Here is a 72,089-nt window from a genome sequence, read left to right as displayed (position 1 = left end):
TCAGCCTATATTGACCCAGAGAGTTTGTGGTAAGTTCTGAGTTTTAAAAAATAGTAATTTAATTCCTCTCTTCATGGAGCTTATGTTTCATTTAGGAATATATGCAATAGCAACTAATGTTTAGAGCTTGGCAGAAGCATAAGAAGAAAAGAAATAGACTCTATAATAGAAAATTAAGAGTGTGGCTGTGAGTAGCAGAGAGAGCCTCTCTCGAGAAGTAATGTTTGCACTGTGACATGAGGGATAAGAAGTAAAAGGATAGCAAGAGTAGACACAAGACGTCTCCAGGAAGAGGGTACAGCAAGTGCAAATGTCCTAGGGTGGGAAAATAATTTTGCCACAAAAAGAACTTTTATCTAAGAGTGTAAGTGCGTGAGGGAGTTAGTAGCGTGGAATGAGACTGAAGGGTGACCATGTTCCTGATATCTCACGGTCTAATGGACAATAAAAGGTGCTGGAGAAGTAGTCTAAATGCAATGGAAACCATGAGTGAGTATTTCTTATAGAGCTTTTTATAACTGTATAAATATTCCGGGCTGCGCTGTGTCTTCCTTGCTGCCTGCAGACTCTTCTGCAGTCGCGGGGAGTGGGGGCCGCTCTTCACTGCGGTGCTGGGGCATTGCAGTGCCTCCTCTTGTTTCGAACCCCAGACTCCAGGGTGCATGGGCTTCAGCAGTTGTGGGACAGCTGACCCTTGAACCGTTGTGGGTCTGAACTCTACAAGTTCACTTTCATGTGGATTTCCTTTTTCAATAAATACATAGAAAGTACTACAAAGGGCTTACCAGGTGGCACCGTGATAAAGAATCTTCCTGCAAATGCAGGAGACACAAGAGACGGGAGTTCAATCCCTGGGCAGCCCACTCCACTGTTCTTAACTGGAAAATCTCATGGACAGAGGAGCCGGGTGGGCCACAGGCCATGGGGTCAGGAAGCGTCGGACACGACTGAGCACAAAAGTCCCACAAAAGCTGTGGTTGGCTGAATGTGCAGGCGTGTCACACGGGTACAAAGGGCCAACTGTGAAATTCCACTCAGGTTTTCTACTGTGCAGAGAGTTGGAGACTCTAACCTCTGCACTATTCAAAAGTCAACTGTAATCTAAAAGAGAGGATGGTGACTTGATATAGAGGGACAGAAGGAGAAAGAGAAAAGAGGGCTAACTGTAAACATATCTTTGAAGTAGATTTGACTGGCCTTCCTAATGGAAAAGATGGAAACAATAAGGAAAAATACTTCATACTTTGTTTTATGAGAGAGAATGAATGGATGGTGGTGCCAAAGAAAGGTGTAAGAAAGAAAGCTAAACTGGATTTGGGGAATAAGAAAATCAATTAAATCCATTCTTGTTAAATTTGAAACAATTTAAGCCTGTTTGAGTGAATATGTCAGTAAGACAATTGGATACATGAATCTGAATATTAGGAGAAAGGTATGAACTATAGTTATATATGTATATATATATATATATATATATATATGTGTGTGTGAGTGTGTGTGTGTGTGTGTGTGTGTGTATCCCTTTATGACCCCATGGGCTGTAGTCCATCAGGATCCTCTGTCCATGGGATTCTCCAGGCAAAAATACTGGAGTGGGTTGCCATTTCATCCTCCCAGGGATCGTCCCAACCCAGGGATTGAACCCACATGTCTTGCATCTCCTGCACTGGCAGGCAGATTCTTTACCACTGAACCACCTGGGAAGTTCTATAAATATATTTATGTATATATATGTATGTTGAAATTAGAACAGGTAAGGGGTGAATGCAGACAGAGAACTTAGCAAGACCCATATCAACAAAGTAGACTGAAATGGAACAAAGTATAAGACAAAATATAGGAATTGTTAATATTCACTATAACGCTATTTCAAAACGTGAATAATAAGAATCTTATGAGATGCTTAATTTCAAAATGTTAAATGTGGTCTCTGATATTAAAAAAAAATCTTCAATCCCTTAAGACTGTCAAATATTAACAAATATAACATGTTAATATATATTAACATGAAAGTACTACTTTATTGAGTTGAGAGACATGGACTATAGCCCACCAAGCTCCTCGGTTCATGGAATTCTCCAAGCAAGAATGTGGATTGGGTTGCCATTCCCTCCTCCAGGTGATCTTCCGGACCCAGGGATCAAACCCAGGTCTCCTGCATTGCAGGCAAACGCTTTACTGTCACAGGGAAGCTGTGGCTTCCCTGGTGACTCAGATGGTAAAGAATATGCGTGCAATGCAGAAGACATGGGTTTGATCCCTGGGTTGAGAAGATTCCCTGGAGAAGAGACTGGCAACCCAATCCAGTATTCTTGCCTGAAGAATTCCATGGTCAGAGGACTGGAGGACTCCAGTCCATGGAGTCACAAAGAGTCGGACATGACTGAGCAACTAACACTTTCACTACTTTATTATTATTCAGAAAGCTGTGTTTTCTGAAATGTCTATTCACTTGCACTGAGGAAAGGTTTCCAGTTGACCATTTGCTCCCAGAAAGGAAAAAAATAAATTGCTAGGATTCTGAATTCTTCAAAAAGCTACTGGACTTTTCAGTCCTGAAACTAATTTCCATTCATCTCAAGAGCAATGAGGGAAAGCCAAGGAGGGCTGTTACAGAGCGGAGGCCAATTTAGAGAGAAAATCATCAGTAAGTTGTCATACTTCCTCCACCTCCTTTCAAGTACAGCACATTTCAAGTAAAGAACATTTGGAAGAGCCAAATGTTCTTCCTTGCTGAGGACTAATAAAAAGAACAAAATGTATGAAGTTTCACTGAAAATAGTTCTAAATTTAGACTGAATATAATTATGTATACCATGGTACAACATAACCATGCTTAGTCATTCATCATGATTCCAGTTTTTGTATCATAAGAAGGAGAAATTCAAAAGAGGAAATTGTACCAAGTAGTAGGCACTTAACAGCAGTATGAAATTTTTGAAAGGCAAAATAACTTCACAGATTAAACCAAGGAATAGCATCCTCAGAATTGTATAAATCCCCTGGATTGAAAGGAATGGAGGATCATCTCTGGTTAAGAAATAATGCTGACTGTCTAGGTACTGTAGATGCTACAGTAAACAAGAGACAGAAGTGTTGCTTTTTGTTACTTCACATTCAATAAATAAGCAAACGAGAAAGTAAACCTTTCTCTGCCTGCAATGCAGAAGACATGGATTAGATCCCTGGGTCGGAAAGATCCCCCAGAGGAGGAAAGCGAAATTCACTCCAGTATTTTTTTTTTTTCCTATTTCCTATTCTTTTTTTTTTTAATTGAAGGATAATTGTTTTACAGAATTTTGTTGATTTCTGTCAAACCTCAACATGAATCAGCCATGTGAAGTGAGTGAAGTCGCTCAGTCGTGTCTGACTCTTTGTAACCCCATGGACTGTAGCCTACCAGGCTTCTCCATCCATGGGATTTTCCAGGCAAGAATACTGGAGTGGGTTGCCATTTCCTTCTCCAGGAGATCTTCCTGACCCAGGGATTGAACCCAGGTCTCCCGCACTGCAGGCAGACGCTTTACCATCTGAGCCACCAGGGAAGTCATAGGTATACATATATCCCCTCCCTCTTGAAACTCCCTCACATCTCCCTCCCCAAACCTCCCCCTAGGTTGGTACAGAGCCCCTGTTTGAGTTCCCTGAGACACACAGCAAATTCCCGTTGGCCATCTATTTTACACATGGTAATGTAAGTTTCCATGTTACTCTCCATACACCTCACCCTGTCCTCCCCTCTCCCCATGTCCATAAGTCTATTCGCTATGTCTGTTTCTCCATTGCTGCCCTGCAAATAAATTCTTCTGTACCATCTTTCTAGATACCATATATATGTGTTAGTATACGATATTTATCTTTCTCTTTCTGACTTACTTCACTCTGTATAATAGGTTCTATGTTCAACCACCTCATTAGAACTGACTCAAATGCATTCCTTTTTATGGCTGAGTAATATTCCATCTTGTATATGTACCACAACTTCTTTATCCATTCCTCTGGCAATGGACATCTAGGTTGCTTCCATGTTATAACTATTTTAAATAGTGCCGCAATGAACCTTGGGGTACATGTGTCTCTTTCAATTTTGGTTTCCTCAGGGTATATGCCTGATAGGCCTATATTCTACAAGAATACTCCAGTATTCTTGCTTGGGAAACCCCATGGACAGAGGAGCCTGGTGGGCTATAGTCCATGGGGTCACAAAGAGTCATACACAACTGAGCAATGACCTCTCTAGAAACAGAAAGAGTATTGATTAGAGGGATGGGTAGCTATATCAACTACATATGCATGGAAATTTTAGTCAAAATACATCCTGTTTTACTTCCCTGAGAGTCATTGTGACTTGTGCTCATTTACTCAAAGTCCCGGTCACATTTATTCTCACAACGACATCAGGAGGAAAGGAAATATTTCACCCCACTGCACGCTTACAAGACTTCCCTTCCTTCATGTATCACCCATGCATGAATTCTGTAAGGCCAAAATATCTTTCCTCTTTCAGAAAACTGTTGGTACTAAATTCACTGAATGCCTCATATCCTTGTTTTTACCGCAGTTTCTGTTAGAGTTTGTGTGAATGATGTGCCGTTGTGGTAGTGACTGTGACTTCTCATTGTATTTATGAAGCCACAGGATCTTTAAGTTATTCCTAGCTCTATGCTCATCTTTGTGATACTCAGTATGTCTGATCCTTCACCTGCCATCCTCCTCACACTTAAGTTTCCTTTCAAAACAACCCCACTGTCCTTTCTGGAACACTCCCAGTGAAACCAGCAAACCCCTACGATCCTGGCAGCTTCCCCAAATATTAATTTAACTGAAACTGGATTACTAGTGAGAAACCTTCCACAGCTCTCTCAAGTAGAAATTGTCAAACTTTCTAGAAAATAATAGCCATAATAATAGCAAGCATTTAGTGTATACTTCCTATGTACGTCCTACTGTACATGGACTCAATCCATGACTTAATTTCATAGCCATATTTCATATAATTATTGTAGCAATCCTATGAGGTAAGCATTTTATTCATATTTTAGAGATGTGAAACTGAGACAGAGAGAGGTTAATCCAGGTCATAGAAGTAGAGGGCAATGAGGCCAGCAGTGGAACCCAGGCAGTCTGGACCCGAAGCTGGAACTCTCAGGCAATGTCTTCTCCTGACGGGTTAGAAGTGGGGCGCAAGTTCTCCCTGTTCTCACTGCCTGCCTGGTTTCACAGAAGCTCTGCCAGCCACTTTTCAAAACTCCTGTTCTTTGTTGTTTTCATCTACCAACCCCCTGTGCAATTTGTCTCATTCACTAAAGATTTTGGTACCCAGCTCAGGGTATTCCATTCCTTCTCTATTCCTACCACTATCTCAGGAAATTCAATATCCACATAGATAATCTATCCAACATCATATTTTAATCATTTCCAGACTTTCTTACTGTTAATTGTATATTTCAGACCAACTCCACCTTATAATTTATTGAAAAAAATGTCCACTTTCAAAATTATAAACATTTCATTCTCTTATGGAAATTTCCACTTGCCTGCTCAGAACCCCAATTTTCACTGTTTTTCAATCTCTGAGCCTTCAGCTCCATTGATCACTCCCTTTCTTCCAAATATCAAACTTCATATACCTTTCTAGTCTTTCACATCAGTCGTTTTGGTGCCAATGCACTAACCTCCCTTGTCCATTTATCCTTTTAAAGTCTCCAGTGAGGAAAGTCCCAACCCCAAATTCATCCATCTTTGTTATCAGTGTCCGTATCTATTCTCAGATAACTAAGCACTCATAAACGGATTGGTAACACATAAATGGGTTGATCAATTCAATCAACAACCTCACCTACACACAGTCAGTGTAACTCTCTGATCATCTTGATCTAATTTCCATAACATATATTCCAAACATCTATATTCTTTACAAACTCTCATACCTTGTCCATGCATTTCAGACTCAGCAGCTGATTGCATTGTATTTAAGTGAAATGCCTGAAGCCATCAGACAGGGATTCCTTCAATATTAGGCTGCCAAATCTGTTGTTAATCTGCATGTGTAACAATCTCCTTGTGCCTTTCTGATACAAAGAACTACACATTTCTCTTCTTCTTGAAGGCCAATTCCTCTGCATGTAATCTGAGTCTCAGTTCATCCCACATTCTTCAGAATCTATGCTAACGTTTAATGCTTTTATTGTCAGAGTATTTTTTTTTTCTTTACTAAGACTCGCAACAAGGTATCATATTGCGACCCATTATAAACACATTATGTGTGTGCAAGCTCAGTTGTGTCCAACTCTTTGCGACCCAGTGGACTGTAGCCTACCAGGCTCCTCTGTCCATGGGATTCTCCAGGCAAGAAAACTGGAGTGAATGGTCGCTCCTTTCTCTAGGGGATCTTCCTGATCTAGAGATCGAGTCCACATCTCCTGTGTCCCCTGCACTGGCAGGTGGATTCTTTACCACTGCGCCACCTGGGAAGCCCATTCACATCATATATACACAATATATAAATATCATGTATAAATATATAAAATATATCTCACTGTGGCTTGCAATTGACAGTTTGTACCAAAAAAAATTTTTACAAGATAAAATTACTTACTAGGCATGATACACTGATATTTTATCATTTTTTTAAATTAATACTGGTCACCACTCACTGAATTAATGTTACAACACATTAACAAGTCATAACCTACAGTTCAAACCACAGTGAATTATTCTATTCCCATACAAATTTATGTTTAAATTCTTTCCATCTAAAAATTAAAAAAAAAAACCTTTATCTCCAATATTCTTTCAGGTCATGTCCTTCACTCATTTAAACTTATCAGAAAAGTTATTTTAATCTTCATTTTCTTGGTCCAATTAACTTCTCAGATCAATTTAAGCTTTTACTGTCCTACTCCGTGTGAAAACCACTTTCTTGAGTTTCCGTTAACTCTCTGTAACTAAATTCAGTGGACACATTTCTGCCTCACACTACTCAGTATCTCCGCAGCTTTTAGCGACTGAATATTCCTTCTCTGAAACATTGATTTTGCGTTGCTTTCCTGACACGGCATTCCACTGGTTTTCCTCCCTTCTCTCTGCCTACCTCCTTTCAGCCTGTTTTCAGGGGCTCCCCTTTCAGACTCTCAAGCACGGGAGGCCCTCCGTTCACTTCACTCTTCTCTCTCAGCATCTCCTCCTCACTCTTTGGGCTTCCCAGGTAGAGCCGATGGTAATGAGTCCCCCTGCCAATGCAGGCGATGCAAGAGACCTAAGTTGGATCCCTGGGTCAAGAAGATCCCCTGGAGGAGGGCGCGAAAACCCACTCCAATATTCCTGCCTGGAGAATCCTAAGGACAGAGATGCCTAGCAGGCTACAAAGAGTTGGGGGTCACAAAGAGTTGAACATGACTAAAGTGACATCACAGCACACTTCATTCTTCAGGCTTTGCTCTAGGTCCCCCTTTTATTGTTTGAATTACAATCTTGATTTAGGAGACAAGAGAAATGTCCTATTTATAGGCTAGAAGCCTTTGGACATTAGCTGTGAAATAAGTCTTCCTATCCCAGAGAATACAGGAATATTTACAATAATTCAGAATTCAAAGCTTCTCCTGAATCACTTCCAGGCATATGCAATTACAGAAAACAGAAATGTTGCATTTTCTATTCAATGCTCATGAACCTGACTGCTTCAGCACACTTAAGACGGACTGTATAATTTCTGGCATATCAAAGAATATCAAGATTTTCTCTGCATTTCCAATTTAGTTAAATTCAAGGTTTCCTTTTCTCCCTATAGGACTTATGTATCCCTGGAAGTTAACAGCTTCTTTTGGATGTCAGCTGGAAGCCTTTGAGTGTTACATGTTCAGTATCTGAGGAATAGATTTTCATGATGTATGAGTCATCACACCAACCTTTCTTAGCTTTGAAAATTCTGTGATATGTTCCAAGAGATTTGGCAATTTCTCCTCTCTTTAATTGCATTGCCTGGAATGTGACCAGAAACCCTTTTCTAAATGTCTCAATGACAAAACAAAACTCAGCTTTATCTTCTTGTGTATTTTCTAAGTAGGTTCTGTAAATTACTTGGTTGATACTTTAAAAATATGCAGATAATGCTCTAGCAACAAATACTTGCTCAATTTGTAATAAATTTTCTTCCTACAGATCTATGTTATGCTCTTTTAAATCTAGTATTTTTCATTTAAGTGTTGCATCCCAATATAATAATTTGTATGAATTTGGGGCTACAATTATGGTTCCAAATTAATTTAAAAAAATTCAATCTTCTGTTTGAATTTCAATCAACTTGCAAATATCCTAGCTGAGTAAACAACTAGATACACTTTCACCTATAGCCTTAGGTTCACAGGCAAGGTGGACCACATTGTTACTGAAAGATGTATGTTTTTGTGGGTCTGGCTTCTTGCCGCTCCAAAGCCAATAGATAGGCCAGATTGGTGAAAATGAAAGTTCGCTTTATTTCAGATGCCAGCAACTGAGGAGGGCAGGGTGGTGGACATCGGTCCAAAGGCCGATAACCCCCTGACTAGCAGAGGTTGAGAGCTTTTAGTGACCGGGTTGGAGGTCGGGGGATTACATGCAGAAGCAGCACAGTCATCTCAGTCATCTTCAAATTGGTCGTCAGTGGTCTGAACAATATCATCTGTTGTCTTAGGCACAGTTAATCTTCAGTTCCAAGGTACATTTGTTCCCATTTCTTTGGGGTCAATTCTTGGAATTGTGGCAGCTCATGTCCTGGGTACAATCTGATCATCAGGTAGTTAACTTTTCCACCTGGTATTTTGGTATCTATAAGACAGCTCACAGGATGTGGCTCAGAATATTATCTATAACCCTGAGAAAGAACTAAAGGTCCATGACTATGCTTAAGGCTTAATGCTTACATTAGTATTATTTAGTCTCCTTTGACTGTTTTCCTTTGTTTCAGCATTTCTCACTTCTCTGATTAAGGACACTTTTTAACTAAAGTGTTTCACAGGCAAAAGGCAGACAGAGGACAGAGTGGGGGGTGGGGGCGTGTCAAGGACCATACGATCCTGCTCCATTTCAAAGTGACAAATTATTTCTTTACCAAATTTTGTCATTGGGCTGTGAATGAAACTGCGATTATACAATGCCCCTCAATTTCAAAATGTTAAAATGTGAAAAAAGAAAGTTAAAATGTGGAGACAATGTTTCTCTGAATCAAATTAAAAATGTCCCTTACTAAAATCTGCTGATTAAGTTACTAAAATTGCATAGAATAAAAAATGTTTTGAACAATTGTTCCTTAAGCTGCTATGTAACTTAAAATAATTTCATTCACATGCATTTAACTTGTGCGTGTATATAACAGGGGCTTCCCTGGCGGCTCAGCAGTAAAGAATCCACCAGTAATGCAAGAGACACGGGAGCCAGTTTGGGTCAGGAAGATCCCCTGGAAGAGAGCATGGCAACCCACTTCAGTACTCTTGCCTGGAAAATCCCATGAACAGAGGAGCCTGGTGGGCTACAGTCCATAACATCGCAAAGAGTCGGACACAACTGAATACACACATACACATGTGTGTGTGATTAGAACTTAGGTAATATTAGATAATTAGAATCAGATAATACAGCTTTGGGCTGTAAACATACACATATATATGTATATATATTTATATATAAATATATAGATTTTATATATTGATATATATAAATTTTATATTCAGTTATAAGTGTTCACATTTTATTGAAATTCATTCTATTTCCACCAGTTTCATCACTCTGATTACTCCTTCTGCCCTCAGGCTACCATTCTTTTTGGTTTTAAAATCACTAAACAAGTAAATCTTTTAAAGGATCAAGTGTATGCCATTTCTTCTCTGAGGATTTTAACCAAACAAATCACATTTGTATATCCTCACTGTTATATTAACATTTAAATAGGCACAACAAATAAGACTATAAAGTAACTAAGGTATTATTTTATTAAAGTAACGAAGGTATTATTTTATAAACATTTGGTTTCTATGGTTTAGTAGTTACGGGGACAAGCAAATATAAAATTATAGTGACATGCTATTAATTAAATGGCTCAGATTTAGAGGAAGAAAAAGCCTAAATTATCAAGTCATCACTAAAAAAAGGTTAACTAAATTTTATATTTGCAATTTTTTTACTAACTAGTATTGATAAAAATGCATTCAGTGAAAAATATTTCATCAAATTTAAGTTCTATTGATCAATTTTTTTAATTTTTATTGGAGTATAGTTGATTTGTAATGTTGTATTAGTTTCAGATATACAGCAAAGTGAATCAGTTATACACATACATACATTCACTTTCTTTTAGATTCTTTTCCCATACAGGCCATTACAGAGTGTTTAGTGAAGTTCCCTGTGCTATGTAGCACGCTCTTAATAGTTATCTACTTTATACATGGTAGTGTATATATGTCAACCCCAATCTCCCAATTTATTCCTCCTCTCCCACCCACTGAACACCGTAAGCTAGTTTTCTACATCCATGACTCTCCTTCGGTTTTGTAATAAGTTCATTTGTACCCTTTTTTTAGATTCCACATATATGTGATATCATAGACATATGTCTTTTTGCATCTGACTGACTGACTTCAGTATTACAATCTCTAGGTCCATCCGTGTTACTGCAAATGGTGTTATTTTGTTCTTTTCATTGCTGAGTAACACTCCGCTGTGTAAATGCGTCACACCTCCTTTATCCATCTCTCTGTTGATGGACTTTTAGGTTGGTTCCTTGGCTACTGTAAATGAAAGATACATGCACACATTGAACATTACGGTGCGTGTATCTTTTTGAATTATGGATTTCTCTGGGTATATGCTCAGGAGTGGAATTGTTGAGTCATATAATAGTTCTATTTTTAGCTTTTTAAAGGAATCTCCATAGTGTCTATATCAATTTACATTCCCATCAACACTATGGGAGACTTTCCTTTTCTCCACACCCTCTCCAGGATTTATTGTTTGCAGTTTTTTTGATGCTAGTCATTCTGACTGGTGTGAGATGCTACCTCAGTGTATTTTCTGTATTCGCCTTTCTCCAATAAATAGTGATGTTGAGCTTCTTTTCATGTGCTTTTTGGTCACCTGCATGTCTTCTTTGGAGAAATATTTATTTAGATTTTCTGCCCATTTTTTGACTGGGTTATTTTTTTTATACTGAGCTACATGAGCTGTTTGTATATTTTGGAGCTTAATTACTTATTGCTTGCTTTATTTGCAAATATTGTCTCCCATTCTGAGGGTTTTCTTTTGTTTTGTCAATATTATTTTTGAAGTTATTAAAAATCAAACAAACAAACAAAACTACTCTTATCCTCTTTGGACTAATTCATGAATGTTAAAAGTGTCAAGTGACCACTTAAATATATTTAGAAACAATCTTTAAAGTATATCAATATAAGTCAAATAATTTCCAACTCTAGTAGGTTTATTTGACTTCTATACATTTAACTCCTGATTTTTTTTATGTTCAACATGGCTAGACAGGAAATAAAATCTCTACATTAAATTCAATACCTTTTTCAGTCCAACCTAGGGAAATCCATAAAAAGGTTAGTCATCCTGAAAGAGCCTCTCAAAAAAAAATTGAAAATGCTTAGGTAGTGGAGCTTTTCCCAAAAATGCATTCAAATTTAGTCATTATAATGCCAGATAATTTCCCCAATTATGTATAATTTCCAAAAATGGTTGTGTTAGTGTACTGACTGGATTGGCAAAGGAGTATTAGATGGTAAAATGCAACCTGTAGAATCAATTGACTAAAAGGTTGGCTCTGACCAGCCAATTGGATGATACTAATTTCCTTTTGGAGGAAACAATACTGAGTAAGAATTAAAGTCACAGGCTATTGAGTTAGATTGATTGATTTGAATGGTTTGTTGTTGTTTAGTCACTCAGTCATGTCTAACTCTTTGTGACCCCATGGACTGCAGCACGCCAAGCCTCCTTGTCCATCACCAACTCCAGTTTACTCAAACTCATGTCCATTGAGTCAGTGATGCCATCCAACCATTTCATCCTCTGTCATCCCCTTCTCCTCCCGCCTTCAATCTTTCCCAGTATCAGGGTCTTTTCAAATGAGTTGGCTCTTTACATCAGGTGGCCAAAGTATTGGAGCTTCAACTTCAGCATCAGTCCTTTCAATGAATATTCAGAACTGATTTCCTTTAGGATTGACTGGTTTGACCTCCTTCCTGTCCAAAGTATTCTCAAGAGTCTTCCCCAGCATCATAGTTTGAAAGCATGAATTCTTCAGTGCTCAGCTTTCTTTATGGTCCAACTTTCACATTGATACATGACTACTGGAAAAACCATAGCTTAGACTAGGCAGACCTTTGTCAGCAAATTAATGGCTCTGCTGTCTAGGTTGGTCATAGCTTTTCTTCCAAGGAGCAAGTGTCTTTTAATTTCATGCCTGCAGTCACCATCTGCAGTGATTTGGAGCCAAAGAAAATAAAGTCTGTCCCAGCTTCCGTTTTTTTCCCCATCTATGTGCTATGATTTGAATGGTAGCTTCACCAATTATTAGCTGTGAGATCTTGAGCCAATTACTTAAACTGTCTTTTAGTTACTTCTATAAAGGAAGGAAAATAATAAATAAAACTCACCTTGTAAGCTTATTTGTATGAGTAAATGATTTAACACATGTAAAGAACCTAGAAGAGAACTTGGAAATTTTAATAGTAAGCTTTTGATAATTGTTAGCAATTGATACTACAAATTTAGTATGAATGTCTTGTTTTCTAAACTGGTTAATAAACTGCTCCAGGGCAGGGACTAAGCATTACTTTTACTTTCATTTCCAGTACTAGCATGCAGTAGATATTCAACAAACACCTATTAATGTGCATATGCACAGCCGCTCAGTCATGTCCAGCTCTTTGCAACCCTATGGACTGCAGTCTGCCTGACAAGAATACTGGAGTGGGTTCCCATTTCCTCCTCCAGGAATGCCTGTTAAATAACAGTACAAAAATGCTTTGTACTCAGAAGAACATGATATTACTAATTAGAATTCAGAATCTGATGACAAGGCTTCCATGTAAATCCTTCAGAATAATTATACAAAAGTGAACACCTGTAGGTAAATTACATGTACCCATTTCTCCAAAAGTCTGTAGATAAGTGTAGGCAGATATTATTTTCATGAAAGATTGTACCAACTTTAAACAGAAAGATTCAAGATCAGCATTCCCCAAATGATTTTTATGATGTTTTATGTATTTATAAGGATTATTGTCTATAAGATTTTTTTAACTCTGTGATTTAATTTTTATATGATATTTAATGTAAGTGTATTTCATGTCTTGTGAAAACCATCTTAAATGTAAGAATGGCTTTATAACCTCAGTACCACTTGATGTTTATGAAAATAGTATAACAAGAAAGAGCTTTTAATTGTCAGAGTATAATAAAAAAGTGGCCATTTATATATAACTAGTAAGTTGTGCCAAGTAAAAGCCAATTATGGCAGTGTATTGACTACAAAAAATATTCCAAGTAGTTCAACAGGAAAAAGTTATGGTGACTTGAGTCACCACATAGTCATTTCAAACTAAAAGTATTCCTTGTTTAAAAGACTTCATACCATTTTCAACCTGGGAAAATTGTTTATTTTGAACAAGACATTCATTCATTACATCAAATGAATTGTGTTAATATTAGTTTTATTGGCTTCATAGTTTTGCTTATACAAATACACCAGAGGTTTTTTTTTTTTTTTCTGATGTGGACCATTTTTAAAGACCATTGTCATTAGGTTGGTGCAAAAGTAATTGTGGTTTCAGACCATGAATTTTAAATCACTATAACTAGGCTCAAACACATCTTTCTTAATGAAAATATGAATCATTATAATCAACACATTTTTGCCAATGAGAGATAAGTTTGCTTATTCCTGTAGCATAAAAATCCGTGCTTCAGGATTCAAGGAACTCTTGGAAAGCATTTTCTGCCTCCTGCTGGTTGTTGAAGATTTTCCCTGCAAAAAGTTGTTGAGATGCTTGAAGAAGAGGTAGTCTATTGGCAAGAGGTCAGGTGAACATCGTGGATCAGACAAAACTTCACAGCCCAACTCGTCAACTTTTGAAGCATTGGTTGTGTGACATGCAGTCAGGCGTTGTTGTGGAGAAGTGGGCCCTTTGTGTTGACCAATGCCCACTTACAGGCATTGCAGTTTTCAGTGCGTCTTATTGATTTCCTAGCATACTTCTCAGATGTGATGGTTTCACTGGGATTCAGAAAACTGTAGTGGATCAGACGGGCAGCAGACCACCAAACAGTGACTGTGACCATTTTTTGGAGCAAGTTTGGCTTTGGGAAGTGCTTTGGAGCTTCTCCTCCTTCCAGCCACTGAACTGCTCATCCCTGGTTGTCATATAAAATCCACTTTTCGTCACACATCACAATCCGATCCAGAAACGATTCATTGTTGTTGTGTAGAATAAGAGAAGAAAGAAAGTGTGACTGTCTCTCAGTCGTGTCTGACTCTTTGCGACCCATGGATATACAGTCCATGGGATTCTCCAGGCCAGAATATTGGAGTAGGTATCCTTTCCCTTCTCCAGGGGATCTTCCCAACCCACCATTGAACCCAGGTCTTCAGCATTGCAGGCAGATTCTTTACCAGCTGAGTCACAAGGGAAGCCCGTAGAATAAGAGAAGACAACTTCAAAATGATGATTTTTTTTTTCCAATCAGCTCAAGAGGCTCCCCCACTTATCGAGCTTTTTTTGCCTTTCCAATTTGCTTCAAATGCCCAATGACCATAGAATGGTTGACGTTGGGTTCTTCAGCAGCCTCTCATGCAGTTGTAAGAGGATCAGCTTTGACGACGCCCACAGTTTGTCGTTGTCAGCGTCAGATGCCCCTCGTCTTCAGGGCTCTCATCTTCTTTGCAAGCCTTCTCGAGCCACTACTGCCCTGTCCGTTCCTTAGCAGTTCCTGGCCAGAGGCCTGGTTGATGTTGCGAGTTGTCTCTGCTGCTGTGTGACTCATTCTGAACTCAAATAAGAAAATCACTCAGATTTGCTTTTTCTCTAACATCATTTCCATGTGCTAAGTGGCTTCAGCTGCATCCGGCTTTGTGACCCTATGGACTGTGGCCTGGCAGGCTCCTCTGTCCATGGGGTTTCCCAGGGAAGAATACTGGAGTGGGTTGCCATTTTCTCCTCAGGGGAATCTTCCTGACCCAGGGACTGAACCCACGTCTTTTACATCTCCTGTATTGGTAGGCAGGTTCTTTACTGCCAGTTTTACCTGGGAAGCCCCATCATTTCCATAGTCTAAAATAAACATAAAATAAACAGCAAGTAATGTTATTAGCAAAAAAAAAAAAAACAAGAAATGTACATTAAAATGATGTATAACATAACTACATCTATTAAGAATGCATTCCAATATCAAATGGTTAATTTTAACCATGGAAAAACTGCAATTGCATTTACACCAATCTAATACACCATTACAACATACAACAGAGTTTTTATGTTTTGGTTGTTTGACCGTGAGGCATATGGGATCTGTGACCTAGCTCTGTGACCAGGGATCAAACCCACATCTCCTGCACTGGAAAGGGAAGTCTTATCCACTGGACCACCAGGCAAACCTTTAAGAACTTTAAATAAAAGAAAATTTTACTTCTTCCTATGATTTACATATTTAAGTAATACAGTAGTGAAGAGTAATTTAAATAACCATTAGCAATATACATGAGTGCTTTCTCTTTAAAATGGTTCCTTACATTTCTCATGTGAGAAACACTGACTAAGATGATAACAAGGCCATTAACATCAGAAACAGTGTAGTGGCTAGGAAGAATTTAGCAGTGTTTTTAAAATATTGAATTGTTTCTGGACAATGAGATTTTTACCTTGATTATTATTCTCTTCTCTATAAGAAACATTGGCAAATGCCACATCCTTCAAAAACCATAGCTTTTGGGCCAAGTCTAACCTGCTACTTATTTTTGTAAGTGAAGTTTAATTGGAACACAGCCACACCCCTTCATTTTGTATTATTTATGACAGCTTCTGCCTGAATAACAGAGTTAAGTAGTTCTGACTGACAGAGACTACAAAACCAAAAATCTTTACCGAAAATATTTGCTAACCACAACTCTAGAATTTTTTCTTGTTCATACCTAAAATATCTTCACATAGCTCCACAGAACAGAATGGAGAATTTAAAAAAATAGATCAACATAAATTATGTCCAACAGGTTTTTAACAAAGGTGGAGAAAAAAAAAAAACAATTTAACAGAAGAAAGATAATCTTTTCAAGAAATGGCCTTGGATCAACTGAACATGCATAGTCCAAAAAACAAAACAAAAGAAAACAAAACTACAACCTAGACCTTAAATGTTATGTAAATTTTTTTCAATTAATTTAAAATTCATCACAAACTTAAATGTAAAATACATCTGTAAAACTTTTAGGAAAAAATCTTCAGGATCTTGAGCTATGGGAAGAATTATTATACTTTATCCAAATCCATGATCCATAAAAGAAAAAATGATAAATTGGATCTCATCAAAATTTAAAACTTTTTTTCTATAAAAAACTCTGTTAAGAAATTTAAAAGATGAACTGTGATCTGCGAGAACATATTAGCAAAGCTTACACAAGGACTAGTATCTAGAATACATAAAAGGCCAAAAATAAGTATCTGGATTATATAAAGAACTCTCAAAACTCACCAGTAAAACACAGTCCAGTTAGAAAATAGGCAAAAGACAGACATTTCAAAAAAGAGGAGATGTAAATGGTATAAAATTTGCCCTCTATATACCACCAAAAAGGATAATTGATGGCATGGGAAAAGATCTTCAACATGGCTTGCCATTAGAGAAATGAAAATTAAAACTATAATGAGATGATACGACATATCTACCAGAATGGCTAATATTTAAAATGATGACAATAGCAAATGGTTACAAGCAGGCAGAGAAACTGAATCACTCCTACATTTCCAGTGGAGAGGTAGAATAGTATAGCTATGGTGAAACAGTTTGTGGATTTCTTATAAGACTAAATATCCAACTACCATGTGCAAAGTTCCTTGAGTCCTGACCAACTCTTTTTCAACCCCATGGACTACCTGGTGGGTAGGTAGCCCACCAGGCTCCTCTGTCCACGGAATTCTCCAGGCAAACATACTGGAATGGGTTGCCATTTCCTTCTCCAACTACCATATGACCCACCAATTGCATGCTTGGACAACTATCCCAGAGAAATGAGTACTTAAACTCATGCAAAGATCTGTACGCAGAAGTTCACAGTAGCTTCATTTGTAGATGGATAAAAACTGGAAACAACCTAGATGTTCTTCAGTGGAGAAAAATTAAATAGGCTATGGCACATGCATATGATGGAGTGCTAGTCAGGCATAAAAAGGCAATGTTGCTACATGCAACAACTTGGATAAGTCTCCAAGGAACTTTGACGAGTTAAAAAAAAAAATCAATGCAAAGAGATAGAGGGAAACAATAGAATGGGAAAGATTAGAGATCTCTTCAAGAAAATTAGAGATACCAAGGGAAGATTTCGTGCAAAGATATGGGCACAATAAAGGACAGAAACAGTATAGACCTAACAGAAGCAGAAGGTATTAAGAAGAGGTGGCAAGAATACACAGAAGAAGTATACAAAAAAAGATCCTGATGACCCAGATAATCACGATGGTGTGTGATCACTCACCTAGAGCTAGACATTCTGGAATGCGAAGTCAAGTGGACCTTAGGAAGCATCACTAGAAACAAAGCTAGCAGAGGTGATGGAATTCCAGTGGAGCTATTTCAAATCCTGAAAGATGATGCTGTGAAAGTGCTGCACTCATTATGCCAGCAAATTTGAAAACCTTAGCAGTGGCCACAGGACTGGAAAAGGTCAGTTTTCATTCCAATCATAATGAAAGGCAATTCCAAAGAATGCTCAGACTACCACACAATTGCACTCATCTCACATGCTAGGCAAAGTAATACTCAAAATTCTCCAAGCCAGGCTTCAACAGTACATGACCTGAGAACTTCCAGAGGTTCAAGCTGGATTTAGAGAAGGCAGAGGAACCAGAGATCAAATGGCCAACATCCGTTGGATCATCAAGAAAACAAGAGAGTTCCAGAAAAATATCTCCTTCTGCTCTATTGACTATCAGAGCCTTTCACTGTGTGGATCAAAACAAACTGGAAAGTTTTTAAAGAGATGGGAATGCCAGAACAACTTACCTGATTCCTGAGAAACCTCTTTGCAGGTCAGGAAGCAACAGTTAGAATTGGATATGGAACAACAGACTGGTTCCAAATAGGAAAAGGAGTACATCAAGGCTGTATATTGTCACCTGCTTATTTAATTTATATGCAGAGTAAATCATGTGAAATGCTGGGCTGGATGAAGCACAAACTGGAATCAAGATTGCCAGGAGAAATATTAATACCTCAGAAGTGCAGATGATACCACCCTTATGGCAGAAAGTGGAGAAGAGCTAAAGAGTCTCTTGAAGAAAGTGGAGAGTGAAAAAGCTGGGTTAAAACTCAGCATTCCAAAAACAGATCATGACATTCAGCCCCATCAGTTCAGTTCCATTCATTCAGTTCAGGTGCTCGGTTGTGTCCTACTCTTTGCTACCCCATGGACTGTAGCCTGCCAGGCTCATCTGTCCATGGGATTCTCCAGGCAAGAGCACTGGAGTGGGTTGCCATGCCTTCCTAGTATATATAAAATAGATAACTAATAAGGACCCACTGTATAGCACAGGGAATTCTACTCAGTACTCTATAGTGATCTACATGGGGAAAAAAATTCAGAAAACAGTGAAGGTGTGTATAACTGATTCACTTTGCTATACAGCAGAAACTAACACATAGTAAACCAACTGTATTCTAGTAAATTATTTTTTAAAAAGTGCAGTTTCTACTAAATGCACATCCCCTTTGCACCATTGTCAAGGTGAAAAATCTTAAGTCAAATCATTGTAAGTCAGGGACCATCCGTACATGTAAAACTGGAAAATTCTGAATAAGATGAATGGGATTGTATCCATATCAATTTCCTCATCATGGTATTTGTGCTATAGTTTTCCAAGATATCATCCTGAGGACAAACCAGGTAAAGGTACATGGTAGCTCCCAATATTGTTTTTTTCATGGCTTCATGTTAATCTTCAATTATCACAAAATAAAATTTAATGATCTTAAAAGCTTGCTCCATAGAATAAAAGTATCTTTCAAATATTGTTCCTCCCCCCCTTTTTTTTTTGAGAAGCCTTCTCTGTGAAATTTTAATACATAGCTTATTCAACAAATGTGCACTGTGTATCCCCAGACCTATGTAATGACATTGTACTAGGCATGTAGCAATGAAAGTAAGACTTAACTCCGGCAACAAGAGAACACGTACCGAGCCGCTAGTAATAGCCAATATCCATCTGAAAGTGTCTTCAAATTAATTACACAAGTGCTATAAAACACTTTAGAACTTTGCTGTGCTAACTCCATAACTCCTGGATACTGTAGAAGAAACTTATTCTAAATGCTTTAGACAAAGCCCCAGAATATGAGCTCTGGATTCAGAATGCATGAGTTTGAATCAAGCCTTTGAGATCTACCAGCTGTGATAACTTGGGCAAGTAAGCTAACTCCCTTATGCCTCATTTTCCTAATCTGAAAACTTGGGGTAATAAAATATTAATTGCAGTTTTCCTGAGGGTTATTTAATATAAAGAGCTTGGAGCAGAGTAAGTACTGAATTTTTCTTGTTGTTGGAGATGGTAAAGAATGTAAAAGAACAAAGCAATCCCATGTTCTCAGCTTTTACTAAAAACTGAGAAATCATATTTGGATGGTTCAATTGAAGTATAAGCATGCACATATTTAGACCTTATTTAGTTGGCTTTTGGTATTTTTAAAGAGCCATGATTTTAAAAAATAAATATGGAATGCTGTTAAGTATTACAAAAATATATGCTGACTGAAATACTACTGACCTTTGAACAATGTGGGTTGGGGGTTAGGGCCTCTCACCCTCTGCATGGTCAAAAATCCAAGTATAATTTAGAGTTGGCTCTCTATACTTGGAGTCCCTCCACATCTATAGCTTCCCAATGAATGATGCAACCAATCTCAGACTGTGTAGTACTGTAGTATTTACTATGGAAAAATCTGCTAAGCGGACCTGCAAAGTTCAAATCCATGGTGCTCAATGGTCAGCTCTACTCAGCTCTTGGAGTTGTAGCTGTAGTCATTGTCTTTCAGACATACTTATTTTTAATGATGTAAAATGAACTGAAATATTATGAAACAGATATGCAAAAGTTTAACCAAAGAAATAGTTGTACATGAGATTTTGAAAATGACACTGCTACCAGTAAAAGATCAGTATTTGCAAAAATAGAGAGTGTTAAGGTCTTTAACACACTGGGAAGAGAAATATCTGGATTTCTTTTCTATCTTAGTATGAATAAATATCCTTGAACAGGTCCTATTGCAGCCTGACACCCACCAGGGTGCCTAGCAAATGTTTTCTGCTTTCCTTCTTATTTATTTTTTTCCCTCTTCGTTATATTAGTTCCCTTTCTTTCCCATTTTCCAGCTTATTGAATTATTTTTCCAGAGAAGCAATATGTCAATAGAATATGTAATAGAGTCTGACAATGCTTCATAACATTTTTTACTTGCAAGATTTTTTGAAGGTCATCATTACTCCTATTATTTTACAGGTTAGTAAAATGTAACTGCATTTTATTAGCAGAATCGAGTTACCTGTGCTGGTCATGTTACTTTATAATTTCTATTTTCCAATGACAAGTACTATATAAACTTGCTATTTTACTTGTCACACCAAGTAGCTAGAGTAAGGGCCATTAGACTCCTATCTGGCTCAACCACTGTATAAAATTACTCCCTAGGGTATATTTTTTTAATGTTGTTTCCAGATTGCTTTTGAATAACTGATGTGTTCGCATTTCCCATCGGAAGATATTTCATAGCATGATTTTAGTATTAGAATATTTTTCCTGAAACTCTATTTAAAACTTTCTGTTCTTATAATATTATCTCAGTTTTCATCAGTCCTCTAAACACATTCTGTTTTGATTTTTATGAATTCCTCACTCAATTATCTCATGACCAACTGAGTAGTTTATCACTAATATTTCTTATAAAATAATAAATATTAATTCAACTGCTAAAAGAAATGGGGAAAAGCATAAGGATATGTTACTCAGAATCACAGATAATTGATAGAACATATTATTTTTAAATGTCTACTTAAATGATATCTATTGATGACTCATTTTGCAGACTTTAAGAAAAGGTGTCATAAATATAGCAAAACATTGAGTTAGAAACATTACTAGGACACAGAACGATTGAAAAATTAAGGAAGAATTGGCTTATCCATACAATAAACCAGCCATGGACAGTAGCTTAATCTTAAATTATCTGAAGGTAATTGTTCTCTATATTTTTTTCTAAGATTAGCCAAGAAATAAATACATACTTGCAGTCTTTGAAATTTTTATGATTACGACTGGTACAAATGAAAGAGAAATAAATTTGTAACAGATAAAACTCTGGTTATAACATTATGATATATAAAATTTAATGCAAGCACATTGGGTTGGTAGAAATAATGATGACCAAATAAAATTTCCAACAGTAGGAGTTATAAATGATAATATTTTATACAGACAAAAGCCAGTAAATGGATCAACTTTTAGTTTAAAACCTTTATTTTAAAAAATCACTGGACTTCCCTAGTGGTACAGTAGATAACAATCTGCCTTCCGATTCAGGGGACACGAGTTCAGTCCCTGGTTCGGGGAGATTTCACACACTGCGGAGCAACTATGCCTGCGCGCCACAGCTTCTCAAGCCCCTGCGACCCTGAGCCCACACGCGGGAGCCCCCGAGGCCCACGCGCCCGTGAGCCCACACGCTGCAGCAAGCGGAGAGGCTGCGATGAGCACCCCTAAGAGCAGCCGCTGCTCCTCGCAGCTGGAGAACGCCTGAGCACAGCAACAAAGACCAAACACTGCCAAAAATAAAACCAGTGCATCCACCTGAAAGGAAACGGCGGAACGCTGAATGGTCAGCTGGATGTTGGTCAACAGGTTAAACTGACATAATGACATCCACCCAGCCAAATATATTTTTATTTTCCTCCAAATATTTTTACCAAAAAAAAAAAAATCAATTTTTGTTATAACTCTGATTAAAATGTCTTACATTTATGAACAAAAGGCAAAATGATCTTAGGAGCAAAATCTAAAGTTATATTTGCTTAAACTATTTGCGTAAAACAGTGTATACAGATAGTCATTATCTATATTTAAAACATACTAAAGATCTTCTAATTTTAAAAAATAAAAACAAATTATTTTGATAAGACTCAGGATAAAACCAAATATTCACTATTAATTCATTTGACAAAAATTGCTGAGGGACTTTTAATCATCAACTTGTGCTTCAATATAAGAAGCAAATGTTGTAAATATGAGTATCAAAATCTGTAAAGCTTAGAGAAAATTATATACAGTAATAATAGTAAAGATCCTTAAATAAAACTGTGATATAGTTTTACATGAATGCCTCTAAAAACTTACTAATATTTTTTCAAGACCTTATTATTCACAACACATTTTCAAAAATTTTTTTCAAGTGATACTCCTAACAACCTAATGTTAGGTTAGAAGCCATGTGAACCAGAGAAGTAAAGCAACATGCTCAAGACGACATATTTGGATTCAATGTTGGGGCTTCTCACTCCAAATCTAAGGTTTTCGAATGACTAGTTTTTTGATTACTATATTGTTATCCAACTGCTTTTTATATATTCCTTAATTTTATTTTTCTTACAAATTGATAAAAACATAAAAATATATGAATAATTAACAAAATTTTAGAATTACCTTTGGGAAACTTAAACAGAAACAAAACAAAAAGAAACATTTCCTTACTTTTTAGCAAATCAAATATACATTTTACATTTAACAAAAAAGAGAAACTACTGCACCAGATTAAAACAAAGAACCCTTTCCACTACCTAAAAGATTCTCTCATGTTGTCAGACCATGAAAGATCATATACTGAAAGATTTTTCCCTTATCACTTCCCTTCCCAAAACACACACACACACACACACACACACACACACACACACTAATGTGTGTCTTGTTTGCCTCCAGTATTCTATACTGGTTGTGTTTCCTAAAGTAACATTGACTATTTAACTTGTAACTTTCAGATATGAGAAGTCACACTTGAGCTGCGTTGTACAGTGAGGACAGCTCCAAGTAAGAAGTATAATTTTTACTTTTATTTTTTTTTTTTAATTTTAAGGATGTATCTGGTGGCTCAGTGGTAAAGAATCTGCCTGCAATGCAGGAGAGGCAAGTTTGATCCCTTGGTGGGAAAGATCCCCTGGAGAAAGGAAATGGCAACCCACTCTGGTATTTTGCCTGGAAAATCCCAATCCATGGGTAGTTGGACACGACTACTGTGACTAAACAACAACAAAGAGTGTATAAGCTTTAAACAAGAGATTGGAAAAGAGCCAAATGGGAATTAAACAAAGCCTTGTGGAAACTGCTGGACACCTCAGAACTAGAGGAAGGAATTCACTTTGATTCATGCGTAAGTCACACAAAGTGTAATCATGAACGATAGAGACCATGGTGTGAAGATCCTTGAATGTAGATTGATTCTTCACCCTACACCTAAAAACTGAATTATACTTAAAGTCATTTTTACATCATTCCTTTCAGACTCTGAAAAATGAAAAAAGCAATATTCTTTCCATGTATGAACAAGTGCTTCCTCTATTACAGATTAATAGATTTTGAGCACATCTGACAATTTCCAGAATCTTGCTTTTTTGGCAATTCCCTTTTTTTCTTATATTTTAGCCATTTCTTTGTCTGCTGGGTTGTTTCTTCACAAATTATATTCTTGCTCTAATCTCCTCTGTTTAAAACAAGCAAAACAATCAATCAATATTCTTCCTCTGTTCAGACTTTCTGTGAAGCTGCTATCCCATCCTGTCTTTTGGAAGGGACTTCTCCAGGGAATAGCTCATCCCTTCTTTCCATCGCATCTCTCCTGCTCCCACAGCAGATGAGCTAAGGCTGTTCCAGCAGAGGTCACCCACCAGGAAACTGCTGGCCAAATCCAGTCAATTGTTCAGAGGTTCTTAGCTAATCGCTCTACAGCATTTGATGCTAAATTATTCCATTCCTCAGAGTTGTTGCACTCTTTTGACGCATGTCACCATTCTCCCCATTCTCATACTGCTTCCTGACTGTTCCTTCTAGTCTCATTTGGTGTCCCGTCCAACTCCCCTTTCATGACTTACTGTTAAGTGAATTGAAGTTACAAAAACAGAATGTATATTATGGTCCATTTATGATGCATTGGTATATTTAGATATTTACAGTATGCATGTATGAGTGTGTCTGTGTAAGCCAAGTCTGTAAATATGTGTATATCAAAATGCTAGAAGGCAACAGAGAGATTCTGGGTGAATCCCACATTAATAATTTCTAGCTTTTAATGTGTAAATTTGCCAATAATATTTATGTGCTGTTTAATTATAGAAAGTGGAAAAAGTGAAGTTGCTTAGTCGTGTCTGACTCTTTGCGACCCCATGGACTGCAGCCTATCCAGGCTCCTCTGTCCGTGGGATTTTTCAGGCAAGAATACTGGAGTGGGTTGCCATTTCCTTCTCCAGGAAATCTTCCCAATACAGGGATTGAACCCTGGTCTCCTGCATTGTAGGCAGATGCTTTACCATCTGAGCCACCAGGGAAGTCCTGTTTAATTACACTTACATGCTAATTATTCCCTAAAGCCCCAAATCTTCCCCTGAATTACAAACCTGGGTGACCTTAGTCATACTCAACTCCCTCCCCTATTCTTCGTTTGTGCCTCAACAGTCCCCAGATAGTACTCTTCTCTAGGGAACTGCTTTCCTGCACCTGTATCTTCACATATTTGCAATTCCCAAACTGGAAAGCTTCATGAAATATCCTGTTTCAAATCCTAGGGCCTATTATAGTGCTTTGTAAATAGAATGTAGTTACTGAATTGACTGAATGAATAAACTAAAAACATTATTCTTTATTCTGTATGGTTTATGGAATTGTTTTTATTTTAGTTAAGGAGTGACATATTCAGATATATAAGTTAATTTACTGGGAAGTATATTAAAAATGAAAGGCAGGTGGAGTGTTTAAAAGAGAGGAGGTAAGTATAAGGAATCACAGAAACCTTAGCCACCAATACAAGGATATTTTTGACGAAGTGGTGCCTCCAAGGGATAATAAAAAATATCCCCAACGTTCCTGATACGCTGTAGCTTTTAAAGATATACATCACTTGGTGTGATGACCGAGGGTGTCCAGTGATTCTAAAATAAACCATTGCTGCCATCTTGTGGAGAAAAACTTTATACTTTATACCATTTAAGTTTTGCCAAGACTCACTGAGAAGGCAATGGCACCCCACTCCAGTACTCTTGCCTGGAGGAGCCTGGTGGGCTGCAGTCCATGGGGTCGCAAAGAGTCAGACATGACTGAGTGACTTCACTTTCACTTCTCACTTTCACGCACTGGAGAAGGAGATGGCAACCCACTCCAGTGTTCTCACCTGGAGAATCCCAGGGACGGGGGAGCCTGGGGGCTGCCATCTATGCGGTCGCACCGAGTCGGACACGACTGAAGCGACTTAGCAGCAGCAGCAACAGCAAGACTCACTGAACCTGTAATTATTCACGCTTTAAAAATAATAATAAATTTCAACTTGTTTTTTTAAAAGCTATAACTTGTCTTTTAAAAAGTAACCTTTAAAAAGTTGAAGTAAACTTGTCTTTTAAAAAATAATAAATTTCAACTTAACCCTTAACGTTTAAAACTATTTTTTCTTCTGCCTTTATGTAAACTGACTTTTCAATTTACATGGACTTTTTAATCTATATCTTTTTTGGAATCTAATGCTGTCTTATTCATTATAATATAAATATTTCTAAATTAATTTTTATATTTAAATTTGTTTTTATTCATTTTTCCTCCAAATTCTACAAGCTAAATTGTCAGCTATAAACTAATTGTGAATTTATTGCCTTTTAGCTCCTTTCTAAGTGCATGAGTCCATTCAATTTATTTAATAAATACATACTGAGTGCATATCTTTTGTCAGTAATGCTTTAAGTGTTCAAGATATGGTAGTGAATAAAAGACAAAATCTCTGCTTTCAAGGATTTTACATTTTAGACATATAAAGTGGATTTGTTTATCTTGATGTTCTTTGAAAACATCTTTGTTATACAGTATTAACAAACTGGATAAAGTTTCCAGTTTGGAAGGAAGGAAAATACAGAAGAAACTGTCACTAAAATGGAATTTCTTCTTAGAAAATAGCATCTCACACGTGTACCCCAATGTTCTTCACAGCACTGTTTATAATAGCCAAGACATGGAAGCAACCTAGATGCCCATCAGCAGATGAATGGATAAGAAAGCTGCGGTACATATACACGATGGAATATTACTCAGTCATTAAAAAGAATTCATCTGAATCAGTTCTAATGAGGTGGATGAAACTGGAGCCCATTATACAGAGTGAAGTAAGCCAGAAAGATAAAGACCAATACAGTATATTAACACATATATATGGAATTTAGAAAGATGGTAATGATAACCCTATATGCAAGTAGGAAAAAGAGACACAGATGTACAGAACAGACTTTTGGACTCTATGGGAGAAGGCGAGGGTGGGATGATCTGAGAGAACAGCATTGAAACATGTATATTATCAAGTGTGAAACAGATCGCCAGCCCAGGTTGGACGCATGAGACAAGTGCTCAGGGCTGGTGCACTGGGAAGACCCAGAGGAATCAGGTGGAGAGGGAGGCGGGAGGGGGGATCGGGATGGGGAACACATGTAAATCCATGGCTGATTCATGTCAATGTATGGCACAAACCACTACAATATTGTAAAGTAATTAGCCTCCAACTAATAAAAATAATTGGGGGGAAAAAAAGAAAATGTAAAGTATGTATAAAATAGATGAGCAACAAGGACATATTGTACAGCACAGGGAATTATAGCTATTATCTTGTAATGCCTTTTAATAGAGTATTATCTGTAAACGTACTGAACGACCAGGCTGTACACCTGAAACTTATATAATGTAAAGCAACAACACTACATGTTAAAAAATATTATTATGGAACCTACGTCACATTGAATGTAGAAGGTAAATGAAGCTAACTAAGAGGAATCAAAGCTTGAAGACTTATTTGAAACAGTTTTAAGGAACTGAAAGAAAAAATAAAAAATGTTGTAATAAATTAAAAAAAAAAAAAAAGAAAATAGCATCTCAGTTCCATTCAGTTCAGTCACTCAGTCATGTCCAACTCTTTGTGACCCCATGGATGGCAGCACACCAGGCCTCCCTGTCCATCACCAACTCCCAGAGCTTACTCAAACTCATGTCCATCAAGTCAGTGATACCATCCAACCATCTCATCCTCTGTCGTCTCCTTCTCCTCCTGCCTTCAACCTTTCCCAGCATCAGGATGAGTCAGTTATTTGCATCAGCTGTCCAAAGTATTGGAGCTTCAGCTTTAGCATCAGTCTTTCCAACGAATATTCAGGACTGATTTCCTTTAGGATGGACTGGTTGGATCTCCTTGCTGGCCAAGTTACTCTCAAGAGTCTTCTCCAACACCACAGTTCAAAAGCATCAATTCTTCGGCTCTCAGCTTTCTTTATAGTCCAAGTCTCACATCCATACATGACCACTGGAAAAACCATAGCTTTGACCAGATGAACTTTTGTTGGCAAAGTAATGTCTCTGATTTTTAATATGCTGTCTAGGTTGTTCATAGCTTTTCTTCCAAGGAGCAAGCATCTTTTAATTTCATGGCTGTGGTCACCATCTGCAGTGATTTTGGAGCCCCCAAAAATAAAGTCTGTCACTGTTTCCACTGTTTCCCCATCTATTTGCCATGAAATGATGGGACCAGATGCCATGATCTTAGTTTTCTGAATGTTGAGTTTTAAGCCAGTTTTTTCACTCTCCTCTTTCACTTTCACCAAGAGTCTCTTTAGTTCTTCTTTGCTTTCTGCTAGAACACTTCAATATTAGGACCCTGCATACAAAATTTTGAAGTTTAGGAACTGGAAAAAAACTAGGAATAAAACCACCATATGACCCAGCAATCTCACTCCTAGGCATATACCTTGAGGAAACCAAAATTGAAAGAGACTCATGTATCCCAGTGTTAATTGCAGCACTATTTACAATAGCTAGAAAATGGAAGCAACCTAAATGTCCATTGACAGATGAATGAATAAAGAAGTTGTGATACATATACACAATGGAATAATACTCAGCCATAGAAAGGATCACATTTGAGTCAGTTCTAACGAGGTATATGAACCTAGAGCCTATTGTACGGAGTGAAGCAAGTCAGAAAGAGAAAGATAAATATCGTATACTAACACATATCTATGGAATCTAGAAAGATGGTACTGATGAATTTATTTGCAAGGCAGCAATGGAGAAACATACATAGAGAACAGACTTATGGGCATGGGGAGAGGGGAGGAGAGGTGAGATGTAAGGAGAGTAACATGGACACTTATATCACCGTGTGTAAAATAGATAGCCTATGAGAATTTGCTGCATGTCTCAGGGAGCTCAAACAGGGGTTCTGTACCAACCTAGAGGGGTGGGATGGGGAGAGAGGTGGGAGGGAGGTTTAAGAGAGCAGGGATATATGTACACCTATGGCTCATTCATGTTGAGGTTTGACAGAAAACACCAAAATTCTGTAAAGCAATTATCCTTCAATTAAAAAATAAATTAATTTATAAAATAAGGGGGAAAAAAGATATTCTGGGGGAATGCACACATTTCAACACATTTCAATTTGTTTCAGCCTGGGTCCTCTCCAAAAGGAGAGCTGGAGACAAAAGCTTATAAAAAGCCTCTTTTAGGAATTACTCCAAAGAAGACAAGGGGGAAACTGCAAAAAGGAGGAGAGGAAGAAAATTGAATCCTAGGATGTATTATTGAGCAGTAATGATTACTGTGATAAATAATTGGGGTCAATTCCTCCAAGAAGCCTCATAGGCTACATTTCAGAATCGTCCACTTGAGACAGACGCAGGCGCACGTTTCCACTAGACACCGACACTTGGTCAGTGTGGCACCCTTGCATGCTTATTCCTGCCACTTTCAGGTTTGGTAAGCACAGAAGGGGTGACTGGATTCCCCTGGGCATTTTACATGTCAGCGCCAGGGAAATCTGAGGTTAGAGAATGAAACGTGATTCTGATGAAGTAAGACATTGAGTTGCACCCACAATGACTAGAATACAATGATGGGCCAGGAGAGTGTGTGGTGGGGCATGAAACAGGCATGTCTCACCTTTCATTTCAGGAAGCTGTTGAAACTAACAAGGGCACCACCTTTGGTGGGAGTTTAAAAAATAAAAACAAATAATGGAGAATTTATTATAAGAAAAAGTACTTTCAAATTTTGATAGGAGAATTTAATAAGTTACTTCCATCAAGAATTGCAGTCTAAATGAAACTTCAAATATGGGTAATGCTAACACCAGTTCAAATAACTCACACATGCTAAAGAGTATAAACATAAAGCGATGATATTTAATATATGAAATTATCATTTCTAGTTTCTCAATATTTATTTCTATTTTGTTCCGTCCTTTGTATTGTAGGGATGATTTCAATATATTTTTGTTTCTAATCTTCATTTTTTTTTTAATTGCAATTTTCAAAAGCCTTCAAAAGCTGAAGGGTTTCTGGGAATCCAAACTTTAAAACTATTTCAGTTAAAGATGTTCAGCCTGTTTGGAAAAATGTAACCACATTTTGGAAGAATCATTTACAAAATATGCAATATAATTGTATGGTATTTATACTGGTTTCCAAAGTAGTGAAATAAATTCAGGACATTTCTAAAAATGTGATTGATGCAGGGAAGCAAAAATAGAAACAGATATTATAATAAGCTTGGCCTTTTCTTTTTTGATTCAACATAGGCTTCATTACAAAAAAAGAATTCAATTATTCCATGTAAGAAAATTTGCAAATTCTGAAAATCAGTTTTCTAATTAATTAGTACACCATCACAGCTTAAGTAAATAAAATTGTACATGCACAATCACTAAGTCCAAATACATTTGTGCCTCATAAATTTCTGAATTTGATAAGAACAGTGTTTGTGCTATGATGTTGTGCTCCAACAAAACAGGTATTCATATTGTCACCCTCTATTGTATAAAATGTATATGCTATATTTAAAAGCTAGGTTATCATTGCAAACTTCAAGTTCCTAAACACCTAGACCTCATATTCTTGTGATATGTGATATGAAAATGTATATATAACCTCAGGTTATTTAGTAAAATAGCAAAATAATAACACCACATAATTTGTGAAATGGAGCTAAAATATGTGAATGCAAATTTACAGCCTCAAATTATTTCATCAGTGAACAAGGAAGAAAAATGAAATTAAAGCTTTTATCCTAAAAAAATAAAAAAAATAAAATTAAGGAAAACAGATGAAATAAAACATGAAACAGAGAAGATAATAATTTAATAGAATGGAATAGAAAACCTAAAAATAAACCATAGTAGGTATATCTGTGTTTTCATAAATAGCATTATGGGAGTAGTTGACTTAATGATCCTAAGTATAAAAACACTAGGGAAAATATAACAAAATATAAATAAATTTGACTGCATAAAAATTAAATATTGTTCCATGTATCAAAAAGTGATAATAAGAAAGGTCAAATATGAATAAATATTTTAATATTTATTTTTATATTTTAAAATTATACAAAATTCTCTTTAAAACCAAAATAAAAATCTTAAATTTTCCATAGATAACTGAGTAAATGATATGAGTAGTGAATTCACAAAACACAAAGTAAACAAAATTATTAATAGTTACAGTACTTAATGCTAGAAAGATGCTGTGAATTTAGGACTTTCATGTATTGCTGTTGGGAGTGTAAACGTGTATAATCTACCTAGAAAGTAACATAGGTGTATATTTCATCTTAAATATGTTCATATTGTATTGCTAGAAATTCCACTTTCATGAAACTAGGCTGAGAAAAAAGGAGACACAAATATTTGTATATAAGGATGCTAATCATATTATTATTTACAAAAAAGAAACATTGGAAACTACATTTATGCGCAACTACAGAGAATGCCTGTTGTCTACAAACATTGGTATTTGTGGGTGGCAGTAAAATCAGATGCCATTCCGTCACACTGTTTCTGTATGTGGTCGTCTCAGTCGCTTCAGTCGTGGGTGCCTTTGGGACCAGAGACTGTAGCCCGCCAGGCTCTCCGGTCCATGGGATTCTCCAGGCAAGAATCCTGGAGTGGGTTGCCGTGCCCTCCTCCAGAGGATCCCACCCCAGAGATCAACCCCCGTCTCCCACGTCTCCTGCACTGCAAGTGGATTCTTACCCACGGAGCCGCCTGGGAAGCCCACTATTTCTGTAGAACATTTCTAAGTAAAAATAGTTTTCATTAATTGAGCACCTACCATGGGCAAGGCAATGTACTAAAGAGACTTACAAGTGATTTCCATGCTTTTAACATTTACATGATCTCTTTATAATTATTATTACTTCATTTGACAGAAGAGAAAATTGAAGCCGAGAGCTTTCCTGAAACGATTAGTCTTTTAGGTTCTATTTTGCAGAGCTAGGTCTGCCCCCAAAGTTCTACTTTTATCTATTTTATAGCACTGCTTTTGTAACATGGGAAAAATCTCAAGATAGTATGTAAGAGTTAGTGTATGGAGGGTTGGGGTGGGATGAGTAAAAGCTGGATTTAAAGCTATATAAAGTATGCACGTTTACCACCACAAAGTTTCTTGAACCATTCCTGGCAGTGACCACTGGTGTGTAGGGGTGGAGACAGACGTGATTGGGGGTGGAGTGGAATGCACGGTCTCTAGACTTTTCTTACTAAGAATAATTTAATTGTATAGCTTATTAAAATACCCAGAAGAGGAACATAAACTTCCATATACATTATGAATCCAACCTTTTATTGTTTCTTAACACTTCTACCATTACTTGCCTGGGTGGGGGAGGGGAGGAAGGGGGAATCACTGGAAACAATTTTATCAGTTATTTTAATGATTTCAGTACTTATTGCTAAGAAGTAGAATTATTCTTGATTTGTTTTTTGTACAGATGGTTTTTAGTACTTCTGTATTTTCAAATTATCTATTATAAGCATTTATTATTTTCTGACTGTAAAATGCTATAGTTGAAAACAACTGACAATAAGAATTAAAACCATTTAAATGAATTAGCTTACTGACAGACCTTTCAATGTTATAATGATGCTAGTCAGTCAGTTCAGTGGCTCAGTCGTGTCTGACTCTTTACGAACCCATGGACTGCAGCACTCCAGGCCTCCCTATCCATCACCAGCTCCTGGAGTCTACCCAAACCCATGTCCATCAAGTCGGTGATGCCAGCCAACCATTTCCTCCTCTGTCATCCCCTTCTCCTCCTGCCTTCAATTTTTCCCAGCATCAATGATGCTAGGAAACTCAGAAAACAGATTTGTCCACAACCCAAACTTTTTAAACCCTTTTCATCTCTCCACTCACCCATGGCTGGTGAAAAAGCAAATTGATATTACCATTGGAAACAACTGACAGTAGATACTTCAAAGTTCTGAAGTTATTTTAAAAGGACTGCAAGTGCATGTGCACGTTCAGTTGCCTCCCACTCTGTGCGACCCCATGGACTATATATAGCCTGCCAGGCGGCTCTGTCCATGGGGTTTTGCAGGCCAGAGTGCTGGAGTGGGTTGCAATTTCCTCCTCTAGGGCATCTTCCCCACTCAGGGATTGAACCCACGTCTCCTGTTTCTTCTGCATTGGCAGGTGGACCACTGAGCCACTTTGAAAGACTTTTAAAAGACTTGTGCTGTGCTGTGCTTAAGTCTCTCAGTTGTGTCTGACTCTTGGAGACCCTATGGACTGTAGCCCACCAGGGCCCTCTGCCCATGGGGATTCTCCAGGCAAGAATACTGGCAGTGGGTTGTGATGGCCTCCTCCAGGGCATCGTCCCAACTCTGGGATCAAACTCATGTCTCCCTCATTGCAGATGTATTCTTTACCATCTGAGCCACCAAGGAAGCCTGTGAATCCCGGATTGGGTAGCCTATCCCTTCTCCGGGGGATCTTCCGGACCCAGGAATCGCACCAGGGTCTCATGAATTGCAGATGGATTATTAATCAGCTGAGCTACTGGGGAAGCTTAAGAGGCTTAAGCCCTTGCAAAACAAAGAATGTTGCCCACCATCCAGTTCTAGAAGGACCATGTCTTAGCCACTGCAGTCATTGACCAGCAGTATACCCTGAAAGGATTAAAGATAAGGAACAGGTTGAGGCACTCCGTGCTTTGGCAAAACACGCCCATTAGATAGATAGGTGTCTCAGGAAGAATTTTAATGAAACCAAATTCTAGCATCTTTCCACACATGGAAACGAAAAAGAAAGCACTAAAATCATTAACTGAGATGCTTGTTCCTCCTGACTAGCAATTGTTTTTTGTTGAGATTCCGCCCTGGTGGCTCAGCTGCTAAAGAATCCACCTGCAATGCAGGAGACCTGGATTCCATCCCTGGGTTGGGAAGATCCCCTGGAGAAAGGAAAGGCTACCCACTCCAGTATTCTGGCCTGGAGAATTCTATGGACTATATAGTTAATGGGGTCACAGAGAGTTGGACCTGACTGAGCAACTTTCACTTTTATTGAGATATGTACCTGACTGCATGAATTCCCCATCCAAAATCATATACATATACATACATATGTATACATATATATGCATACATATATACATATGCATATATATGTATACATACATATACACACATACATATATATGCATACACACATACATACATATATATGCATATATACATACACATACATATATATGCACATATACATATATATGTACATATATATGTATATGTGCATATATATATACACATACATATACATGTATATATATATATGATACCCTACTTCTTCAGAGCAGTTCCTCAGCGCTGTTCTGGACTATATAATCTTCTGTTAAGACCCTGAATAAAACTCAACTCAGTGGTCTTTTTTTTTTTTTCAACTCAGTGGTCTTATGTTGCAGAGGTTTTTTTTTTTCAATTCATACAACTTATTGTCACTGCTGAAAAATCTATAAGAGAAACTACAAACAATAATCTCATTATTGAGGTTTATGTATAATAAAGTTGATATGACTAGAGGAAGAATGGTTATAGTGCATTTATTCATCAGAACTCTGCTTCATCATTCATAATGTGATTATGTAATAAAACACAAAAATACTTTGTAGGTAAAATAAAGGAGAATACAACATTGTATATGTCTACGTTGCAAAGACTACATAAAAATTTTAAAATAAAAACGAGACGCCTTCTTTATTGGGGTAGGAGAACTGTGAGCTCATTTTGAACAGATTTGAGATCACTGGAAACGTTGTATAGCTTTTTGAAAGTGAAAGTTGCTCAGTCGTGTCTGATTCCAGGACACCATGGACTATAGCCCACCAGGTTCCTCTGTCCATGGAATTCTCCAGGCAAGAATACTGGCGTGGGTTGCCATTCCCTTCTCCAGGGATCTTCCCAACTCAGGGATCGAACCCGGGTCTCCAATCACCTTTACTGTCTGAACCATCAGGTTGGCCACTTAAGAAACACTGATATTAATTACTTAGGAATATCAACGTTACTTATTGACATTTTGATTGTTCAGTATATCTGTTGTAAAGAAGAATTTGCTTTTATTTCAAATACACCAAGTTTGGGAAATATACAAGTTGGAGCTAGGACTATTTGCATGTGCCCCTTAACGTATCACTACACTTTTGATACTCTTGATGAAGAGTACCAAAAGTCTTAGTAGAGGATCCAGGACTGGAAAATCCAGCATTGCATACTGATTAAACGGAAGTTAAAATGAAGTAGTAACAATCACCCCAGCATCTTAAAGCGATAGTGCCTTCCTGGCGGCTCACTGGTAAAACAAACCTGCACCTGCCTGCCAGTGCAGGAAACGCAGGTTCAGTCCCCGGGTCAGGAAGATCCCCTGGAGAAAGAAAAGCAACCCAGTCCGGTATTTCCTGCCGGGAGAATCCAAGGACAGAGGAGCCTGGCGGGCTACGGTCCTTGGGGTCGCGAAAGAGTCTGACACAGCTTAGCGACTAAACAACAATTTCGAACAATAGTGACCATTCCAGCACTGTCACTGAACATTTTTCTTCGATATTCTGATTTTAAAGTACTTTGTATTTTCCGTATGATTTGCGTTATTGAAACCGCTCCCGATGCCTACACCTTCTCCACGCTTCCGAGATCGGAACAGTGGAGACGGAGGGGGATTCGTCCAACATCCCGCTCAGTTATTAAGGAAGCAGGTTCCGGGAAGAGGAGTCAGAAAGGCTGCACCGACCCTCCGCTCGTTCTCAGACCGCTCAGGAGCGAACGTCCCGGCCGCGCGTAGACGCGTCACCCCGGTCCGGAGAGGAAGGAGGTTGCTGGGCGACGGCGGCGGGGAGCTGGGCGGTCCACAGCGGCGAGGGAGGCGGGGCGCGCCCGGTGGCCCAGCTTCCGGCCTGCAAGACCTGTCCCGCGAGTCCCCGCGCCGCGCCTGCAGCCCCGCCGCGCCGCCGAGCCCCACCTGCGGGGCCCCCGACCTCCCGCCCGCTTCCCGCCGCGCCGCGGAGCCCCACCTGCGGGGTCCCGCCCGCTTCCCCCGCCGCTTCCCCCGCCGCTTCCCGTCGCGTCTGCAGCCCCGTCGCGCCGCGGAGCCCCACCTGCAGGGCCGCCCGCCCGCCCGCCGCTTCCTGTCGCCACTGCGCCTGCGCGGCCGGAACCTTCGCGAAGGTTCCCGAGGCGGAGCTGGCCGTTCCCGGAAGCCGGCAGCCTGCGCGCCTGCAGGCTTGGGTCGCGCGCCGGAGGTTGCAGAGGAGGCGAGTGGCGGTTCCGGCGTCCGGGAAGGAGAATGGCCCTCCTGTGCTACAACCGGGGCTGCGGCCAGCGCTTCGACCCCGAGACCAACTCCGATGGTGAGAGAGGCGCCGCCGCCCCCTCCCCTCCACTTCCTCCCGGGGACGCCCGGGGCCTCGCAGGCTGATCCCCCCGGGCCGCCGCATCCCCTCCCGGGGCCTCCCGGGGTGACCCCGCCGGGCCGCGTCCCGAACTGCCCCCGGGTGCGGGGCCGCTCTGCGGGACCCGGCGACGGGATCCGCACCCGGCGCCCGCCCTCGGCACAGCACTCGGCGCACATGCTCCCCGGCCGTCCGCTCTCCCTCCGGGCCGGGTTGAGAGCATCGTTGTCCCCGCCCCGCGCCTCTCGGAGCGGTGAGAAGTTAGTCAGGTGCGGTGGGTGCGCGCGCGCGCGTGTGTGTCAGAGACAGACGTGGACCGCAGGGTTGGGCCGCTGGCGGGTTATCCTATCATTCATTTGACTCACTGTTTTAACCATACTTTAAAAAAAAAAAAAACCTGTTCTTGGTTCAGATTATTTTGAATGGTTACGCTGTTAGGTTTTGATACATCTGATCCAGTGGGAGGTAGATTTCGTCATCCGTTACTTTGTAGCCGTCCGTGTTCCTTGGGTATTTTTGCATGGCCTTCCCGTCTAAGTACTGCGCCGTCTGCAGAATACTGGGCTTGAATGTCCTCTGTAGCAGAGATCCCCGACCTCCAGGACCTCATGACTGATGATCTGAGGCGGAGCTGATGTAGTCATCGTAGAAATAAAGTGCACAATAAATGTAACGCTTCAATCATCCTGAAACCATTCCCCCACCCCACCCCCACCGCCGGCGGGTGGAAAAATTGCCTCCCGGGCCCAGGTGCCCTAAAGCAGCTCTCCAGGACCCAGGTGTAGAATTAAGGATGTAAACTTGAGAGTTACTGACTAGGTGAATGGTAGAAACTGACCAGTGGATTTGAATTTTGGTAGGTGAATGAAGTAAAGGACTGACTTGATTCCTTGGAAACTGAGCAGTTACAACACTTTCTCATATTCCAGTAGCATTTATTGTATGTTTTCTGTATGCCAGACATTGGTCTGCCACTTAATATCTATTAGTTATCTCATTTAATCTTTACAACAACCCTGTGAAGTGTTTATTATACCCAGTTAATGAGAGAAGTACAGCAACAAGTTAGCAACAAGGTTTCTCATTGTGTAGGGAATTAAAATCAATACTTTAAAATCATTTTTACAGTATTAATGTGAAGCTTTTCAGGGAGAAAATTATGAGTCTTCAGTGGATGAAAAAATCAAGGAATGAGTTTCAAAGCCCTTTGCTGTTGGTAGCCTATGTAAAAAGTAAATTGCTTTAGTGGCTATGCCTATTCTACTTTAATATTAAAGAGGAAAGTCGTTTGAATGGGATAATATGTTTATTTATAGGGTGTTAGGTATCAGCCTAATTTTAAGGGGAGATACAGCCAATTTTTTGGAAGTCAGCTCTGTGTGTGTTTGTGAAATGATACAGTGTGTAGGAAAGAGATAGGGGAAGCCAGCGGAGTAGACATCTCAAGGATTGAGCATCCGCAGCACTGAATTAAGTAGGGAACGCCTTTAAGGTTGCTGAAAGTTTATTAGCTTTAACAAAATTAGTTGTTCAGTCGCGGCTGACTCTCTGCGACCCTGTGGACGATAGCCCGCCAGGCTCCTCTGTCCAGGGAATTCTCCAGGTAAGAATACTGGAGTGGTGCCATTGCCTTCTCCAGGGGATCTTTCTGATCCGGAATTTTCAAATCCAGGTCTCCTGAATTGCAGGTGGATTCTTGAAGGTCTGAGCCACCAGGGAAGCCTGAGGTTATTGTAGGGACTTAAAATACTACCGTAGGTTGATTGATGGAAAATGGAGATACAGAAGCTAAAGGAGTGTTTTGGTGTGGTGATTTGCATATGTTAAAATAGCTTCTCTAGACGAAGCATTTCTTCACTAACAGTATTTTATTCAGTTCACACGTTTGAGGAAACAAACGGCTACCAAGAGGCAGAGCCAAAATTTGAGCCAGGGTCAGACTCAGTGGTAAAAGCCCTGGTTCTTAACCATTGCTGTCTTGTAGCTTCTTACCCATAAAATATTACCTTGAGCGAAAGTGTCAAACTTGATTTTTTTTTTAAAGGACTAGAGAGGAAGATGTCCATTTGCATGTTATTTAGCAATGATTTTCAGATACTGTCTATACTAGTTGTATGGTTAAGACCTGACTCACTCTTGCTGCTCTGCTGCCAGAATGTCCTTTATTATATATGCCTGTGTCAGACATTATGCGCTGTATGCCTCTGACTGTATGTACATTTGATATGAAACACGTTCTCTGTTCTCTTACTTTGATACTCCTCTCAAATTCTCTGCATATTCATTTCTACTTTGAATCTCCTTTTCCAGCTCTCAATTCCACTACTACCCTTAATTAGTAGATCTTCTGAATCTGGGCTTAGGTACTATACCATGAACCTGACACTTTCTTGCTTTATTAGCTAGGTGTGGTGTCTGTGTAGTACCTGGTTACTAACCAAAGAAACCATGCTGACTTAATACAGGGATAGGGAGATTTTTCTCTGAGTACCAGAAATTAATCATTTTAAGGTGATTCTAGGAATCAGAGGTTGTAGCCAATTGAGAGCTAAACAGACACGAAAGTTTGAGCAGAGACCCTTGTAAGAAAATTGCACAGGTGTGGAGCTGACCTTTTTCTGTGCTCCTGGTTCTATCTAACTGGGGAGTAAGTGTGTCCATTATCATTTTTTTTTTAAATGTAAGGCTCCATATTGCAGGCTATAAGAAGTCCATTTCCATAAGAGAGTTAAGTAAAAATTGATGGTGTAATGGTGAGGAGTTAGGGAATAATAGACTAACAATCAGTGTCAAACCTGAAAACATTGTAGAATTTAAGCCTCTTTTTAATGAGGTTTATATCTAGGAATTGACACCTACTTAGGAAAATTAAATTAGCAATTAGATATTACTGATAAATCAGGTTTTTTTAAATTGAACCTATTCTTCAAAAAATGTCTTTTTAGAGCATCTCTTGGACAACTTTTATGGATCAATACACATAAAAACAGTTAAGTTTGATAGTATTTTTGTAAACACAACATTGAAATATGATACTAAAGTTTGGGTACTAAATAGATTTTACTGTAAAGATTAGAAGAATACAAAATATAATTGGTTATACTTGAACTATGTGTATTTTTATTTATAGCTGTCATACTCAAATTAGAATTTTAACCTTTACTATTTTAATGCAATGTTATATTAAGCATTGTGTGTCATGCATCAAACTCTAGCATTAGTGAAGTATTATCTGCATATGGAAAAAGGATTATATGTTAACACTGAAGGAAAATGGGTTTTCCTCATTATAAAGTGTTTTATTTTTTCTTTGCTTTTGACCAGATGCTTGTACATACCACCCAGGCGTTCCAGTCTTTCATGATGCATTGAAGGTAGGAGCTTGATACGTTTCTGTCTTAACATTTATATAGTCAATTCAGAGGTATAATACTAGATTTTTTCCCCCCCTCGGCTTATGCTTTCTTACTGACCATTTTGGAGTGCTTTAAACAAGTGTTCCACTAGAGTCAAAGAAGACAGTAGGTGGCAATCTCAAGAGTTTTTCCAGTTATAAAATTATTGTTTTTTATCCCAACTCTCATTTTCTCTGTCCGCCATTTCTTCACCTAACTTTGAGGGGAAATGAAAGCAGTTGTACTGATTCTTAGTTTTTCAGCATATCGGGCAGCTATTGGCTCACAAGAGTAGTTCTGAATTTTAGGGAAGATTGTTATAAACACTTAAGAGTGCCACTCAGGACAGACGTCTGAGTTTAGAGTAACAGTACAGAAAAGAGATGCCACCAGTTTTCCTTGATGCTCTGAAGAGTTAGAGACATAACAGAATATTGTTTGATGAGGATTTTTGTGCTGGGTTTATTGGTCTTTTAAAATTTATGATAATGTGGTACATTTTCCATTGTGTATCTCAAAATAAAAGGTTGCAACATGGCTGCTCTGGTTTTAGGTTTTCCTAGGAACATAAGCAGTCCTTCCTGTTTATATTTATCGATGTCCTTTGAATTTCTAATTTTACCTTTCAGGGAGTAATTAGACCACCTTGGTGTTTAGCTGTTAGCCAAGTGTAAACAGTGATATATGAGCAAATAACAAGCCTATATTAATCTGGTTACTTCTAAGTGAGAAAAACAGAACAAATGTTCGTTACCACAAGTTGTGACCTGACTCCTTACATCTTTTTGTTTTCCAATGATATTTTTCCTCATACCTTCTAACCATGGACATACTTCACTTCACTTCTCAGTTTTGGCTTCCTTTTTTTCTCTCGTTCAGTTTATTTTGACCTTACTTCACTTCTACAATGTATTTGGCAACTACAGATGAGTTCTGAAGTGACCCCTTTTTCCAAACATAGCCTGCCTTTGCTGCTGCTAATAATGATGCCACTAACTTTCTAGTCATTTAGTCCATTGCTCCTCTTTATATCCAACTGTTAGTTATTCTGATTAAACTTAATGATTTTACTTGGAAGTATTTTTCTTTCTCTTTTCTAATTTTGTTCTGTTTGTTACTGTTTTTATAACATTTCTTGAAGACCTAGACTTCCCAGTACCAGGAATTTCACAGCCCAGTAGATTTTAAGCAAAATACATAAATCAGTAGGTTGTGTACTGTTGTCAGTATTCTGTTTAGCCAAGTAAAAAATTAAACATTGCATGAGCAGAAGGAAAAACATTTTACTATTCAAGTTGTGCATGCATGCTCAGTCATGTCCGACTCTTTGCAACCCCATGGACTTGTAGCCCACCAGGCCCCTCTGTCCATGGAATTTTCCAGGTAAGAATACTGGAGTGGGTTTCCATTTCTTTTTCCAAACTATTCATACTAGAAGAGGTACATTGAGGGAAAAGAACAGTTCTTAAGAAAAGACAGTTTGCGACCCTGTACTTGCACACTTAAATTTTAATTTCCTTTTCACATTTTACTGAGGACAACCATACCATCTCAGGTGGGCATTGGGAACAACAAATCTGTGTCATGTATATGTCCCAGTATTCCCAGAATACTTAATTCTTTATATGGAATTAAGATAATAAAACTTTTTTTTCATGCAGAATAGTGACAATATTATCTATACTAATTAAACCTTTAATTTTGTACTGGTTATTTTTCGTCTATATTTCAATTCAGAGTAAAAATGAAATTTCAGAACAAAGGAAAATATGAATTGTAGAATATTTCACATTTCTTTTTTTAAAAACGTTTAACTGGGTATTGTGAATAAAAGACACTGCCAAATTCTTCATGGATATATTGAGAGAAACAGTGAGGCCCAGATGGGTATGCGAAAAGCTGGCCCTTAGTCTGAATTTGAGACATCCCAAGCTTTCGGACTACTGGATTTTTATTTCTTTTTTCTTTGTACTACATTGGAATTGTAGGTGACAACTTAAACCCATGGTTTTAGTTAGCTACTTGATACTTTGTTTAGCAATCTCATACTACTTTACAGTTTCTATATTTGTATGCCTCTAACTTAAAAGCTCATGTAACCTTGAAAGATGTTAACAGTGCTTAAGCAGCCACATTAATTGTTTTTCTGAAAATAGAATGCTTATTGTTGAGAAACAACTATGCTGAGTTTGTTTAGAAACTGAATTATTATAATTATTATCTCTAACTTACTGGACTTTATTTTATTTTATTTAACTTACTGGATTTTAATCTAACTTAGTTTTTAAAGTAAACCACTTCACTTGCACTCTAGATCCCTTAAAATATCTAGTTTTATAAATTATAAAATGCTTTTGTTCTGAAAATCAAATGCTATTCTAAAACAGAAGCAATTTCTGTTTCCATATTGTAAGGTGCTTCCTTTTATGATGGATCACAACAACTTTGGTTAATTATTTTTTTTAGTCAAAGACTAAGCATTTCACTTGATTAATTATTTACAGCACTTTAATACTATAAAATTATATATATACAGGTCACTTTGCGACTCAAGGAGGTAAGTGTAAGTGGTATTTCAGTGAGTTGCGGTTCTTTTACAAGCAGAGTTTTCACTTTGTTTTCTTCTTTTGGCTCTTATGTTTCCTAGGGTTGGTCTTGCTGTAAGAGAAGAACAACTGATTTTTCTGATTTTTTAAGTATTGTAGTAAGTATTAATTTTTTTCCTAGATTATTTCCCCCCAAAGTGCATATTACAGGAAGCTCCAAATTTGAGGAGTCTGATTTTGAAGAGCTATTGTCTAGTCCTTGTTAACTTCCAGATGGTCCCTTTCTTTTAAAATGGAGGTCACCTCCCTTCTGTGGCACTTAAAGTGTTTATCTGTTTTAGAGATTAAAGTTTCAAGATGTTAATTAACTACTTGTCAATTTATGTTTGTTTTTGATGTTAGTCTTTTTTTTTTTTTCATTTCTAATTTACTTATATACATCATAATTACACTCTAGAATTTTTTCCTACTGCTTATTTTTTCTTTAGCTTTCTATTTTTTAATTGAAGTACAGCTGATTTACAGTGTTATATTAGTTTCACATATACAGCATAGTGACTCATTTATAGACATGTATACCTTTTCTTACTCAGATTCTTTGCCATTACAGGCTATTACAGGACATTAAATATAGTTCCCTGTGCTATACAGTAATTCCTTGTTATTTGATGTTAGTAGTCTTAAAAGAACTCCATGAAGAGGTAACAATTTAAATCATATTCAGTTAGGAACAATAAATTATCATATCTAAGATACCATTAAGTTGCACTGTTATTTTGTGTACCCTTAAGAAAGAAAACTAAAGTTGCTAATTAAATGATATATCTTTGACCTTATGATTTCAGGGACGTTAAAATGTATGTCAATGTTATATAGAAAAGGTAGCTAGCATTTATTGAATGTTTGCCACCTGCCAGATAAGGAAGTATTGTATTTTTGTTGTTTAATCCTCAAAAATTGCCTCAATTTTACTGATGAGGAAACAAGTTTAAAAAGATTAATTTGTTCAATATCATATAGCTAGGAGCACAGCTGAGACTGAGATTGAGGCCCTTTTGTATAAATAATTGGTAGAATTCTCTGCAAAATTGCCAGAATTTGTTTCCTGTAAACAAGTTTATGCTATACCTTTAATAGAATAATTAAAGTAGATATTTATTAGGTATAATTTAGAGGCCTCTTTTTAATGCATTATTCACATGTAAGAACTCATTTGCAAATACATTAAGTTTGGAGTTCTGCTTTTGGTTTCTTAAAATAAGTCAGTGTGTTAAAAGTGGAGAAAACATGAACTTGAATTTATGAACTAAGAAGTGAACATTAGTATTTGTCACAGCATGTGAAATAGATAATAGGATCGTTCTCAGAGAATGAATACCTTTCACCAACAGGGCTGTACGAAAGGAAGGCATAACAGTGAGAAGCCACCTGAGCCAGTCAAACCTGAAGTCAAGACTACTGAGAAGAAAGAGCTTTCTGAATTGAAACCCAAATTTCAGGAGCACATCATTCAGGCCCCTAAACCAGTAGAAGCAATAAAAAGGCCAAGGTACACTTTATATAGCTATATACCGGTGTTACACTTAATAACAGCATTTGTTCCTGGTATTACCTCTTACAATTTTGCATCATATCATTCATAGTCACTGTGTAGTTAACCAACTTTTGGACCATTTTGTTTTCTCTTCTGTTCAGTCACTGAGTTCAGTTCAGTCGCTCAGTCGTGTCTGACTCTTTGTGACCCCATGAACCGCAGCATGCCAGGCCTCCCTGTCCGTCACCAACTACTGAAGTCTCCCCAAACTCATGTCCATTGAGTCAGTGATGCCATCCAGGCATCTCACCCTCTGTTGCCCCTTTGTCCTGCCTTCAGTCTTTCCCAGCATCAGGTTTTTTTCCAGTGCGTCAGTTCTTCGCATCAAGTGGCCAGGGTATTGGGAGTTTCAGCTTCAGCATCAGTCCTTCCAATGAATATTCAGGACTGATTTCCTCTAGGATGGACTGGTTGGATCTCCTTGCAGTCCAAGGGACTCTGAAGAGTCTTCTCCAACACCACAGTTCAAGAGCATCAATTCTTTGGCGCTCAGCTTTCTTTATAGTCCAACTCAAATCCATACGTGACTACTGGAGAAACCATAGCTTTGACTAGAAGTAATGTCTGTATTTCTTAATATGCTGTCGAGGTTGGTCATAGCTTTTCTCCCATGGAGCAAATGTCTTTTAATTTAATGTCTGCAGTTACCATCTGCAGTGATTTTGGAGCCCAAGAAAATAAAGTCTGTCACTGTTTTCATTGTTTGCCCATCTTGCGATGAAGTGATAGGACCTGATGCCATGATCTTAGTTTTTTGAATGTCGAGCTTTAAGCCAACTTTTTCATTCTGCTCTTTCACATTCCTCAAGACGCTCTTTAGTTCTTCACTTTCTGCCATAAGGATGGTATTATCTGCATATCTGAGGTTATTGATATTTCTCCCAGCAATCTTGATTCCAGCTTGTGCTTCATACAGTCTGGCATTTCTCGTGATGTACTCTGCTGATAAATAAGTTTTCTCTTAGATAATACCTTTTTGCTTCTGTTCCTTTGAGGGCATACACACAGCAAAGCTCCAGGGTGGGTTGGTTCACTGTATGCAGTTAAGCTCTGGCTGAGGGAGCCACACGTCTTTCTTGTGCCTTGGCATGTATCGTTTTCACTGTGGCATAGTGGAATTCTCTAAGGGAATCGTCATTGTCAGGGAGTCAGTTTGAGTTGAAAAAGAACTTGGAGGCTTTCCTTTCCATTCTGCCACTGTTTGTTGAATATTTTTTAAGACATTCTTCATAGAAAAACTTTTCATTTCCTTTCAAAAATTCTATGAATTTTAAAGCAGCTTATCATTGCTAATTGAGTATATAATTTTTCCTTGCATCAGGTCAAATTCTATTTATTTGTCCATATTTTGCCAGTTAGAATAAGCCTAGTCACTTATCTTTTACCCCCCAGTTATCTGAAAACTGTTAGTCTCATTACTGATCAATTTTTAATGTATTTGATTTACATGGCATATCTGTTAAAGTACTTTTAAAATATTTTGCTCACTTTGCAGTAGAATTACAGATTCTTCATATTCACTTTCTGACCCACTACATTTTATAATCCCACGAGTGCTGGGATTATTGTTGGATATCACTGTTATACCAGGTCTTCTTCACATAGCACTTGAGTACTTAATTGTTTCAGAATCAAAAAACAGGACTTAAAAAAAAACAGATGGTTTTTGGCCTCAAACATGACCTTTGTTGATATTCATATTATGGATTCATGATTTCCCCAATTTTTTCTTTATTGATCTTAAATAAATAAGTTTATAGCATCTTGACTAATATCCAACAAAGAAAACACCCTCAGGGACTTTCTGATGTTTACTTTGTTTATTTAACCAGACTACTTTGGGTGATTTTTTTCTATATTCACCTTATTCATAATCATGAGAAATTTTATCAAATGTCTTAACTGACTGATTTGCCAGTTGGGGGGGGGAGTCATAAAAAGACAAGAATTTTGACATGGATCATTATTAAATATTATAGTTGAGTCTACTGTAATTGACAGTATGAGGTAATATTTTTTAAAATAATGGATTACTAATAAATTCACTTAAGAGAAAGAGAAATTAAGTATTTTATCCTAAATTCATTGGATGGTATTATAGAGATTATGAGGATACGAGTTTTTATGTACTTTGTTAATGCCTCCTATGCAGTAGGTTTTTCATTAACTATGTAGAATGAATAACCTAGGATTTTTCGTTTTATTGCTGCATTTATTAGTATTCTTAATACTTACTGAATGCCTTAAATTCTACATACAGCACTTTACAAAATGTCAGGGGACATTGTTGTTACTGTTTTTTTAACCTTACTAGAGCTCCCTTGTGATATAACTGTCTGAATTAATAGGTGTGTGTACTAGTGTCCACGTGAAGTGAACCGTCTCCACCGATAGGGATATGGATTCACTTCCTACATAATTATTGCCTTAGTACGTAATTATTCAGTTATGTACTGATGTAATGATAAAATGAGCTGCTTTAAAATAAAATTTTTCATTAGAATTTTTGAAAGGAAATGTTTTGCTATGAAGAATGTCTTAAAAAATATTCAACAAACAGTGGTAGAATGGAAAGGAAAGCCTCCAAGTTCGTTTTCAACTCAAACTGACTCCCTGACAAGGACGATTCCCTGAGAGAATTCCACTGTGCCACAGTGCAAGCGATACATGCCAAGGCACAAGAAGGACTTGTGGCTCCCTCAGCCTGAGCTTAACTGCATGTACGGTGGACAAACCTGCCCGGGGCTTGGCCGTGTGCGTGCCCTGCTGAGTGAATCACTTCGCGCATAATTGTTCACGTCGTCCGTACTTGCTGCTCCGTGTTTGCCTTGGGTGTGGAATGTGAAGGTGCTTCACAGTCCCTTCCTTGGAGTTGCTCATCTTGGCAAATTTGGATTCTTAGTCTTTGTGTCCTTCCCGTTAGCCATACTGATTCATAAATTGTGTTGAAAGTATCATGATTATTTGATATTTAGTATCAACTTTTTTCTGCTAAAACTTAGAAATGTAATTGTGTTACAGCAGTTACTGTAAAATACTTTTTTAATTAGAAAAACTTGATTCACAAAGCTTTTGGCTTATCATAAGTAGGCTCAAGTACATTTAATTTTAGTACAAAGAAATATTTTTGTACCTCAATAATGGTAATAAAGTTTCCAAAATCTCTAGCCCGGATGAACCAATGACAAATTTGGAATTAAAGATATCTGCCTCCCTAAAACAAGCACTTGATAAACTTAAATTGTCATCGGGGAATGAAGAAAATAAGAAAGGTAAGATTTTGCTTTTTATATTTTTCTATTTAGTTAGCCAATTATTTAAAAGAAGCAGGAGCAGTATAGTTTGCAGCATATAAATGTAAAAAAGTAGTACTTTGTATTAAAGAACTTTTTTGTTTATTGAATGCCTTTTAAACCACAGAATGAATTTGTGATTCATTTTGTCTTTATTAGAAAGGAGTACCTGTTAATTTTTTTTCTTCTGTTACTCATTACTTATTAACAGTGAGTTAAGCTTTTTTGTAATTGTTTCATTGTGCATGATATAAAATATATTCAGCATTCTCTGATCCATACCTGTTATCTGGGGGAAAAAAATCATGAAATGATTTCTCTTTTACATAAGGTAAATTTACTGGATATGGGGTGCATTGTAGAATAGAAGTGCACCATGTCATGTGTCATTTTGGGATTATAGGCAAGACTTAATCACAGGAGTTGGCTTCTGATTCACTTTTACTGAATGATGTGTATTACATGAAAGGTCACACAGAAAACTTAACTAAAATCATTGTAAAATAGCAGTTTTTTTGTATTTAGATTATTATTTTAAATACTCATTTTAAGAAAATGGTACTTTCTACGAATAACACTATAGTAAAAGTGTTCTAATGTTTTTATTTTTTCTTTCTTTTAGAAGAAGACAGTGATGAAATTAAGATTGGAACCTCATGTAAAAATGGAGGGTGTTCAAAGGTATATATTATAAAATTTGTGTTAAGTCTAGAAGTAAAATTTTAAATTTTGAGAAAAGAGTAATTTACTGACTCAATTAGATATGAACGTTTATGTGCCTGTTATTTGTTGGGCACTGTTCCATGGAGCAGGACTATGAGCATGGATAAGTGCCTGTCCCTGAGGAGCATGTCTGAGAGATCACAGGAATAAACAGGTCTAGTTCTGTCAGCATTTACTGAGCACTTCTGTGTGCCAGAGATGGTTTTAGGGGCTGGGAATGTGGTACTAAATAAAGCAAAAATCCCTGTTCTTGTGGAGCTGATACTGTGATTCTGGGGGGGGACAACAAATAAGTTATTAAGTGCTGTGAATTTAGGTAGACTTGAAAAGAATAACGCTGACAAGGAGATACAGAGGGAGGTCCTTTTTGATCTGGTGACACTGGGTTGGAAATTGAATGATGTAGCAGATGCGCTGTATAAACCTTGGAGTAGGTGTGGGAGCAGCATGTGTAGAGGCTCTAGAGCTTGGCTACTCAGGAAATTATAGAAGTCAGTGGAGGGTTGATACGGGTGGGAAACAGGGTATGAAAGGCAGGCAGGGTTATAGAGGTCGTTGTATGTCACGGTGAGGCGTTCAGGCTTTGGTCTAAGTGTAACATAAAGCCATTGTCTTCTTTAAGGAGGGACTTTAAAAGGATATCTTTGGCTGATAAGTGGTAAATTTAATGGCTCAGGAGTGGAATCAAGGGAAGGAAAACCAGCTAGGGTGTTATTTTGAAAGACCAGGCATTGGCACATGTTTTAGAGTAGTAGTTACATGTAAGATGTCACCAGACATCTCATTGAGGCTTCTTTCTGCCTACTCTGTGTAATATTACACCCTCTTCACCATTTCCATACTCTCCTGATTTCCCCATAGCGCTTACCCCTTATTGCATACTACTTACTTTACAGATTTTGCTTCCCTTCTTCACTCATGTAAGATTTAAAAGGGAAACATTTTCTCTTTGCTTGTCCTGAGCGCTTAGGACAGTGCCCAGCACGTGACAGACGTGTTAAAACGAATGACACCTGAAGTATTAGCAGGACTTGCTGATAAACTAGAAGTGAAGCGTCTCAGCGCACCGTTACCTGAGGAGGAGAGATGGGAGTTCGGGTTGGGAGCAGGTTTGCGGTCTTCTCTCATGCTGAGTTTGGGATCACCTTGTTCATTTAGAGATAGAAATACAGATGCATTCCCGTGTATTTAAGGTAGATGTGGCAGATAACGATTAATTCTTTGGGTGCGGGAGGTGCGTGCAGGTGGTGGGGTCTGTAGGCATGTCAGAGCAGAGGTATCCCCAGATGAATTTTGAGAAGTGAATGACAGTTCTGTAAATGGACAAAATGGGAAAGGATATTCCAAGGAGAGAGCAATAATGACAAAAATCAAAAATAGTCAATGATAATGGTACAGAATTTGCTGATGTAAAGTTGAGATTAGAAGAAAAGTCAGACTAGATCCTGAAAGGCTTGCTGCTCACAGCTTAGGCCTTCCTTTAGGTCACGGTGGCCATCGAAGAAATGTTTTTAAAGTTTTTTCATTGAAATACACCATTGACTATATAAATAAAAGTTTATTAAGCAGAGTGCACATGCTTCCTCTCATTCATTATTTCGTCTTCCAAAGGTAACTACTTTTTTCTCTCAACATTGATTAGTTTTGCCTACTTCTGAACTTACTGTAAATAGAATCATAGAACAGGTACTTAAGTCTGTCTTCCTTTGCTTAACTGTTTTTTGTTCTCTTGGTTTCAGCTGTAATTTGTTCGTTTTCATAGCTTTAAAGCATACCATTGTTTAAATGTGCCAATCAGTTTATCCTCTACTGTCCTGTGAAGTTTTTTGACTCATGTTACTATGGACATATTTGTCCATGACTTTGGGGATACGTTTACACATTTCTTTTAGGTAGATGACTAGAAATAGTGTTGCTTCTCAGTGTGTGTGCGTGTGTGTGTGTGTGTGCAGCTTTAGGAGGTACTCCCACCTAATTTTACAAAGTGGTTGTGTTTATACTCTTCCCAGTGATATATGAGGCTGGGTCCATTTGTTTTACACCTTGGTAACATTTTTGTAATATCAGTCTTTTATATTTAGCCACTCGGGTGAATGTGGACTGTTCCCATTGTGATTTTAATTTGTACTTTCCTGATGATGATGTTGACTACGTTTTTGTATGCCTGTTGGCCATTTGGATGTCCTCTGTGACGCTGTGCCAAATCTGTATCTGGTTTTCTATTAAGTTGACTTTTTCTTAATGATTTTAGGAATTCTTCATATGTTTTATCTGCACGTCCTTTGTCAGAGAGACTATACTTTTTCACTGTCTTAATAATGGCTTCTGATAAATAGTCTCTTTAAATTTAATGAAACTCACTTTCTTCATCTTTTCCTTCATGATGGGCTTTCTGTGTCCTCTTTAAGAAATCTGTTTCTTTTAGGACTTAGAGGCACATTTAAATGTGCAGACCACTGGCACTGATTATTGTATATGGTTTGAGGTAGCGGTATTTAAAGGACTTTAAACAAGAAAGTGGGCCATGTTTAAGTAGATGGTAGAGTCCAGAAACTGAAGGCAGAGAAATTCATCAGACTCTTTTAGCAGAGTTTCATTGCCTGGAATCTGCTAGTGATCTTGAGAAAGTTTAGCAAATTAAACTGGTAAGATTTTTTCTAATTCAGGTTGACAGGATTTTGTGATAGACTGCATGAGGGTAGAAGGTAAAGGGACACTGAAGAGAACTTGGAGAATCTCTCCTTTGAGAGACTCAGTGGATATGGAGCCATCAGATAAGATTGGGAAGAATAGTAGGAATTCTGGGGAACAACAGTGATAGACGTTCAGAATCTTATACACACGCCGTAATCTGAATTTACAAAAAGTGAATGTACAGAATTTTATTTTCTGTAACTGTAGGATGGTTGCTGTAAATAGCAAAGTAGACAGAAAATATACTACTGGCTGCATCTATGTTTTATTAACATAACTTTTTGTGAATTCATCTGTAGAGCCTTCATCTACAGCAGCAATGGGGCCCGGATCTTCCAGACAAACCCTGGATATATATATAGGTCTGCAGCTCATTTTACCGTTTGTAGGGATAAGAAGTCATCTCTCTGGACTTCAGAATTGCTTATTAGATTTTCCATATTAATTCGTAATGCTCACAGAGTTTACTGTGCACATAGTCATGCTATAACTATGTTTCTGATGAGAACACTAATCTCTTGGTCTCAGTATTGTCCTGTAAATTTATAGAACATGCCTGAATATGTTTGGAATATGTTGGGATGTGTCCTCATACCCAAAAGTCTAAAAACATCTGATACATCCTGTTGCCTACTTTAATATTTACCTTTTTCACAGGGAACTGAAATTTAAGCATATCCAAACAGGAATCATTTTTCATTCCTTATTGGAATGGCCTGAGGTGAATTTATGAATGTTCTAGGTAATTGTTACCTCGTGGGCATTTTCATAGTTCATAGAGGTCACCAGTACTTACAAATACATGTGAAGTGTAACACTGAGATATGAAACTAATTTTTTCCCTCTTTTTTTTTCTCTTGTAGACATACCAGGGTCCACAGAGTCTAGAAGAAGTCTGTGTATATCATTCTGGAGTACCTATTTTCCATGAAGGGTAACTAATGAAAACTTTATGGTAGATGTTAGAAATGTTAATATGCCTTTAAACATTATTTGCCATGCAACAATATTAGGTGTTTTACTTACATTGTCATATAAACTGTACAATAACGTGGAAATGTGAATTTTGTCTTCTTTCTGCACATGGGAAAACTGAAATGAGTTTACAGTTGAAGTGACCATTGTGATTCACACCTCATGTTTTTTATATTCCTTTATATTACAATAGAATACTTTTTTTCTTTAAGCTGAATAGGTGTCTTGTGTTGTGAAGGGCTGTCCTGGCCATTGGTAGGGCATTTGGAATTTGGGCCCTGGGACACTGAGACGCCAACATTGTGGTATCTGAGAAAACCAGGACTTTCCCACAGCACTCCACTGAGAGCCTCTCTCGTTATGTTACACTGTAGTTTATGGAAACACAGTACTGTGAGAGTCTTCCACTCTGTTTCCCTGTCTTCAGGACTCAAACCCAAAGTTTTACTGTAATTTTTGTCTTCCAGTGTTAGATCTTTCTTAAGTAAATAGTGTTAGATTTTTCTCAAGTTAATTTTTCACTTACTTTGGGATTGACTATCACAGGTTATGTAAACATTAGTTTTTAGTTTGTTTGCATGTTCTCACTTTCCTGGTGTTTTAAAATATGAAGGTCTTCAACCTTTGATCATTACTATTTCATAGTAGCTTAATGAGGAAACTGAAATGCAAACTATCAGTGAAAAGCTAATTTTGGATTTTGTGATGGTTTTAAGCATCTTCATTCAGGAATGCCAGAATTGCTATACTAAATGGCATTCTGGTTATTAGTCGTCTGGTAGTTTTAACTGTTTAGCAACTTAGACACTTGTAAAATTAACTAAAGTTACATGCTTATTTTTTTAAGTTACTTACCACTATAACACTTCCAAATTTAATTGATTGTCAGATTTTATTTCTGAAATTTTTATATGATAATTTAAAGGATGAAATACTGGAGCTGTTGTAGAAGAAAAACTTCTGATTTTAATACATTCTTAGCCCAAGAAGGCTGTACAACAGGGAAACACATGTGGACTAAAAAGGATGCTGTAAGTAATGTTTTAAAAATAGCCTACTGGGGTGTGTTTATCTGAGTCATTTTGAAGACATTTGAGATTACTCTGTCTTTATATTTAAGAAGAAAAAAAGTTCCTCACAGTAAAGTTTGATGAACCTAACTAAAATCTAAAATTAATCTGAGTCAAGCTCTTAACGCACTACTCTTTGATCAGAATAATGATTGTGTATGTTGATTGCAAATATGTAGATTTTTGTGAAATACGTAAGCTAGTCTAAATTGAAGCATATTTTTCTGTAATTGCATACTTTATTTCGACTTTTTCTGTTAAAAATCACTTTTCTGCTCATTTGAGTTACCATTGAGACCTCTGATGCTCTTTTGGCCCCTTACTGTCATTCAACCATTTACACATTACAGACACGCCATCTAGTGGCCAAACAGTAGAATTGTAGCATTGTTTCTTTGGGATTGTTTTTGTGTTTTTAAAATTAATTAATTTATTTTAATAGGAGGCTAATTGCTTTACAATATTGTGGTGGTTTTTGCCATACATTGACATGAATCAGCCTCTGCTTGCTACCAGGAAATTTATCAAAAGAAAAGAGAAAGCATCAGTTCCTACTTCCCTAACAGCATTTTAAAATGACTTGTAGCTATGCAAATAATCTCTGAAAATCCCATTAAACTGTAAGATGGCAAGCAATTCTTGCTAAATACATATTTGTTAGCTATTATTAACATGTCTTGTAATACATTAGATTAATTTTATGTGCTGTATTGGCACTAAAAACCCCGAGACAATGAATGTTTTCAGTGTGTGCCTCTTTATGTTCAGATTACGTTAGGAATTCATTTAGTGTATATTAGCATATATTATGTCTGCTTTTTAATTACACATGGGTTAGATACTGTAAATATATTTGTTAAGTTATAATTTGTCTACCATAAAACTTCTAGGAGTGTTTTATTAGTAAAACGTGAAATATCCCTGTATTTTTTCCAAGGTACAAAAATTTGAAAGTTTTGCTTTGAAAAAATAAAATGTTGTTTTGTGTGCTTAAGTTTTCATAGTATGACCCTTGGTGAAAAACACTGTTTTATTTTTTAATGCATATAGTTGTCAGCTATTGAGTGACTAAGCCAGGTGTTTAAGGGCAGAAAAGTTTAAGTGGTGTAAAGTAATTTAAATTCAGTTGGCATAATTACACAAAAATATAAATATTGCTTTTTCAAACAATAGTGTCTCACAGTCTCATGCATTAAGTTACCCTCAGTTACAAGACACATCACACTTCATCTTTCAAGTAGTTATTGTTATAGCAATTTATCATTCATAGGTAATAATTTATTTCCATAATAGTAATCAAAAGATTACTTCCACAAATTCTTACCTTTTTTTCATGTTATTGTAAGAGGAAAATATTCAATAAGAACAACAGACAGTTATAACTAGTCAATTATTTTTTCTCAAATTTCAGTCTGTAGAAAATAACTGGAAAGTTTTATGCATGATGTTAAGATGTTGTCCGGTTTATATTGTTAAGCAAATATCTCTAGTCTAAAAGTATGTTCTCAAGTCATAAAGCTAGTATTTTGTTTCATTGGTTAAACTTCTTGATGGGGGCTTTAGAAATTGTTTATGCTTAAAAATATTAAGGGCTCGATTTTATGTGGTATTTTTCTCAATTTTAATGGGTCAAATTACTCTTTTTAAGAGGTTAATTAAGGCACTTTGTAAATTCATAAAGTTTGTCTTACATTGCAGGGGAAAAAGGTTGTTCCATGTAGACATGACTGGCATCAGACTGGGGGTGAAGTCACCATTTCGGTATATGCGAAAAATTCACTTCCAGAGCTTAGCCAAGTAGAAGCAAATAGCACATTGGTGAGTACACTCAGCGTCTCTGGCTTGCGCGTTGCTCGTCCTAAGTGTGTGTGTTTTCCGTGGCTGCGCCAGGTCGCGGTTGCAGCGTGCAGCGCCCCCGGGCCGTCTCCACTTGGCCTGTGTGTCTTAGCTCCCAGCCCCTGCGTGGGAGGCGGGTTCTTCCAGTGTTGTTCCCTGGAACACGAGGGAAGTCACTAAACGTTATTCTTACTGTATTATAAAATGTTGATCTTGCTTGAGCTGTTTTAAGATTTAAAAAGTCCCATTTGAAAAATTAATTAACATTCTCAGCGAGTTATTTCTGAAGCACCCTGGAAGTGCTGTAGTGGCTTAGATTTATCAGATAATAATGATACTTAGTTCTCAATATGAAACTCCATGTTAATATTTTTTTCACTGTTAATGGTTTTCTCAAAGTATAATATTGGCAGTTCCTTAAAATAACTTAAATGGTTTTTATCCGTGTCTTTATTTTTATAATCACTGTTTTAATATCATAAATCTTTACTTTGGTTTTGATCAATTAATCAACTTTTTTTTTTTTTCAGTTAAATGTACACATTGTATTTGAAGGAGAGAAGGAATTTCATCAAAATGTGAAATTATGGGGTGTAAGTATTATAAATCCAGCAGAATTTTTTCTTAGACTTTAAAATGCCATTTATAATAAAAGATAGTACTTTAGGTAAGCATTGATGTAGAGTAGATGTATAACTTACCATTATTTCTTACCCAGGAGTTTACCTCTAAGGCTAGAGACGACCTTAGAAGCTTGGAGTTCTGACTGTTAGCAGCTGGCATAGACATGAAGTCTACTTATCGTTTAAACATACTTGCCTCTAAAATTAGTAAAACCATCCAGAATACTGTCATTCTCTTTGATATGTTACAGGTGATTGATGTAAAACGAAGCTACGTGACTATGACGGCAACAAAGATTGAGATCACCATGAGAAAAGCTGAACCTATGCAGTGGGCAAGCCTTGAACTGCCTGCAGCAAAAACCCACGAAAAACAAAAGGAAGAGACAACAGAATGAGTTGGGAAGGGAAAGAAATGTCACTGGCTGTTTCAGAATTCTTGCTGCGTGAAGTGGTGACTTGCTGCTGTACTCTCGTTTTCTTGTTATTGTTGTTGAATCTGGCATTTCAGGGTCTGCAGTAGGTTCAAGCCAAAGTCGGTTTATCTTTTTGTGCCTCTCGTATCGCTTTTGAGTTACCTAAATTAATTATTCATTTCTCCTCACTAATAGAACTGTAGTTGTGTCCTGTACTTGAAGAAGCTAGAAAATAGCTCATAACAGTTACAATATTTCTTAGCATAATACTGCGTTAATCAGAGAAATGTCAAGAAACATTTGTTTTTACATCTCTTTCTTTTATCCTATAATTAATCACTAAAGCAAGATGGAATGTCAGATTTTTAATTAGCTTTTTCATGAATTTGTGTTCCTATGATACTTGAAAATCTTTAAGGAAGAGATGAAGCTCTGCATTGCTTTTCCACTCAACAATAACATTTTGTAGGGGGATTAACTCACGGTAGTGTAGTACATAAGTAGTAGCAAGGAAATACAAACATTGATTAACAAATCAGAATTCACTTACAGCTAATTGGATTAAAAATTACATCAGTACCTGTATACTTGCCAAGCAGTATGATCTTAAGAGTATAGGAAACATCATAAATAAGAATAAAAAGGTATCAATTTGATTAAAATTCACCATTTTATAAGACTAAACAGTAGTGTTAAACATCTTTTTCCTAATTATTCATAAGGTCTCTGGATGGTGTTATGACTGAATTGTACCTAATTTATAGTCTGTGCCCTCTTAGAATCTTTTATTAGTTATAAAGATAAATTATATATATTATTTGGCCTCCCTGGTGGAAAACTGTCTGTAAAATTCCAGGCTAAAAGACTTTTGGAAATACATTAGGGTATCAGAAAAGTAAATATTTAAACTTTGCTTTATGACAGCTATTACATGTGAAATAAACAAAATAGCTTATTCTTTTGAAGTTTTTTTTTTTTTTTTACATTTTCACAAACAGCTTGACAGTTCTAGGTGATACAGTGTTGATTATATATTGTACTTGATTAAACATAGGTAGCACAGAATTAGATAGTTTATGCTAATTGAACCCATTAAAGGATAATTAGTTTCTGAGGCAGTGCAGAGTTCACAAAGGAAACTGAAATTAAGACATGTTATGAAGGCAGAAACTATGGCAAAACTTAATACATTTGAATATGAATTATGTTTATGTAGATTAAAATAATGATTTCTTAAGCTTCTTGAGTGTTTTTCTTTCTTGGTAGTAATGGACTTAGAAAGAAAAGTTTCCAGAAGTACAGTTTTAGTTAACAGTATTTCTCAAGTCTATTACCTTAACAAATAAATAACTATTAGATGTAGTTAATGTAATTATTAAATGGTTTGGTTTTGTTACATATAAAGACAGAAAAATTGGCAGCCAGCTTTTATGACACTAAAATACCATGGCAAGAAATTTTTGCAGTGAAGATTGGACCCAAAAGAAATATATATTTCTAGTATTTGGGGTTGTATTTAAATTTTTTTAACTTTTCATAGTTTTGGAACCTGAGTTCTTTTAGAGCCATGAAATCTAGTTTATTATTTAGAGGAAGGATTGATAATTGATTTGATTTGAGGTAATGTTTACTAGGCCCTTTACTGATGATTCCTTCTTGAGACTTTTCCCCCTAAGCAATACGTAATAAAGCAAGAGTATTATTCATGGAAGAGTTAGTTACAAACCAGTCACCTTTATATATAATGTATTATCTATACATTATATACTCACAGTTTTCGTATTTAGTCTGGTTATACTAGGGACCATTCTGTTTCCTTTGTTAGTCCTATGAACCTCTGAATTTGTTGCATAAATAAAAATCTAAATATAAACAATTATCTTAAACTCACATAACAGTTAAAATTAAGTAGAATGAGTTTTAATTATCTCTCTGGATCAAAATGCTTGTTAACTTTATTCAGTTATTTCTCTAGAAAAGCTTCATCTATCTAAGTGTATTCATAATAACTGTAGCAAAATAAAGCTAGATTTATTGTACACTTGATAACTAATCTGATGGCTAAATCAACATTTTAGGGAAACCTAAAATAGCATTTTTCTTGCTTGGCACGTTCGCTAATATAAAGGAAGAAAAATGCTGAGAATTTGAACTTTTACTACTTTTTAACCTCTTATTTTGGTATAATTTTAGATTTACAAAAGTTGCAAAACAGTACAGGTTTTTTTATGTCCTATATTAATCTTCCCCAACTGCTAAAATGTTACATATCATTAGAACATTTACAAAACTAAGAATTAGCCTTGCTAAAATACCATCAACTAATGTTGAACATTAGTTTTGATTATTTGTTTTTAGTGGAACACTATTTTCAGAGTAGTTCTTGAGACCTAGTATTTTGATAGTAATTAGAACCAGTAATCTGTGAGCCATTAAAAATATAAATTGAAATCAACCTGTCATAGACAAAACATTGTAACCAAATACTGGCAAAGTACTGCAGTGATCTGTTTTATTAAAATTTATCTTTTATGCTAGAGATTTTAATTCTTATTAAGTAAAACTTGTTTGGTTTTCCTTAGACAGTTCTTTAGAAATCTAAGGGTGAACAGAACCTTAAAGAGTTCTTGCCAGTCTCTTAAGATGACTTTGGGTTATTGCTCTACTGGCCCTTGCTATGGGGAAAAAAAAATCGTTACCCAGATTGAAAATTACATTATACATACACCTGTAATAAGTAAATTAATGGAAAATCTTGAAAGTGAAAATTCCCTGGTGGTCTAGTGGATTGGGCTCTGTGCTTCTACTGCAGGGGTCGGGTTTGGAGCAAAGAAAAAAAGGATTAAAAGCTCACTTATGAAGTCTGTAACCTTTCTTTTTCTTTGTAATAGCCAGATACTTTTTGTTATCAGAAAGTAAGGAATTTTTCGGTTTGTTTTATTCAAATTACTTTGACCTGGTATTCATTTTTGATACTTATTTTCATTCTTTTGCCTATGTTATAATTCTTTAGCCTCAGTTCTGGAATGCAAACTAAGTCCTGCTTGTTTCTAGGTTTTAAGTTTCTAAGTTTCATTTCTTTTGTTTTTTGGGTAGCTGGGAAGTTGGTGTTTTACCTGATTGCTTCCTTTCTGCCCAAATCTTTTACAAGTTAAACTCCTCTGGAGTTGTTGTGTGGCTTGGTTTTTTTTTTCTTAAGTATAGATGCATGGTGCTTTATACTTTATGCCTTTGACATTATCTCTAAAATATTGGACTTGGAAAGGTTGCTTGTTTTTTTATTTTTATTTTTTGCATAGTTTGCTTTTACTTTTTTTTTTAAAGTTTTTGTATAGCTCTTAGTTGTGAAGAATTCCGTAAAAAACAGTTACTTTTAAAGAGCATGATTTTATTAAATGCCAATTAATGCCTTTTCTTATTTTTCCAATTTAGTAGGCCACATTTAATGTCTACTGAAGTGACAGCCTTAAACATTTTTATGTTGCTTAAAGATTATGTGGCAAAATAATTTTATTTGCTAATCCTTTTTGACTCAGCAGATAACAGTGTCCAGATGAGTGTGTTGTTAAACTATGCTTTTAAGACTGCTAAGAAAGATTAAGCCTGGGAGAGGGAATCAATCTGTCAAAATGCTTGTTACTCCCTGAACCTGTTAATTCTTGGTGTTCCAAAAATGAGACTAGATCAGTGTATTAATGTTAAACACTGTCATCCTTCATGTTGCTCATTTCAGTTTAGAGTTCCATATTTATTAATTATTTATTTGTATGATTAATTTGTTAATGTTTGTATCCTTTTATAGACCACATATAACCTTGACTGTGTCTAGGCCAACCGTTATATCCCTGTTTTCTAGTATAGTACTTGGCATGTTGGTTGGCTCTTAGAAATATCAAGGCATGTAGCACTTGTTAGGGGCCAGTCTAAGGACTTTTATGAATATGGACTTAACCCTCATGACACCCTGTGAGGTATATTCTCTTGTTACAGGCAAGGAAACTGATTTATGGCACAAGTTAAGTAACTTGCCCAATGGCAAAACTAGTGAGCTGTGGAGTAGAGATTTCACACGCAGGCCTCTGGCTTTGTGTTCTGTGCTCCTGACTGTTTCATGCAGCTTGTGTCTGTCAGTTGAATTAATGGGTTCCATGAAACATTGGCATATACTGCATGGAAAACAAGTACCATTGTGTTTAGCTACCAGGAAAAATCTTACTTTTTCATATGTTTTGTTAGAAAATAAATTTATAAAATAAAGTATGTAGTCTTTTTGTTTGTATGGTTTTGGTTCTAATGATAGCTGGCTTAAAAACTTATCATTTATGATTTAACAACTCTTAAGGTCTCTAGTTTCTTTTAAACAGCTTCCAAAGAAATTTCAGAGTCCTCCTCAGTTCAGAAAAGTTGCCATTGTCATTTTGATTGTCATCTATTTTGCATATAGCTTGTAGACAAGAATTTATTCCTGTGTGTTGGATAGAATATGTCATGAAACAGCATTAAACTTACCTTAGTTTTCCCCATTAGTGTAAGAATTGGCTGAAGCAGTTTAGGTCTGGAGCATAACATATGCAGAGAAAGACGGATAAGACTGTAAATATGGGATAAGTAGTAAAGGAATTTGCTGGGTTTTGACTCTGAGTAGTTGGTGTTCATCTTCTAGTCCGAATTGCTGGTCATCAGAATACCACTTCTAGGCTAGCAGTGTCAGCATCTTGGAATCTGTTACCAGTGGAAATTCTTGGTCTCCAACATGTCAGACCTACTAAATCAGAAGCTCCGGGAGTGGTGTCCAAAAGTTTGCGGAAGAATTTCTGTTTTATTCTATGATGGGAAAACACTAGCAGTGTGGATGTCTAATTAGGCTTGCGTTTTTTTCTTTTCATCAGCTTCATTTGTTTTAAGTTAACTTTTTGTTTAAGAGCCATTTTGGATTTAAAGAAAAATTGTGAAGATAGTACAGAGTTCCCATATATTCCACTATTTTTAACATCTTGCATTCTGTGGTACATTTTTACAGTTAATGATCCAGTATTGATCCATTATTATGAACAAAGTCCATACTTCATTCCGATTTCCTTAGTTTCACCTAATGTCTTTCTTTCTGTTCCAGGATCCCATCCAGGACACCACATTTCATTTAGTCATGTGTCCTTGGTCTCTTCTTTTTGACAGTTTCTCAAACTTTCTTGAAAACCTTAACAATTTGGAGAAGTACTGGTCAGGTATTTTGTAGAATGTCTGTCAGTCGGGAATTGTCTGATGTTTTCCTTAGGATTAAAGGTATGTGTTTTGAGAAGGGAAAACCACAGAGGTAAAGTGCCGTTCTCATTGGTAGTGGTGAGCAGGTGGTGTCAAGAGTAGGTACTGTCAGAGTGGCTTACCATTTTGATCTGGCTGAGGTGTTTGTCAGACTTGAAAGCGTGAAGTGAATTCTGTCCTGTCTTCTTTTAGTCATGTGCAGCCCACACTTAAAAAGGGTAGGGAGTTATGCTCCATCTCTGAAGGGTAGAGTATCTACATAAATTATTTAGGATTTTTGTGCACTGGAAGATTTGTTTCCTTCTGATTTATTTAATCATATATATATATATATACACACACCTGTGTAGACTCGTGTTTAGACTCTGAGTTATAGTCCGTGTTGCTTTGTTTCTCAGATTGCCCAGCGTTGGTTATTGTAGCCTTTCATTGCCTCTGCATTCCTTTGTCATGCCCCTGGCCTATCACTGTGGGTTTGCTTTTGGTTTGGCTTGGTTTTGGTTTTATGTGTTAGCACATTCTTTCTGTCGCTTAAGCTTGCTCCAGTCAGTCATTTCCCCAAAGATTCTATGTTCTTCTTCTTGGGAAATGGTGTTAGAAACCAGTATCTGGGTGTTAGCTGTATTCATTGCTGACATATCTCTGTGTCTAGGTAAACTCAAGCGGATAGCAAGGAAATAAATTTGTATATACTAACGTGTCTAATTATTTCTGTAAGTAGCAATTTGTATCTATATGAAGGTAAATGAGTTCATAGTTTTCCAACACTAATCCTTTACCACTGGGATCACTGCAGCCTCCTCCCCTAGCTTATCTGTATCTTCCCATTCCTACAGCAAAAAACCCTGGCTTCTAGCATCCACTGTGCATTCACTTGTTCAGTTTCAGCATACATGTACAGCAGTATCAGAATTTTTAACCTAATCTCCCATACAAAACAGATCTATCACTTGGAGCAGTGCTTAGCTAGTTTTCTGTCTGTAGACTTGTTCATTTCTAGACTCCTGCAGTCTCAGAGTTAGTTGGACAATTTTTTCCCCTCACTTCTTTCTTTGAGGTTTTTTAATGTATTTGAGATTTTTTTTCATTAATTTGTAATAAGACATTTTATTTTAGAAAGATCATTGTAGGGAATTCCCTGGCAGTCCAGTGGTTAGGACTCCCAAGTTTCCAACGGCAGGGGACCCAGTTTTAATCCCTGGTCAGGGAATTCTGATCCCCCAGGTCAAGTGGCACAGCCAATGTATATATATAAAAGTTATCTAAATAGATCATTGTAATGAAAGGTACAATTAGAAGTGGTTTAAGGAGAAAGACCCTTTAGGATGAAGGCATGCAATACAACAGAAACAGTAGGAAGAGAAAAGAATAGATTTAACTTGAACACAAAGGAATTAGAGATTAGAGGGTGAGATTTTAAGAATAATTCCTAGGTTTATTTCCTTCTCCAGGGGATCTTCCCGACCCAGGGATTGAACCCACATCTCCCTTGGCAGCCACATTCTTTCCCACCGAGCCACCAGGTAAGTCCATCTAAACGAGATAAGGATTATATAAAAAAGCTTTTGGAAGAACTGATTTTTCACATAGGACCCTTTGAGTCCAAGGAACCTATATCCTTGACCCTTGCGTCCAAGGACCAAGTCCCGGTAAGGGCTTCCATTGTGGCTCAGCTGGGAAAGAATCCACCTGCGATGCGGGAGACCTGGGTTTGATCTCTGGGATCTTCTCTAGAAGATCCCCTGGAGAAGGGAAAGGCGACTCCCTCCTGTATTCTGGCCTGGAGAATTCCATGGACTATATCGTCCATGGGGTTGCAAAGAGTCAGACACGACCGAGCGACTTCCACTTTCAAAGGAGTCCAAGCCATTGGTAAGTCCCAATGTGAGCCCGTGTCTGGCTCAGGATTTGAAAGTCCTAAGTAAATAGGCGGTAGTGCAAATACACCATTTTGCTAACTTTAAGGATGCAAAGTTGATGCTATTCTGAACTTTGGAGGTCATCTGACTTTAATTCAAAAACAGTGACAATTCATGTTCTTTGTGTCATGTAGGGATACACAGGCATTGAAATAAATAAGCTGAAAAAGTGTTGAGGCTTACACAGTGAATAGGCAGAATGTGCCACCTAAACCACCTATAATGGCTCTCCTCGATGAGAGTTCTTTACTGGAGACTGGAAGGAAGGCTTGCTGGAGAAATCACCGTGAATTCTGTCAGTACAAGCACTAATCATTTTAGTGTTAGGCATGATACACCCTTAAGGTAGAGGAAAATGTAAAGGTTATTTGTCGACAAATACGGTGAGGCGTGTGTACTCAGTCGTGTCCTACTCTGTGACCCCATGGAAGGGGCCTGCCCAGTTCCTGTCCGTGGGGTTTTGCAGGCAAGAATACTGGAGTGGGTTGCCATGTTTGTTAGAATTGGTGGGTTCATTATAGTTAATATTAAATTTATAAAGTCCTAAAAGGCATCCGAATAATGGATTTCATTAACAGACAGATCCTAGACCAACCATAGTAGCGACCAAGTTGGACTGTTTTTGTCACTTTAATGATTCCTTGCAGTCCCACCCTCACTTTCTCTTCCCCATATGCTACTTAAATTATCATCAAGAGGCTGGGTTGGGGACAGAGGATGGAAACCAGTTTAAGGAAGCACGAAGCCAGTGTCAAGATAATGAAAATCAGAATTGAAGGATACTTAGGTGGAACTCTACTCCCATTTAAGGAAATATGTAGTAAGAGGGCTTTAAAATTCACTTGATCAGATTAAAATACTTCATAAATTATGTGATTTAGGCTTAGAAAATTAGGAAGTATTAGTTACAATTAATTTGAAACTGTAGAAATAATGATGACTGATTTTTAATTCAGCATTTTGGCAAGTAACATGTGCCAAGGACTTCGCTGAGTTCTTTTGATAGCTTTTCATTTTATCTTCAGAGCACCTGCACAATTATATACTGTTATACGTGCATTGGATAGAGAAACAGAGGCAAAGGAAAGCCACATAACTTAACTCAGGTCAAAAAAGATAGCAGATGGTGAAATTAGATTTTAAAATGAGGGCCTTCAACTTCAAAGTCCAGTTTAAGTTCTTCACCGTGACACTAAAGATATGAGTCATCTTGCAAAACTGTCAACTTTAAAAAATAATGCATTACCTGAGAGTTGCAAGTTAAGTTTTATTTGGGGCAAAATGAGGGCTGCAGCCCGGGAGGCAGCCCCTCAGATTCCTCTGACTGCTCCAAAGAGGCAGGCAGGGGGAAGACCAAGCTATATGTGACTTTGGTGAAAGGGAGTTTTATGTGATCAAGCACGTATTTTTGAAGAAGGTTTTGCTGATCACAAGGAGCAGGTGTCACGATGAAGGAATTTGGTGCTTTTCTAGATAAAGGAGATGCAAGAATTGGGCTCATAAAATCAGCTCCTGAAAATACCTATCTGAAGACCTACAAGTTTCCCAGAGCACAGAGTGCCTCATTCCTGCTCTCCACCTTGAATTCTTTCAGGGTGTGTTGAAACTCAGTGGCTGCAGCAGCATGTAGTTTAATTGTAGTGGTAGATCAGTTCAGTTCAGTCGCTCAGTCCTGTCGAACTCCTTGGAACCCCATGGACTGCAGGCCTCCCTGTCCATCACCAACTGCTGGAGTTTACCCAAACTCAAGTCCATTGAGTCGCTGATGCCATCCAACCATCATCCTGTGTCGTCCCCTTCTGCCTTCAATCTTTCCCAGCGTCAGGGTCTTTTCCAATGACTCAGCTCTTCACATCAGGTGGCCAAAGTATTGGAGTTTCAGCATCAGCATCAGTCCTTCCAATGAATACCCAGGACTGATTTCCTTTAGGATGGACTGGTTGGATCTCCTTGCAGTCTGATGGACTCTCAAGAGTCTTCTCCAACACCACAGTTCAGAAGCGTCAATGGCATAGTCAGTAAGTCAGAAGATGTTTTCCTGGAACTCTCTTGCTTTTCAGTGATCCAACAGATGTTGGCAGTTTGATCTCTGGTTCCTCTGCGTTTTCTAAATCCAGCTTGAACATGTAGAAGTTCATGGTTCATGTACTGTTGAAGCCTGACTTGGAGAATTTTGAACATATCTTGCTAGCATGTGAAATGAGTGCAATTGTGCGGTAGTTTGAGCATTCTTTGGCATTGCCTGTCTTTGGGATTGGAATGAAAACTGATCTTTTCCAGTCCTTTGGCCACTGCTGAGTTTTCCAAATTGGCTGGCATATTGAATGTAGCACTTTCACAGCATCATCTTTTAGGATTTGAAATAGCTCAACTGCAATTCCATCACCTCCACTAGCTTTGTTTGTAGTGATGCTTCCTAAGGCCCACTTGACTTCACATTCCAGGATGTCTGGCTCTAGGTGAGTGATCACACCATCATGATTATCTGGGTCGTGAAGATCTTTTTTATATAGTTCTGTGTATTCTTGCCATCTCTTAAGATCTTCTATTTCTGTTAGCTCCACCATTTCTGTCCTTTATTGTGCGCATCTTTGCATAAAATGTTCCCTTGATATCTCTAATTTTCTTGATGACTTCTCTAGTCTTTCTCATTATATTGTTTTTCTCTATTTCTTTGCATTGATCACTGAGGAAGGCTTTCTTATCTCTCCTTGCTATCCTTTGGAACTCTGCATTCATATATCTTTCCTTTTCTCCTTTGCCTCTTGCTTCTCTTCTTCTCATAGCTATAATAAGTCCTCCTCCGACAACCATTTTGCCTTGTTGGATTTCTTTTTCTTGGGGGTGGTCTTCATCACTGCCTCCTGTACTAATTGTGAACCTCCATCCATAATTCGTCAGCCACTCTGTCTAGCAGATCTAATCCCTTGAATCTATTTGTCACTTCCACTGTATAATCATAAGGGATTTGATTTAGGTCATAACCTGAATGGTCTAGTGGTTTTTCTTACTTTCTTCAATTTAAGTCTGAATTTGGCAATAAGGAGTTCATGATCTGAGCCACAGTTCTTGATCTTGTTTTTGCTGACTGTATAGAACTTTGGCTGCAAAGAATGTAATCAGTCTGATTTTGGTGTTGACCATCTGGTGATGTCCATGTGTAGAGTCCTCTCGTGTTGTAGGAAGAGGGTGTTTGCTATGACCAGTGCGTTCTCTTGGCAAAACTCTGTGTCTTTGCCCTACTTCATTCTGTATTCCAAGGCCAAATTTGCCTGTTACTCCAGGTATTTGTGGAGTTTCTACTCTTGCATTTCAGTCCCTTATGTTGAAAAGGACATCTTTTTGGGGTGTTAGTTCTAGAAGGTCTTGTATGTCTTCATAGAACCGTTCAACTTCAGCTTCTTCAGCATTACTGGTCGGGGCATAGAGTTGGATTACCGTGATATTGAATGGTTTGCCTTGGAGATGAACAGAGATCATTCTGTCATTTTTGACATTGCACCCGAGTACTACATTTTGGATTCTTGTTGACTATGAGAGCTACTCCATTTCTTTTAAGGGATTCTTGCCCACAGCAGTAGATATAATGGTCATCTGAATTAAATTCACCCATTCTAGTCCATTTTAGTTCACTGATTCCTAAAATGTCAATGTTCAGTCTTGCCATCTCCTGTTTGACCACTTCCAATGGGCCTTGACTCATGCACCTAACATTACAGGTTCCTATGCAATATTGCTCTTTACAGCATCAGACCTTGCTTTCATCACCAGTCACATCCACAACTGGGTGGTGTTTTTGCTTTGGTTCCATCTCTTTATTCAGCTTTCTGGAGTTATTTCTCCATTGATCTCCAGTAGCACATTGGGCACCTACCAACCTGGGGAGTTCATCTTTCAGTGTCCTGTCTTTTTGCCTTTTTATACTGTTCATGGGGTTCTCAAGGCAAGAATACTGATGTAGTTTGCCATTCCCTTCTCCAGTGGACCACATTTTGTCAAAACTCTTCACCATGACCCATCCGTCTTTGGTGGCCCTACTCGGCATGGCTCATAGTTTCATTGAGTTACACAAGGTTGTGGTCCATGTGATTAGATTGGTTTGTTTTCTGTGATTGTGGTTTTCAGTCTGTCTGGCCTCTGATGGAGAAGGATAAGAGGCTTATGGAAGCTTCCTGATGGGAGAGACTGCCTGAGGGGGAAACTGGGTGTTGTTCTGATCGGAGGGGCCATGCTCAGTAAATCTTTAATCAAATTTTCTGTTGATGGGCAGGGCTGTGTTCCCTCCCTGTCATTTGACCTGAGGCCAAACCATGGTGGAGGTAATGGAGATAATAACAGTCTCCTTCCAAAGTTCCCATGCATGCACTGCTACACTCGGTGACCCCAGCCCTGCAGCAGGCCACCGCTGACCCACTCCTCCGCCAGAGACTCCTGGACACACATAGGCAAGTCCGGGACAGTCTCCTGTGGGGTCACTGCTCCTTTCTCCTGGTCCTGGTGCACAAGGTTCTGCTGTGCCCTCTAAGAGTCTACTTCCCAGTCCAGTGTAAGTTCTGACAGCTCTATGGTGGGGTTAATGGCAGCCTCCTCCTGCGGCCTTGTCATACCCAGGTCTGCTGCACCCAGAGCCCCTGCCCCTGCGGCAGTCCACTGCTGACCCATACCTCCACAGGAGACACTCACAGTTCTGTCTCAGGCTCCGTGGGGTCCCTGGGTCCTGGTGTGCACAAGGTTTGTTTGAGCCCTGGCAGCATCTCTGGCAGGAATGGGGTTTGATTTGAAACGCGAAGTAGCCCTTCCTACCATCTTGCTGGGGCTTCTCCTTTGCCCTGGGATGTTGGGTATCTGCTCACAGCTGCTCCAGCACCTGCTGTCTTAATGGGGCTTCTCTGCCCTTGGATGGTGGTAGTGGTCGATGGCAGTTGCCAATTTGTAGTTGACAGAATCTAAAATTGGGACTGCCATTTCTCTGTTAGTGTTTAGTGTTTTCTTTCTTAGTATCAAGTGTATGAATTATTGTGAAAAGATAAATGTAGTTAATTGAGCTATGAACTTTCTTGATAAGGGCCTTTATAGGGCTGATGGGCTATTAACAAGAATTACGGATGGCATTTGCAGAGCTAAATGAACGTAAAAGGCCCTTGGCAATTAATTTGTCCTTTGTTGGCCTTACTATCATTTGGAATCTAGAATCTGGCCTTATCATTTGGAAGTTTTCTAAATCTGTATTCTTAGGTATAGATCATTGGAAAAAATGTGCATCAGCAAAGAACATATTACTGTAATGGGGTGTCCAGGAGTCTCCAGTGGAGGCGTGGGTCAGCGGCAGCCTGCTCCAGCACTGGGGGCACTGAGTGTAGCAATGCATGCATGGGACCTTTTGAAAGGAGATTGCCATTATCTTCATTACCCCACCATAGTTTAGTCTCAGGTCAAACAACAGGGAGGGAACACAGCCCAGCCCATCAACAGAAAATTGGATTAAAGATTTACTGAGCATGGCCCCGCCCATCAGAACAACACCCAGTTAGCCCTCAGGGAGTCTCTCCTATCAGGAAGGTTCCATAAGCCTCTCAGCCTTATCCATCAGAGAGCAGACAGAATGAAAACCACAACCACAGAAAACTAACCAATCTGATCACATGGACCACAGCCTTGTGTAGCTCAATGACACTATGAGCCATGCTGTGTAGGGCCACCCAAGATGGATGGGTCATAGTGGAGACTTCAGACAAAATGTGGTCCACTGGAGAAGGGAATGGCGAAAGTCAAGTGATACCTGGAGTAACAGGCAAATTTGGCCTTTGAGTACAGAATGAAGCAGGGCAAAGGCTAACAGAGTTTTGCCCAGAAAATGCACTGGTCATAGCAAAGACCCTCTTCCTACAACACAAGAGAGGACTCTACACATGGACATCACCAGATGGTCAACACTGAAATCAGACTCTATATTCTTTGCAGCCAAATATGGAGAAGTTCTATACAGTCAGCAAAAACAAGACCAGGAACTGACTGTGGCTCAGACCATGAACTCCTCCTTATTGTCAAATTCAGGCTTAAATTGAAGAAAGCAGTGAAAACCACTAGAGCATCTGGGTAATGACCTAAATCAAATCCCTTATGATTATATAGTGGAAGTGATAAATAGATTCAAGGGATTAGATCTGCTAGACAGAGTGGCTGACGAATTATGGATGGAGGTTCACAATTAGTACAGGAGGCAGTGATGAAGACCACCCCCAAGAAAAAGAAATCCAACAAGGCAAAATGGATTAGATCTGACACAGTGCCTGAAAAACTATGGATGGAGGTTCATGACATTGTACAGGAGACAGGGATCAAGACCATCCTCAAGGAAAAGAAATGCAAAAAGGCCAAATGGTTGTCTGAGGAGACTTTACAAATAGCTGAGAAAAGAGAAGCTAAAGGCAAAGGAGAAGAAGAAAGATATACCTATTGAATGCAGAGTTCCAAAGAATAGCAAGGAGAGATAAGAAAGCCTTCCTCAGTGATCAATGCAAAGAAATAGAAGAAAACAATAGAATGAGAAAGACAGAGATCTCTTCAAGAAAATTAGAGATACCAATGGAACATTTCATGCAATGATGGGCTCAATAAAGGACAGAAATGGTTAGACCTAACAAACAGAAGCTATTAAGAAGAGTTGGCAGGAATACACAGAAGAACTATACAAAAAAAGATCTTCACGACCCAGATAATCATGATGGTGTGATCACTCACCTAGAGCCAGACATCCCAGAATGTGAAGTCAAGTGGGCCTTAGAAAGCATGACTACGAACAAAGCTAGTGGAGGTGATGGAATTGCAGTTGAGCTATTTCAAATCCTAAAAGATGATGTTGTGAAAGTGCTGCACTCAATATGCCAGCAAATTTGGAAAACTCAGCAGTGGCCACAGGACTGGAAAAGGTCAGTTTTCATTCCAACACCAAGGAAAGGCAAAGCCAAAGAAAGCTCAAACTACCACACAATTGCATTCATCTCACATGCTAGCAAGGTAATGCTCAAAATCCTCCAAGCTAGGCTTCAACAGTACGTGAACCGTAAACTTCCAGGTGTTCAAGCTGGATTTAGAAAAGGCAGAGGAACCAGAGATCAAATTGCCAACATCTGTTGGATCATCAAAAAAGCAAGAGAGTTCCAGAAAAACATCTATTTCTGCTTTATTAACTATGCCAAAGCCTTTGACTGTGTGGATCACAGTAAACTGTGGAAAATTCTTCAAGAGATGGGAATACCAGACCACCTCAGCTCTCTCCTGAGAAATCTGTATGCAGGTCAGGAAGCAACAGTTAGAACTGGACATGGAACAACAGACTGGTTCCAAACTGGGAAAGGAGTAAGTCAAGACTGTATATTGTCACCCTGCTTATTTAACTTAAATGCAGAATACATTATGTGAAATGCCAGGCTGGATGAAACACAAGCTGGAATCAATATTGCCAGTAGAAATATCAATAACCTCAGATAATGCAGATGATACCACCTTTATGGCAGAAAGAGAAGAAGAACTAAAGAGACTTAATGAAAGTGGAAGAGGAGAGTGAAAAAGTTGGCTTAAAACTCAACATTTAGAAAACTAAGATCATGGCATCTTGTCCCATCACATCATGGCTAGTGGATGGGGCAATAGTGGAAACAGTTACAGACATTTTATTTTGGAGGCTCCAAAATCACTGCAGATAGTGACTGCAGCCATGAAATTTTTAAAAGACACTTGCTCCTTGGAAGAAAAGTTATGACCAAACTAGATGGCATATTAAAAAGCAGAGACATTACTTTGCCAACAAAGTTCCGTCTAGTCAAAGCTATGGTTCTTCCAGTAGTCAAGTATGGATGTGAGGGTTGGACTACAAAGAAAGCTGAGCTTTGAAGAATTGATTCTTTTCAATTGTGGTGTTGGAGAAGACTCTTGAGAGTCCCTTGGACTGCAAGGAGATCCTGTCAGGGGACGTTCAACTTGAAGGGATCCAATATGTTCTTCTTTTGTGTGCTGTTTCTCAAGGACTCTCTGTTCCTTATCAGTTCCTGGAAAACAGGAGCGAGCAGAGCTGCACGCAGTTCTCAGGACTGAGATCATGAGAAAGGGCACCTGCTTGGACTTCCTTCAGTGACTCCCTTCAGTGACCTTTTACTTAAATGTAATCTATTCAGTTATGCCCCTCTTAACTCAAGATATTGAATGTTTTCTGGCCCTTTGAAGATTGTTATTTGCTTTTGCTTTGTTTTTGCTCAGTTTTTTTTTTTTTTTTTTTACTGCCTAAAGCTGCCTTGTATGAAGATACATAAACGTGAATTTCTTCAAATAAAACACCCTTGTTTCACTCGAGACTTGGGTCCCCTGCGTCCCTCTTCTCGTCGACTCCAGTCCCCAGGTCCTGGTCTACAAAGACCGTGACAAGACGCAACCAGTCCATCCTAAAGGAAATCAGTCCTGTTTCCTCATTGGAAGGACTGATGCTGAAGCTGAGACTCCAATACTTTGGCCACCTGATGCGAAGAAGTGACTCATTGGAAAAGACTCTGATGCTGGGAAAGATTGAAGGTGGGGGGAGAAGGGGACGACAGAGGATGAGATGGTTGGATGGCATTACCAACTTGATGGATGTGAGTTTGAGCAAACTCCAGGAGTTTGTTGAAGGACAGGGAGGCCTGGCGTGCTGCAGTCCATGGGGTCGCAAAGAGTCGGACACGACTGAGTGACTGAACTGTAATGGGATGAAAGAAATCATAAGTTAAAAAGAATTATTAGTGCATTAGGCAAACAAATTCACTTATTTCAGTCATGTAAAGCTAGGATTTCCTTTGTGAAAAGTTAAGAGAACCTGTCTCATCAAATTACAGGGAGAAGCACTTAAACCTGAGCTTTAGTGTTTCAGTGAATCAAGGACCACATATAAAATTACTGTGTTATAAATTTTAGGTCACTTCTTCCAAAGAGAGAGCTGTAGCCATGCATGCATGATCTTTTATATATTACTCTGCTTTGTCAGGTCATCTCAAGGCTCGGTTTCTTAATATTTCTTTGTCCCAAGGAATTGTTCTCTGTTGGTAGTTAATGAAATTTGTAGATTTTATTAAAGTTTTTGATAAAATACAAAAGTTTGTGACCATCTTTAAGTACTGTAGCCATTCCTTTGTTTATTTTATTTCATTTAAGGAGATATTTTTTTAGCCACTTCTTATGTGCTGGGGATAATTGACCAAACACACGGGCCTCTGCTTCCAGAGAAAGTTCCATCAAGGAAAGCAAAAGGTCATCAAATAAAAACTATGCTAAAATAATCCTGTAAAGAGTGGCTGTGAGAGCATATTTGATAGATTTTATACATAGATTTTTGGAGGGGCAGACACCAGCATCCTGAAAAAAATGGGCAGGATTTAACCAAATAGAAGAGAGGGGAGAAAGAGATGAAAAGGCCTGAAATTGAGGGATGACGACGGTCTCAAGAAAACTCTTGTTGGTCCACTGAACCCTCAAGCTTTCTGTCTT

At 38.0% G+C, this 72,089-nt stretch overlaps 1 protein-coding gene across 1 annotated transcript; it reads left to right on the top strand.

Annotated features, from left to right (window-relative positions):
• The first annotated feature begins 35,981 nt into the window (after positions 1 to 35,981).
• CHORDC1 (cysteine and histidine rich domain containing 1) lies at positions 35,982 to 59,674 on the top strand. The gene is made up of 11 exons (XM_043451724.1): positions 35,982 to 36,188; positions 39,555 to 39,604; positions 42,273 to 42,329; positions 43,563 to 43,720; positions 46,934 to 47,037; positions 47,681 to 47,739; positions 51,339 to 51,409; positions 52,376 to 52,481; positions 54,219 to 54,338; positions 54,887 to 54,949; positions 55,231 to 59,674. The coding sequence occupies exons 1-11, from the start codon at positions 36,125 to 36,127 to the stop codon at positions 55,375 to 55,377; spliced, it is 999 nt and encodes a 332-aa protein (XP_043307659.1). The 5' UTR covers positions 35,982 to 36,124; the 3' UTR covers positions 55,378 to 59,674.
• Positions 59,675 to 72,089: the final 12,415 nt, after the last annotated feature.

Source organism: Cervus canadensis, chromosome 29, assembly GCF_019320065.1.
Source record: "Cervus canadensis isolate Bull #8, Minnesota chromosome 29, ASM1932006v1, whole genome shotgun sequence".
NCBI lineage: Eukaryota > Metazoa > Chordata > Mammalia > Artiodactyla > Cervidae > Cervus > Cervus canadensis.
Note: the sequence above shows the minus strand (reverse complement) of the source record. Positions and strands in the feature narration are given on the sequence as shown.

Coding starts and splice junctions, on each gene's coding strand:
- CHORDC1 (XM_043451724.1), top strand. CDS start 36,125: ATGGCCCTCCTGTGCTACAACCGGGGCTGCGGCCAGCGCTTCGACCCC. Junction 43,721..46,933: donor GAAGCAATAAAAAGGCCAAG/GTACACTTTATA, acceptor CAAAATCTCTAG/CCCGGATGAACCAATGACAA. Junction 51,410..52,375: donor GTACCTATTTTCCATGAAGG/GTAACTAATGAA, acceptor GATAATTTAAAG/GATGAAATACTGGAGCTGTT.